The 72,089-nt window shown below is 40.2% G+C and overlaps 3 protein-coding genes, 1 non-coding gene and 4 pseudogenes across 4 annotated transcripts; 1 reads left to right on the top strand and 7 right to left on the bottom strand.

The window, feature by feature from the left end:
• Nucleotides 1-510, top strand: part of LOC129558212 (olfactory receptor 7G2-like) — a 1,197-nt pseudogene extending 687 nt beyond the window's left edge.
• A 7,368-nt stretch (nt 511-7,878) lies between these two features.
• On the bottom strand, nt 7,879-8,917 carry LOC129558583 (olfactory receptor 7E24-like; annotated as a pseudogene).
• Nucleotides 8,918-19,111: 10,194 nt separating this feature from the next.
• Nucleotides 19,112-20,257, bottom strand: LOC129558421 (olfactory receptor 7E178-like). The gene has a single exon (XM_055429572.2). It carries the CDS (start codon nt 20,255-20,257, stop codon nt 19,112-19,114), a length of 1,146 nt encoding a protein of 381 aa, XP_055285547.2.
• A 6,210-nt stretch (nt 20,258-26,467) lies between these two features.
• LOC129558213 (olfactory receptor 7E178-like) lies at nt 26,468-27,419 on the bottom strand (annotated as a pseudogene).
• A 472-nt stretch (nt 27,420-27,891) lies between these two features.
• Nucleotides 27,892-27,998, bottom strand: LOC129559707 (U6 spliceosomal RNA). Its single transcript, XR_008686637.1, has one exon. It is a non-coding gene; the product is annotated as a U6 spliceosomal RNA (small nuclear RNA).
• A 9,722-nt stretch (nt 27,999-37,720) lies between these two features.
• Nucleotides 37,721-38,680, bottom strand: LOC129558471 (olfactory receptor 7E178-like). Its single transcript, XM_055429634.2, has one exon. The coding sequence runs from the start codon at nt 38,648-38,650 to the stop codon at nt 37,721-37,723; it is 930 nt and encodes a 309-aa protein (XP_055285609.2). The 5' UTR covers nt 38,651-38,680.
• Nucleotides 38,681-57,385: 18,705 nt separating this feature from the next.
• LOC129558532 (olfactory receptor 7E24-like) lies at nt 57,386-58,351 on the bottom strand. Its single transcript, XM_055429739.2, has one exon. It carries the CDS (start codon nt 58,313-58,315, stop codon nt 57,386-57,388), a length of 930 nt encoding a protein of 309 aa, XP_055285714.2. The 5' UTR covers nt 58,316-58,351.
• An 8,112-nt stretch (nt 58,352-66,463) lies between these two features.
• On the bottom strand, nt 66,464-67,655 carry LOC129558828 (olfactory receptor 7E178-like; annotated as a pseudogene).
• Nucleotides 67,656-72,089: the final 4,434 nt, after the last annotated feature.

Genomic DNA, 72,089 nt, shown 5'->3' with positions numbered 1-72,089 from the left:
TGATTCTATTCTTTCTGTTCCTTAGCATTATGAATGCCCTGCTCCACAGTCCAATGGCACTGAGGCTGTCCTTCAGCAGAGACCTGGAAATTCCTCACTCATTCTGTGAGTTTCTTCAGGTCATCAAGCTGGCCTGTTCTGATACCCTCATCAACAACATCCTAATTTTTTCATAGGTAGGTTATTTGGGAGTGTTTCTGTCTCTGGGACCATTTTCTCATATACTCAAATTGTCTCCTCTGTTTTGAGAATGTCATCAATGAGTAGAAAGTATAAAGCTTTTTCCACCTGTGGGTCTCATCTGTTGGTTGTTTCCTTGTTCTACTGGACAGCTCATGGGGTTTACATTAGTTCTGCAGTTACTGGCTTGTCCAGAAAAATTGCAGTAGCCTCACTGAGGTACATTGTGGTTCTTAGGTGGTGAGCCCATTTATTTATAGCCCAAAAAACAGGGACAAGAAGGAATCTTTGAGGAAACTCATTGGTATGTTGCCTTTTTTTGTTCTGTGATTACATTGTCTTTGGGTGGGGGGCTTAGTTTTCTTGAGTCAAAATGATAGGCTCCCTAGATGAACCAGAATACTTGATTCTTCCATTGTACAATTCCTCTAAAATGACTAGATAAAGTCATGTTTAAACTATTGCAACTTGGACTCAGAACCCAACTTTGTTTTTAGTCTAACTCTGGGATGTTTGTCACAACATTTCAATTCTCCATACTCTATTTCTTTGCTCATGTTCTATAGAAGCAGTATGAACCAGGAGTTCTAGTTTGAGTGATTTTTGTTTGTGATGACTCTCAGAAAAGGAAAGTTGTAGGAGGTGGATGAGGTGGGGGTGGGGTGGGATAGGGGAGGAATGAAGGAAGCTGTGGTCCTGTATTGAGACTAGCTTCTGTCTGATTCCACAGAAAGGGCCATGACAATCATATCTCAGAATTATCCCTCCCATGAGGCAAGGGAAATGAGCTCACACCACATATCAATAATTAGTAAGATCAGTCACTGGTGAATAACATCCTTCTGAGGCACCATTAGCATTCACTATAATCAGTTTCAATATCTATAAAATTGTCATCATCCTTGGTGGTTGAGGTGATTGTGAGATATTTGAAATTTATCAGTGAGGAGACTTTAGCTCTAATAAGAAAAAGGAAATTTTTGTCTAATATGATTAAACAATAAGGAAAAGTATCTTTTATGACAAAGACTTCAGAGATCATCAGGAACAGGATATAGGTACTCATTCACTCCTGCATGAGGTGCCCTTATCCTCAGATTTGTTCTCCTCAAAGATGGTGACAGCAAATGAAAATGTCAGACTTGGACATGAAGCCCAAAGATAGAAAACTGACTTTCCTTCTCTGAGCCAGTTTTTTTTTTTTTTTAATTTGAGGCTAATTACTTTACATTATTGTATTGGCTTTGCCATACATTGACATGAATCTGCCCTGGGTGTACATGTATTCCCCATCTTGAACCCCCCCTCCCACCTCCCTCTCCATCCCATCCCTCTGGTTCATCCCAGTGCACCAGCCCCAAGCATCCTGTATCATGCATCAAACCTGGACTGGCGATTTGTTTCACATATGATAATATACATGTTTCAATGCCATTCTCCCAAATCATCCCACCCTCGCCCTCTCCCACAGAGTCCAAAAGACTGTTCTATACATCTGTGTCTCCTTTGCTGTCTCTTATACAGGGTTATCATTGCCATCTTTCTAAATTCCATATATATGCGTTAGTATACTGTATTGGTGTTTTTCTTTCTGGCTTACTTCACTCTGTATAATAGGCTCCAGTTTCATCCACCTCATTAGAACTGATTCAAATGTATTCTTTTCAATGCTTGGGTAATATTCCATTATGTATATGTACCACAGCTTTCCTATCCATTCATCTGCAGATGGACATCTAGGTTGCTTCCATGTCCTCGCTATTGTAAACAGTGCTGCAATGAACATTGGAGTACATGTGTTTCTTTCAATTCTGGTTTCCTCAGTGTGTACGCCCAGGAGTGCGACTGCTGGGTCATATAGCAGTTCTAGTTCCAGTTTTTTAAGGAATCTCCACACTGTTCCCCATAGTGGCTGTACTAATTTGCATTCCCACCAACAGTGTAAGAGGGTTCCCTTTCCTCCACACCCTCGCCAGCATTTATTGCTTACAGACTTTTGGATAGCAGCCATTCTGGCTGGCGTGAAATGGTACCTCATTGTGGTTTTGATTTGCATTTTTCTGATTATGAGTGATGTTGAGCATCTTTTCATGTGTTTGCTGGTCATCTGTATGTCTTCTTTGGAGAAATGTCTGTTTAGTTCTTTGGCCCATTTTATGATTGGGTCGTTTATTTTTCTGGAATTGAGCCAGTTTTTAATAGACCTTTTTGTGGAGTTTGCCAGAACATCTCTGTAGTGAGTTTGAATCAGTTCAGTTCAGTTCAGTTCAGTCGCTCAGTCATGTCCGACTCTCCGCGACCCCATGAATCACAGCACACCAGGCCTCCCTGTCCATCACCAACTCCCAGAGTACACTCAAACTCATGTCCACAGAGTCAGTGATGCCATCCAGCCATCTCATTCTCTGTTGTCCCCTTCTCCTCCCGCCCCCAACCTTTCCCAGCATCAGAGTCTTTTCCAGTGAGTCAACTCGTCGCATGAGGTGGCCAAAGTATTGCAGTTTCAGCTTTAGCATCAGTCCTTCCAATGAACACCCAGGATTGATCTCCTTTCGAATGGACTGGTTGGATCTCCTTGCAGTATAAGGGACTCTCAAGAGTCTTCTCCAACACCACAGTTCAAAAGCATTGATTCTTCAGCGATCAGCTTTCTTCACAGTCCAACTCTCACATCCATACATGACCATGGGAAAAACCATAGTAGCTCTCAAAACAATATGTTCACTTCCTGTTCTTCCTATCTTGTGGATGTTACTTTATATGACAACAGGGTGAATGTTACTTATTTGAAAAAAGAGGCTTTTCAGTGAAAGAGTTTATCCAAGATTATCTGGATAGCCTTTAAATGTAGTCACAGGTACCCTTTTTAGAGAGACAGAAGTAGAAAAGACATAGGAAAAAAGGAAGGGGGAAATAGCTCCAATTGAGATAGAAATTGGACTGATGTGCCAGCATTAGATTGCTTGTATTTGACCCATTTTGCTGAACAAAATTTTCATTTTCACTGGACTCTAATACATGTTGTTACCAGCCCTAGGTATACTGCTTTGTTGTTTAGTCACTAGGTTGTGTCTGACTCCTTGGCAACCTCATGGACTATAGCCCACCAGGCTCCTCTATCCATGGGATTTCCCAGGCAAGAAGACTGGAGTGGGTTGATATTTCCTTCTCCAGAGGATCTTCTCAACCCAGGTATTGAACCTGTATCTCTTACATTGATAGGCAGATTCTTTACCATTGAACTACCAGGGACTTTATCAAATAAATTTGCTTCTTTTTGAGCTTGTTGGGAGGCCTTTTTATCAATTAATCAGACTTAACTTGTGGATGAATTAATCTTGATTTAGTTATATTTGATAAAAATGAAGGTAATTTTAGAGCAGCAGAGATGTTTCAATGGATATCAAACTCTAATTCTGTTTATTGAAGTCAGTAGTCACTAAGACTCATTTCTCAGATAATTCCTTCCTGTTATGTTACATCGTGCAAAACTTAAGTGAATTATTAAAAAAAATACTCTAAGTTTATTTCTGAAGCTTAACCCAATAATGTATCCTTGGGTGAAGATCAGATGTCCCCTGGTCTACAACCAGGAGATTAACACCCAGGCTATGGTCATTTAAATTTAAAGACTCCCTTAGGCCGGGGACAATTAAACCATGCTGGGGATAACCAGTCTCATAACAGTAGGAAATTGGGCTAGATGCCTTATGGGCAGTGCCAATACATAGTTTCCCTTAAAGATAAGGATCGGTACAGAACAGGTAAATTCAGATGACCTCGAATATACTGGGCTGCTTCTAAAGAAAATTCTTACTTATGACCTCATTAATATTGCTAGACATCTTATTTTTATATTGCCCATTTTTACAAAATTGTTTCCTTCATTACCAAATGTGTGACTGAGCCTCTGATAAAATGATGATATACAGCTTCACATGAGATAGATTATTGTCATAGTGTAATTCTAGATATGGGAAGAAATAACAAGAGGGAATATTTTCCTAGACCAAAAGAGACTAGGAAGAAGGTGGTTCAGAGACTTCCAGCTACTGTTAATAAGGCCTAGTCCAGTAATAGCACAATGAGTGGCCTATCAGAGAAATCTCTGCCAGACCTGAGAATGAACATTCCTAGAGTTGTGGGATAAAATAGTCATGAAATGCCCCCCAAACCATGGTTGAATTCATTACCCTGAAGGGGCCCTGATAACTGAAAACTGGGCACTTCCCATCTGCCTCTCTAAGGATTAGGTCAATGGCCACTACAGCCACCGACTTTAAATGCATTTTGAAATGAGTTCAAGGTGGGGAGCTGGAATGAGGTGCTCTATATTCTGGAGGCCTTCAGATAGTTGCTTTCAGGAAAGATTTTGTGAGCTCAAATTCTTGTATCTTCTCATAATGAAAAAAGTACTAAAGTCATTAGTGGTAACATCTGTTTTGGCCATTAAGGAGAGAAATGCAATTGAAAGTCAAAATGGAATATCTGTGGTTCAGACATCCAAGGTAATAGTACTAGGTGACATTATGAACATGATTTCTGGAAAGTCCTTGTATAGCTAAGAGCTTCAGTTTTCTGAGCTGTGGCAGACTTGGGATGTCACCAGCCATTCTCAAAACAATGTCTGCTGGCAGCTAATAGCTGCAACCTTATGGGTTCAAGGTATCCTCTTGCAACTAAAATTTTTTAGAAAATGAAATTGCTTAGATCAAATATTAGTAGAAAAAGGAGACATGTAATGGCTAATAGCTTCTGATATGTGTATGTTAATACCACATTGGAAGTTAAAACCTCCTTAGATAAAAGTAAACAACTGGCTACCTGGCTGCAATTCTCCCCAAGTTGTGAGTTCCATACTGGGTTTTAGGTTTATTCTTATGAATTCCTTAGCAAATGAACTTTATTTTGTCTCTTAAAATTCCAGTTGTCACTCATCCAACTACTTCTAACTGAATATCTTACACCAAAATAGTGAACCAAGGAAGTGAGATTGAGATCATACAAGACTTAGATCCAGGATTTGGAACTCAGAAATATTTCCAATTCAGTGTATATTCTCCAAATTGAGGGAGAACTATAACCCATCTTACCCACTCTTGACTGGGAAATCCCATGGACAGAGGAGATTGCCAGGCTGCAGTTCATGGGATCACAAAGAGTCAGACACGACTTAGCAAGTAAACAACAACAATAACTGCTCCATTTTAGGAGGAAGTGACCAGAACCATTGTGGCACAGTTCCCTGAATTGAAACTGAAGAGGACTCTGTGGGACTCCAGAGTACAAATCCTTTCTGCCTCCCCTGTTTCTTATTTGTAGGCTCATTCAGCCTCCTTGACTTTCCCTGAGTTTCAAAGGGCAGGTTCAGACAGTTGCTAATCAAGAAAGGGAGGGGATGCAGAAACAGGGGAAAGTAAAGTGTAAGTCACTCAGTCATGTCCAACTCATTGCAACCCCTTGGACTGTAATCCTCCAGGCTCCTCTGTCTTGGAATTCCTGCCTTGGAATTCTCCAGGCAGGAATACTGGAGTGGGTAGCCATTCCCTTCTCCAGGGGATCATCCCGACCCAGGGATCAAAACCAGGTCTTCTGCATTACAGGCAGATTCTTTACTGTCTGGGCCACAAGGAAAGCCAACAGAAACAGGGTAGGGGCAGTCAAATGGTGGTACAGCCTTGGGGCAGTGTGCTGGTTCCTCCTCAAGGAGTATATATAACAATATCTTTGAGTTCTGAAGAACTGTATCCCTCATCCAGGAGGAGGATGGTAACTTCAGACTGAGTGCAAGATTCCTGGAGCACTGCCCTGTTACCTCAACACCAAATGATCAGAAGAAAGTCATACACTCTGTAGCCCTCACTCCCAATTTTGCCTTCCTTTTTTGGACACAGTGATTACATCCTGTTAGGCCTCTTGTTTGGCCCCTGTCTGTTACAAGTGCTTATATCTCTGACAGTTTCAGGCTAAATTTTTGTTACTACAAGGGTGGATGTCAGTTTCATATATAAGATACCTCGATTTAGAACAGGTGGAGAGAGACTTCTACTCTACTAGGCAGGGCAATGTTCATTCTCAACAGAAAGTAGTTACAGAAGAAAGATCTCTGCCCCAGTTCTCAAGAAGTTATCTTCAGTATGAAGTCCCAGCAGGGGAGGGGGTTGGGGGGCAGAGTTTTAGGGGAACCACTGACTGAAACCACCAACTCTGGCCAAGCATGAGAGTAACCACTTGTATGGGTTATCTTTCAACAGGAGTTCCTGGTAAGGGATGCAGAACTAAAAAGTTATGACCAACTGAAAGAATATGGGAAAGGTCAAAAGTAGGTAGGGATGCAGTCTACACATCCTACTGACCTCCTGGGATCCTTCTTTCTGGAATCCATCTTGGTTGAGTAATGTGTGCCACCAGGAAAGACCCTGAGTCAGAATGATTGGCCAGAGACAACCCAGAAACTAACCCCATCACCATAAAACCTGAAACTGTGAACCATGTGGCAGAGTAGTTCTGAATTCCCTTACCCTGCTTCGTTCTGCCCAAGCATCCTTTTCCAATAAAACCTCTTGCTTTGTCAGCATGTGTCTCCTTGGACAATGCATTTACAAGTGTTAGACAAGAGCCCTCTCTAAGACTCTCTCTCTCCTCTTTTTGTTTTGCAGCCATAAACCACTATTCATCTCCAGCACTATTCCATCTTCCCCAACTGAAATTTGTCTCCACTAAACCCTAATTCCACATTCTTCCTCCCAAAGATTCTGGCAACAACCATTTTAATCTCTATCTACATGGGTTTGACTACTTTTGGTACCTTTTATAAATGGAACCATTCTGTTTTTCTCCATTATGTCTGACTATGTAATATGATCAGGAAGAAGTTAGATGGAATGGCAAGGAGAATTATTAGAAAAATTGAGAATTGACATTGTTCTGGAAGGTAGTCTCCCATCATTCTTGGGAAATCATACATTCTATTTCCCAAAAGTACTAGTTGAAAACTCAGTGTTACTAGTGTCCAAATTCAGTCCCAAAATATTCTGGTTAAACAGGAAATTAGTCAACCTATTTGCTCAAAAATCTGAACAACATCATTAAGAAAAAAAATATACTTAAGGTAGGGTTTAAATCCACCTAACAAATGGTTGTGGAGAAGGAAATGGCAACCCACTCCAGTGTTTTTGCCTGGAGAATCCCAGGGACGGGGGAGCCTGGTGGGCTGCTGTCTATGGGGTCGCACAGAGTCGGACATGACTGAAGCAACTTAACAGCAGGAGCAGCAGCAACAAATGGCTGGGGGGCAAATAATATGAAACCTATAGAAACAAAAAATAACAAAAAAGAAAACTATGATTATTTTGTAATCGTAGAAACAATACTGCTCATGACCAAGGGTCAGACATAATACATAAGAAAATTTAGAAGGGCATACTGACGTGCTATGCAAAATCCTGAATGGACCATGACTCACATAGAATGTCCAAATGATGTCACAACTCCATTACTATTCCAGGTAACTACTATTCTAAGTATTTCTACTATTTCCAGCTATTCTAAGAGGAAAATTTTTGTAGACTGAAAGATGAAAGCCAGATAGATATATATACACTATGGAACTGCAGATTCAAATCATGTTGCATATACATGATTTTACTGCCTTTTCCAGTCTTATGAATCCAAAACAATATGGCACAGGTGTTGAGATTAGATTATTCTACAGAATATCCTCCACAGGGCATTCCTGATGTCCTTATTCCTTAGACTGTAGATGAAGGGGTTCAGCGTAGGGGTGACTACAGTGTACATCACTGAAGCCACTGCACTCTTCCTGGGGGAAGATAAGACAGTTGAACTAACGTACATCCCAGGCCTGTTCCAAAAAATAAACAAACAACTGACAGGTGAGAGCCACAGATGGAGAAGGCTTTGTACTTCCCATCTGATGAGGAGACTCTTAGAATGGAGGATATATTTCGAGCATAAGAGTAGAGGATTCCTAAGAGTGGAACTCCACCAAAGATGAAATATATTAATAGGTTACTGATGGAGGTGTCAGAACAGGCAAGGTTGACAAGTTGAGGAGGATCACAAAATAAATGAAGGATTTTTGCATTTGCACAGAAGCTAAGCTGTAACATCATCAAGTAGTGCAGCAGAGAGGTAAAAAAGCTGATGAAAAATGATGCCAGGATCAGCATGCCACAGGTACAGGGATTCATGATGGCCAGGTAGTGTAGAGGATTACAAATGGCCACCAACCAATCATAGGCCATCACTGTCAGAAGGAGACTTCCCAAAAATGCAAGAAGAGAAAAAAAGGTTAGTTGAGTCAGACACCCTCTATAGGTGATGGATTTGCTGTGTGTCTGGAGGTTCACTAGCATCTTGGGGATGGTGGTGGTGCTGATACTGATGTCAGCCAAGGACAAACTGGAAAGGAGGAAATACATTGGGATGTGGAAGTGGGGATCAGAGCTGATGACCAGGATGATGAGCAGGTTCCCAAACAAGGTCACCAGGTACAAGGACAGGAAGAGCTCAAAAAGAAGGCGCTGCAGGCTTGGATCATCTGAGAGGCCCAGGAGGAGGAATTCTGAGACACCTGTTAGATTCTGTGATTCCATGTAGATGGAACACCTTTTGAAAAAGAAGAGAATGTTGAATACAGGAAATAAATATACAGGAACCTGGATAAATGTCCATTCTTTGGATTAAAACAATTCACATGTAATGTATTCAGGCTTGAGTATCAAACACTGGAGTACATTCAGCAGTATTTATTAATTAAGAGCTCTTCTTTATTGATGCCAAGAATATTCACTGGTCTATATACCCATTTTAGAGTCATGGGGCCAAAGAATATGAGTGAAGTAAGGAGATTGTGAAATAACAAGTCCATGCACACAGCAAATTATGTGCCCCCTACTTTTGAAGGGAAAATATAGAATAAAACGTATACTCCTTCCTTAAAAATATCATTCTAATTAAAATACATTACACTGGAAATGGTTGATGACATCACCAAATTATGGACATGGGTTTGGGTGGACTCCGGAAAGTGATGACCAAACTAGACAGCACATTAAAAAGCTGAGACATTGCTTTGCCAGCAAAAATCCGTCTAGTCAGGGCTATGGATTTTCCATATGTCATGTATGGATGTGAGAGTTGGACTATAAAGAAAGCTGAGCACCAAAGAATTGATGCTTTTGAATTGTGGTGTTGGTGAAGACTTTTGAGAGTCCCTTGGACTGCAAGGAGATCCAACCAGTCAATCCTAAAGGGAATCAGTCCTGAATACTCATTTGAAGGACTGATGCTAAAGCTGAAACTCCAATACTTTGGCTACCTGATGTGAAGAACTGACTCATTGGAAAAGACCTTGATGCTGAGAAAGATTGAAGGCTGGAGGAAAAGGGGATGACAGAGGATGAGATGATTGAATGGCATCACTGACTGGATGGACATGAGTTTGAATAAGCTCCTGGAGTTGGTGATGGACAGGGAAGCCTGGCAGGCTGCAGTCCATGGGGTCGCAGAGAGTTGGACACAACTGAGCAACTAAACTGAACTGAACTGACAGTGGAATATTACTGAGCCATAAAAATAACAAAATAGTATCATTTGCAGCAAGTACCTAGAGATTGTCATGCTGAGTGAAGTAAGTCAGACAGAGAAAGATAAATATCATAAGATATTTGTGGAATCTTAAAAAAAGTGTACAAATGTATTGATTTACAAAACAGCAATAAAGTTACAGATGTAGAAAACAGACTCATGGTTACTAGGGGGATGGGTAGGATAAATTGGAAGGTTGGGATTGACAGGTACACACTCTTAAATATAAAATAGATAACTAATAAGGACCTACTGTACAGTACAGGGAACTCTACTCCATACTCGTAATGGCCTATATGGGAAAAATAATCTTAAAAAGAGTAAAAGTATAGATATGTATAAAAGACTCACTTTGCTGTATACCTGAAACTAACACAACACTGTGAATCAACTATATCCTAATAAAAAATTTTAAAGTACACTTATAAAGCATTCAAATGTATTTTATCCTATTCAAATATAGTACAAAAATTCCCATAATTTATAGGGTAATCCTAAATACTTGAAACCATAATCACTGGACTATAAATTAAGCTCAAGTATTCATAGCCAGAAACCATTTTTATATGCCAATTATCTTTTAGAATATTTCTTCTTCATTTGGGTTTTAAAAAGTATTTATTATTTATTTGTCTGTGCTAGGTCTTAATTGTAGAACATGGTATCTTTGTTGTAGCACATGGGATCTAGTTCCCTGAACCCGGTCCCCCTGCATTGGGAGCATGGAGTCAGCCCCTGGACCATGAGGGAAGTCCCTCTATTTAGTTTTGACATCTGTCTTCCTAGGAGTAAAATGCTCATTCCAATGTGCAGAGTGTCTGGTCAATGTCTCTTAACTTACACATTCAAAACAAATATTTAGCCTTGGTGGGCTTCACATTTTGATAATAACTAATTGTTAGAAGTGCAAAATCATGTGGCATAGCTGATCTTGAAGATAACATTAATATATGTACACCAGTGATTCAGCAATAATTAATAAACACTGTGTACCTTTTTTTTTTTTTTTTGAGTTTTTTTTTCTATCAGTGTTACACACTCTTGGAGAAAGATCTGAGGCTGGTTTGCTTTTTCTCGTTTTTGTTTGCAGTGGCTAGGTAACACTTCTTAAATAAGTCTCTAATCCTAAACAAATGTGAAGAGTTGATTTCTCATCAAATCTAACTCTCATATGAACAATCAAGAAATTCCAGGCCAAAGCCAGGTCTCAAACTCTAAGCTGATCTTCTTATGCCGGCTTAAAAGCCTTTTCAAGTCATTCTTTCTTATCAAGTAATTGTGTTTTTCCTACATTAAACTCCCTGAAGGCAATGCAGGTCTTCATTTCTCCTGTCAGGTCAAAACAAGATGTAATATGGGAAAAATCAAAAGGGAAGAAAACCAAAGACTAATATCACAAACACTGGGGTAGTTTACTCATCTATAAAATGGGTATATTAGTTTCACAGACCCAACCAGGTTACTGTAAAGTAGTAAGTTAAAATAAAGTACTTCAACAGTGACTGGAGCCTATTATACAGAGTGAAGTAAGCCAGAAAGAAAAACACCAACACAGTATACTAATGCACATATATGGAATTTAGAAAGATGGTAACTATAACCCTGTATGCGAGACAACAAAAGAGACACAGATATATAGAACAGTCTTTTGGATTCTGTGTGAAAGGGCAAGGGTGGGATGATTTGGGAGAATCACATTGAAACATGTATATTCTCATATGTGAAATAAATCGCCAGTCCAGGTTCGATGCATGATACAGGATGCTCGGGGCTGGTGCACTGGGATGACCCAGAGGGGTGGTATAGGGAGGGTGGTAGGAGCGGGTTTCAAGATGGGGAACACAGGTACACCCGGGACAAATTCATGTCAATGTATGGCAAAACCAATACAATATTGTAAAGTAAAATAAATAAATAAATAAAACTACATTTTTATTAAAAAAAAAAAAACTTTTTATTTTGCATTGGTGTATTATGGCAGAAAGTGAAGAGGAACTAAAAAGCCTCTTGATGAAAGTGAAAGAGGAGAGTGAAAATGTTGGCTTGAAGCTCAACATTCAGAAAATGAAGATCATGGCATCTGGTCCCATCACTTCATGGGAAATAGATGGGGAAACAGTGGAAACAGTGTCAGACTTTATATTTTGGGCTCCAAAATCACTGCGGATGCTGATTGCAGCCATGAAATTAAAAGACGCTTACTCCCTGGAAGGAAAGTTGTGACCAACCTAGACAGCATATTAAAAAGCAGAGACATTACTTTGCCAACCAAGGTCCGTCTAGTCAAGGCTATGGTTTTTCCCATGGTCATGTATGGATGTGAGAGTTGGACTGTGAAGAAAGCTGATCGCCGAAGAATCGATGCTTTTGAACTGTGGTGTTGGAGAAGACTCTTGAGAGTCCCTTGGACTGCAAGGAGATCCAACCAGTCCATTCTAAAGGAGATCAATCCTGGATGTTGGAAGGACTGATGCTAAAGCTGAAACTGCAATACTTTGGCCACCTCATGCGACGAGTTGACTCACTGGAAAAGACTCTGATGCTGGGAGGGATTGGGGGTGGGAGGAGAAGGGGATGACAGAGAATGAAATGGCTGGATGGCATCACCGACTCGATGGACATGAGTTTGAGTGAACTCCAGGAGTTGGTGATGGACAGGGAGGTCTGGCGTGCTGTGATTCATGGGGTCGCAAAGAGTCAGACATGACTGAGTGATTGAACTGAACTGAACTGATTTCCTCATCAGGTAGAAAAAATGACCAAGTAAGATAGAACCAGTGTGGAAGGAAAGTGGAAATTTAAATGAGTTATACGATCCCCACCACTAACAACAACGTTTACTTCATAGGCCTCTGAGCCGAACTATTCAATTTGGTTCCCTCCCACTGGCTATCCCAACTATCCCACTACTCTGATGATATGTAAACAAGTCTCCCCAATTCCTCCTGCGTTCAGCATCTCCCACTGCACTTGGCACTCACTGGGCTGTGCCATGTCTCTGCTGGACCAGGAATGTCCCTCCCATACCTGGTGTTACTTGAGGACAAAGGCTTTGTCCTCAGGACTTCCAGTAAGACAGACTCATGTATGTGCCTTCTGGTACATGAGTAGCATGAAACACACATGTTAGCATGAGACATACAGATATAGAACCCATTGGCTTGAGCTGGCTATATAAAGGACTGGGAAGCACAAGCTGATTATTCATAGTGAAACAGCCTTGAGACCTCCATGCACATAGCAGATAATTAGCCAACGTGGTCCATGGTCTCTCCATCTCTGAGGATTTGCTAATTTCATGGTGGAGGAAAAGAAGAAAAGTGAATATGTTAGGAAGGATATAAACCTGTCCTCTTCTCAGGAGGGGGCTGATCTCTATGCCTCACCTCTGATTTCCAAGTTCTTTACCTCATAAAGTTCAAACACATTTTTTAAATTAGAGAAAACAATATATGATCTTATGTCTGCAAATCTGTTGAATCAGTCATATAAGTTAGAAAGATTTAGGTCTTCCATACCAAGATTCTGATTGTATTTCTAATTTCTCAGTTTAGATTTATATCTCTGAGAACTTTCTACTTTTTTATCTATAGTCCTTGTTTGGGGTTTAGGATTTTCTGCCTAAGATTTGTTTTTTGCTATTTTGAATGACAACCCCAATTCTAGTTCTAATTTTATTGGAATATTAAGTTTTAAGTAATTTAACATTCTAGCTCAATTTTTTCTCTTCAGGTGAGGTATGTTCTATGTGTACCTCCCTTTAGCTGGTTCTAATCTGTATCTTTTTGCTATAATAAAACTATTATAATGAGTAGAGTGCTTTTCTGAGATCGGAATAATTCTAGTGCATGACAGAACTTGAGGGGGTCCTCTCAGTTTGAATCATGTTTGAGAATTATTGAATGTGAGGAAGTTACCAAATTTGTAGCAAATTGGCCTATAACAAGGGTGGTCCTGGAGATGCTTGAACTTGTGCTGGTGTCTGAAAGAGGGCAGTCTTGTGAGTGTTCCCTTAGCCTCTGCTGATTCACAAACTCTTTGTAGTTAGGAAGGGAGTAGAAAACATCAAGCCAAGTTGAAGCCCATCAAAGGTCTCTGAAAACCACAAGTAAGCTCTGGAGCTACAGAGATCCTTAGAGTTGGCTGGAGTTGGGGCAAAGGAGCCAAATGCTTACACCCCCACATCATAGAGTCATCAAAAGTGGACTGCTTGGAGGCTCCTCTAGCTGAGACAGATCCCTCTAGGAGTTGATTGCTGACAGCTGAGTAACATCCAGCATTGAAGCACTATATCTCTCATTCCTGCAGGAGATTTTTTTATTGTGGTAAAACAGCTGTCAACTTAAAAAATATTCATAGCTAAGAAAACATAGACAGAATAGTCTATGACATAAGTCACAGCAAGATCCTCTCTGACCCATCTCTAAAGTAATGGAAATAAAACCAAAAAGAAACAAATGGGGCCTAATTAAACTTAAAATCTTTTGCAAAGTAAAGGAAACTATAAACAAGGTCAAAAGACAACCCTCAGAATGGGAGAAAATTATAGCAAATGAAACAACCTACAAAGGATTAATTTCCAAAATACACAAGCAGTTCATGTAATCAATATCAGAAAAACAAACAACCCAGTCAAAAAGTGAGCAAATCATCTAAACACATTTCTCCAAAGAAGACATACAGATGGCTAATAAACACATGAAAAGATGCTCAACATCACTCATTATTAGATAAATGCAAATAAAACTACAGTGAGATATAACTTTTGATATCAACTTGAGTCAATTGCCAATGAGGTGGATAAACCTAGAGTCTAATATACAGATGAAGTAAATCAGAAACAAATGTCATATCTTAATGCATATTTATGGAATCTGGAGAGATGGTGATTACGAACCTATTCGCAGAGCAGCAATAGAAATGCAGACATAGAGAACAGACTTGTGGACAAGGCAGGAGAAGGAGAAGGTGGGACAAATGGAGATAGTATCAAGGAAACATATGCACTATCATATATAAGATAGAGAGCCAGTGGGAATTTTCTGTATGATTCAGGGAGCTCAGATAACCTAGAGGGGTGGGATGGGGTGGGAGGTGGGAGGGAGGTTCAAGAGGGAGGGGACATATGTTTACATATGTGTACCTATTGCTGATTCACTTCCCTGGTGGCTCAGATGGTAAAGCGTCTGCCTACAATGTGGGAGACCCAGGTTCAATCCCTAGGTCAGGAAGATCTCCTGGAGAAAGAAATAGTAACCCACTCCAGTACCCTTGCCTGGAAAATCCGATGGACAGAGAAGCCTGGTAGGCTACAATCCATGGGGTCACAAAGAGTTGGACATGACTGAGTGACTTCACTTTCTTTCACATTTCACCTATGGCTGATTCATGTTGATGTAGGGCAGAAAACTAAACAATATTGTTAAGCAATTATCCTTCAATAGAAATTAAATTTTAAAAATATATTCATAACCTAAGAGTTGAAAGTTATGCTTTATTCATCAGGAACTTTTAGGAATTAAGCAGGGAGACAACATCTCAAGTAATCCTGAAAGAAATGGTTTGAGGAGGCTGAGGGAGGAGCTGGATTATACAGAACTTTCTCTACAAAAAGGCAGGTAGTCTGAATCTTGAAAATATTTTTTTGTGAATTAAAGGAAACCAGATATCCCAAGTTAAGGAATTTAGTGCTTTTCTGTGTATGGGAAGATTCAAAGAGTCTGGGCTCATTACTGAAACTATTACTTTCATATGCATCTCAGCTATCTGAGGCCAGTATCCTGTGTTTTTCACATCCTGAGCTCCCTATGGGTCACCATAGGGAGTAGCTGCAGTCTGATGGCTGTTAGATCACAAGTATTCTTCTGCCTGAGTGTCCTTAGGGCTCACCATCTCACACTGGAGAACTAGAATCACTAGTGACTGTGACATCCTTGTTTTCTATGGCAGAAAATACTCCATATCTCACAACATAACATAAGACCTATCATCTAAAGTATTTTTAAATGTACAGTTCAGTTGCCTTAAGTACCTTCTCATTGTTTTCCAACCATCACCACCATTCACCTTCGGGACAATTTCATCTTCCCCAAGTGAAAATCTGTCCGCATTAAATACTAACTCCCCTTTCTTCCTCCCTAAACCTCTGGTAGCCACCATTCTACACTCTCTCGAGGGCAGTTTGACTACTTTAGGTCCTCATTTCAATGAAATCATTCAATTTTTACCCCTTTCCATCTGGCTATATAATATTATTGGGGAGAAGTTAAATGGAATGGGAAAGAGAATTATCAGAAATATTGGGAATTGACTTTTCTCTGGTAGGTACTCTCTTACCTACTCTTTGGGAAGCATACACCCAGTTTTCAAAGGAAAGTTCCAGTTGAAAACTCAGAGGATGCTTGGGGCTGGTGCATGGGGATGACCTGGAGGGAGGATATGGGGAAGAGGGAGGTGGGAGGGGGGTTCAAGAGGGGGAACACATGTACACCCGGGGCAGATTTGTGTCAATGTATGGCAAAACCAACCAATATATTAATGTAAAGTAATTTGCCTCCAATTAAAAAAAAAAAAAGGAGAGACGTTACTTTGCCAACAACAACAACAACAAAAATAGTTTCTCACTTCAATTTCGAAACACCCCGATTAAGATAGGAAATTCATCATCCTCAATTCAGTTCAGTCCAGTCACTCAGTCGTGTCCGACTCTTTGAGACCCCATGCGCTGCAGCACACCAGGGCTCCCTGTCCATCACCAACTCTCAGAGTTTACTCAAACTCTTGTCCATTGAGTCGGTGACTTTCTCAAAAATTAGACCAAGATCATTAGGAACAAAAAATATACTAAATGTCTTGTTCCTTGAGGTTGGGTTTAGATCCTCATATCAAAGTGTGGGCCAAAAGTCATCGAAAACAGTATCAGTTCAGTTCAGTTCATTTGCTCAGTCGTGTCTGACTCTTTGCGACCCCATGAATCACAGCACGCCAGACCTCCCTGTCCATCACCAACACCCGGAGTTCACTCAGACTCATGTCCATCAAGTCGGTGATGCCATCCAGCCATCTCATCTTCTGTCGTCCCCTTCTCCTCCTGCTCCCAATCCCTTCCAGTATCAGAGTCTTTTCCAGTGAGTCAACTCTTCAAATGAAGGGGTCAAAGTATTGGAGTTTCAGCTTTAGCATCAATCCTTCCAATGAACACCCAGGATTGATCTCCTTTAGAATGGACTGGTTGGATCTCCTTGCAGTATAAGGGACTCTCAAGAGTCTTCTCCAACACCACAGTTCAAAAGCATCAATTCTTCGGCGATCAGCTTTCTTCACAGTCCAACTCTCACATCCATAATTGACCACAGGAAAAACCATAGCCTTGACTAGATGGACCTTGGTTGGCAAAGTAATGTCTCTGCTTTTTAATATGCTGTCTAGGTTGGTCATAACTTTCCTTCCAAGGAGTAAGCATCTTTTAATTTCATGGCTGCAATCAGCATCTGCAGTGATTTTGGAGCCCCAAAAAATAAAGTCTGACACCGTTTCCACTGTTTCCCCATCTATTTCCCATGAAGTGATGGGACCAGATGCCATGATCTTCGTTTTCTGAATGTTGAGCTTCAAGCCAACTTTTTCACTCTCCTCTTTCACTTTCATCAAGAGGCTTTTTAGTTCCTCTTCACTTTCTGCCATAAGGGTGGTATCATCTGCATATCTGAGGTTATTGATATTTCTCCCGGCAATCTTGATTCCAGCTTGTGCTTCTTCCAGCCCAGCGTTCCTCATGATGTACTCTGAATAGAAGTTAAATAAGCAGGGTGACAATATACAACCTTGACGTACTCCTTTTCCTATTTGGAACCAGTCTGTTGTTCCATGTCCAGTTCTAACTGTTGCTTCTGACCTGCATATAGATTTCTCAAGAGGCAGGTCAGGTGCTCTGGTATTCCCGTCTCTTTCAGAATTTTCCAGTTTGTTGTGATCCACACAGTCAAAGGCTTTGGCATAGTCAATGAAACAGAAATAGATGTTTTTCTGGAACTCTCTTGCTTTCTCCATGATCCAGCGGATGTTGGCAATTTGATCTCTGGTGCCTCTGCCTTTTCTAAAACCAGCTTGAACATCTGGAAGTTCACGGTTCACATATTGCTGAAGCCTGGCTTGGAGAATTTTGAGCATGACTTTACTAGCGTGTGAGATGAGTGCGATTGTGCGGTAGTTTGAGCATTCTTTGGCATTGCCTTTCTTTGGGATTGGAATGAAGACTGACCTTTTCCAGTCCTGTGGCCACTGCTGAGTTTTCCAAATTTGCTGGCATATTGAGTGCAGCACTTTCACAGCATCATCTTTCAGGATTTGAAATAGCTCAATTGGAATTCCTTCACCTCCACTAGCTTTGTTCCTAGTGATGCTTTCTAAGGCCCACTTGACTTCACATTCCAAGATGTCTGGCTCTAGGTGAGTGATCACACCATCGTGATTGGCCCAGTGGTTAGGACTTAGCACTTGCACTACCGTGAAAACAGTATAGAAACAATAAATAACAAAAATGAGAGGGTTATGATTATTTTGCAATGATAGAAACAAGACTCCCCATAGCCAGGAGTCCTGGATCATGCATTAAAAAAGTGAGAATGGTATATTGATGTGTTGTGCAAAATCCAGTTGGGAATATGTTTTAAGTGGGGAAGTCTAAAATAATTTCCCCAACCATTAGAGTTATTCTAAGAGGAAAAACATAGGAAAGAAAAAAAATCTGACTACATGTTGGATCTGTTTCTTTTACTTTAACCTTTGCTTCCTATTGCTTTTGTTCATGAAAAGGATACTATCTATACATAATGGCCTGCCTCGGGAACCCTGATCCTCTGCCTGAATGTTAAACCAAAGTGCCTTTGTTCAGGGAAACACCCTGACCCTGTCCACCTGTGAATGGCTGCAAGGAAAATGGAATTAACACCTCCCTTCCCCTGAGGATGGTCATTTCAGGAGATTTTTTACTTTACTTCCTCACCTCCCTTTCCCTTTTCTATAAAAGAATCTGGCATCCAGGCCCTGATAAGATGGCTATTTTGAGACACTAGCCTCCTATCTTTTCCATCTGCCAGTTTTCTAAATAAATTATTATTTCTTGCCTCAACACCTTGTCTTCTGATTATTAGCTTGCAATGCAGTGAGCAAATCAAGTTGGGACTTGGTAACAAACAGAAAGCAGAGATGCATATACACTATGTGACTGGAGATTCAGAATTTCTTGTTACACATATTTGATTTTACCACCTTTTCCAATCTTATGAACCAAAAGAAAAGAATGGAACAGGTGTTAAGATTAGGCAATCCTATGGGCAATTCTCCAAAGGGCACTCTTGATGTCCTTGTTCCTTAGACTGTAGATGGTGGGGTTCAGCATAGGGGTGACCACAGTGTACATCACTGAGGCCACAGCGCCCTTCCTGGGGGAAGATGAAACAGCTGAACTGAGGTATACACCAAGACCTGTTCCATAAAACAAACAAACAACTGCCAGGTGAGAGCCACAGGTGGAGAAGGCTTTGTAATTCCCACATGATGATGAGACTCTGATAATGGAGGAAATAATTCGATAATAAGAGTAAAGAACTCCTAAGAGTGGAACTCCACCAAAAATGGTACCAATGAAAAGGATTAATATGTTATTGATGGAGGTGTCTGAACAGGCAAACTTGAGGAGTTGAGAAAGGTCACAAAAGAAATGAGGGATTTCCATATCTGCCCAGAAGGTAAGCTGTGACATCATCAAGTAGTGCAGTTGGGAGGTCAGAAAGCTGGTGAAAAATGATGCCAGGACCAACAAGCCACAGGTGCGGGGGTTCATAATGACCAGGTAGTGTAGAGGGTGACAGATGGCCACCAACCGGTCATAGGCCATCACTGTCAAAAGGAGACTTTCCAAACATGCAAAAAGAGAAAAGAAGGCCACCTGAGCTAGGCATCCTGCATAGGTGATGGATTTGCTGTTCCTCTGGAGGTTCACTAGCATCTTGGGGACAGTGGTGGTGCTGATACTGATGTCAGTCAATGACAGATTGGAGAGAAAGAAGTACATGGGGGTGTGGAGGTGGGAATCAGAGATAAAAGCCAGGATGATGAGCAGGTTCCCAAGCATGGTCAGCAGGTACATGGTCAGGAAGAGTCCAAAGAGGAGGGGCTGAAGTTCTGGATCATCTGAGAGTCCCAGCAGGAGGAAATCTGAGACACGTGTAAGATTCTGTGGTTCCATGTTGATGGGGCATCTTTTGAAAGAGAAGAGTGTTAAATAAGCAAAACAAATGTAGAGGCATCCAGATAAGTGTTCATACATTGGATTTAAGTAACACATAAATAAAGTCTTCATACTTGATTGTATACCACAGTATTTCTGCAATATTTCTAAGTTCTCAGTTGTGAGCATGCCTTTATTGATGATCAAAATAGTCACCTCTTTCTTTGCACCCATTTATGTGGTGACCCAAGGATGAAAGAGCAGACAAAATCAAGGAGAGTCTTGGAATGCAGAAACAGAAAAACCAGGCCCTTATCATCCTTCCCTCTCCCATGGTGTAACTATTAATGGAACAGTACAACCTGTCTCCTCTCCTACCCCATAGGGAGAAGGTACTTGCCCTACTCTTCCCTCTACCCAGTATACATGCCTCATACAATCAGCAAATGACCTGCAAGACCCCTATCCTACTCCTTGTACCCTGGCTATAAAAATGGACTAAGGACCCCTGTTCAACGTCTGCTCTCCCTTGAGCTGGCCTGCTGTTCTAACAGCGTCTCCCACTCTAATAAACTTTATTTCCCTCTCATTCTGTCTCATGTCTGGAAATTCTTTTCCAACCCACACCCGGACCATGACATTTTACACATGGGACTAAAGAATATTGGAGAAGGAAGGACATTTTGAGATCACAAATCCAGGAACACAATAAAATATCTGGGTTTTTTTTTTTGTTTGTTTGTTTTTGCTGTTAGTTGCTAGGTTAGTTAGTTGTTTTTGCTGTTAGTTCCTTCTTACATGTCTCCAAGCCTAAACATTTCTAAGGGGTTGATTTCTCATCAAATCCAGCCCTTTTATGAATATTTGAGAAATTTAAGACCAAAGCCAGGTCTCAAACACTAAGTCGGCCTTCTTATGACAGCTTAAAAAGTTTTTAAGTCCATATTTCCTTATAGAGACTTTGCATTTCTCCTAAGGTCAGTTCCCTGAATGCAGGCTGAGTTAGCAAGATAGAATACTGTCTAGAGGGGCTTCCCTGGTGACTCGGTGTAAACAATCCACTTTCAGTGCAGGAGATGGAGATTCAACCCTTGGATCAGAAAGATCCCCTGGAAACGGAAATGGCAACCCATTCCAATGTTCTTGCCTGGGAAATCCCATGGACAGAGGAGCCTGGCAGGCTATAGTCCATGTGGTTGCAAGATTCAGACACAACTTAGTAACTAAACCACCACCATCACCTATATTGTATAAGTACCCTATGAATGAATTTTCTCTACCTGCATTCAACTCTGACTTTACCCCTTTTCTACTCCACACAGGGCCTGATAAAAATTACATAAAAATATTGTGTTCCTATCCTCAACTGTAAGAGATGATAATGCATGTTCTGGGGGTGGTAATGCAGATTAAAAAAAAAAAAAACAAGCTTCAGAAAAATCTTAGCTCAGCTCCTGGCAAATGGAATCCCAGGTAAAAGTTTGTGATATTGTGCTTACTGTCATCATTTTCATCACCATCACCTTCATGATCATCTGGAGAACTTAGGGGGACAGTTTAGGGAGACCTATTTCCTGCTCTGCTGGAAAAGATGCCCAAGGAAGATAGAACCAGTGTGGGAGAAAAATAGAAATTTAAATAAGAGTTCTCAAATCTCTGCTTTGAACCTATGCACATTTGGTGCCCTTCCACTGGCTATCCCAACTGTCTCACTGCCTTGATGATGAGAAAACAAATCTCCCCCAATCCTTCCTGCATTCAGGGTCTCCTTTCTTATGAACAGTTGAGAAATTTCAGACCAAAGCCAGATCTCAAACCCTAAGTTGGCCTTCTTACAGCAGCCTGAGAGCTTTTCAAGTCACTATTTCCTTATACAGAGTCTGCATTTCTCCTAAACTCAGTTCCCTGAATGCAGGCTGGGCTAGCAGGAAAGGATATTGTTTAGGTGCATTATGAATGGAATATCACTGTCTACATTCAAATCTGACTTTACCCTCTATCTCCCCAGGGTTTATAAACATTACCTTAAAGTATTGTGTCCTTATCCAGAACTACAAAATGATAGTAATGGTATTGCTGTCTTTGGAGGTGATAGTAAAGCATATAAAAATAACAATTACATGAAAAACAGCTCAGCTCCTGGACTTGGAATCCTTAGGTAAAGTTTTGTGACACTGTGGTTACTGTCATCATTTTCATCATCATTACCTTCATGATATTTTGGAGCGCTTGCGGGACAATTTAGAGGGACCTCTTTCCTGCTCAGGTAGAAAAAAAATGCACACCCCCCCCCCCAAGACAGAACCAATGTTAGAGGAAAATAGAAATTTAAATAAGAGTTCTTGGATGCCCACCACTAACAACATAAACTTCATAGGCCTCTTAGCTGAATCTGTGTATTTTGGTGCCCTTCCACTGGCTATCCCAACTGTCCCACTGCCTTAATTGTGAGTAAACAAGGCTTCCCCATCCTTCCTGCATTCAGTGTGTGCCTTTGCATTTGATACTCACTGGGTTGGGCTTTGTCTCCGCTGAAGCGGGACTGAAGGATGCAGATTGCCTGCCCTTCTCATGCTGGCTGTTGGATGAAGGTTGAGGCTGTGTCCGCAGGACTCATAAGAAAACAGACTCAAGTATGGGCTTCCAGGTTCAGACAACAACTCTGGGAGATGAAAGACAAGGTATGACACCCAGTGGACTAGAGCTGACTAACTTAAGGGTGGGGAAGCATAGGCTAATTATTTACAATGATATAGCCTTGAGACCTCAATGCACCTGAAAGATAATTAGATGAATTTGTCCATGGTCTCTCAGTCTCTGAGGATTTGCTAATTTCATGGAGGAGGAAAAGAAGAAAAGTGATTGTATTAGGAAGGACCTAGACTTTTCCTCTTCTCAAGAGGAGGCTGACCTCTACTCCTCACCACTGAAGTCCAAGTTGTTTACATTATTGTAAACTTCAGGCACTTCTTTTACAAATATATATCTATTATTTTTATATTATTTTCCATTATAGATTATTATAGGTCTGTATATATAGAATATAGTTCCCTATGCTATTCAGTAAATTTTTGTTGTTTATTTTATATATAGCAGTGTATATATTGGAGAAGGCAATGGCAATCCACTCCGGTACTCTTGCCTAGAAAATCCCATGGATGGAGGAGCCTGGTAGGCTGCAGTCCGTGGGGTCACTAAGGGTCGGACATGACTGAGCGACTTCTCTTTCACTTTCACACATTGGAGAAGGAAATGGCAGCCCGTTCCGGTGTTCTTGCCTGGAGAATCCCAGGGACAGGGGAGCCTGGTGGGCTTACGTCTATGGGGTCACACAGAGTCGGACACGACTGAAGTGACTTAGCAGCAGCAGCAGTGTATATATGGAAGTTAATCTCAAACTTCCAATGTGTCCTTCCCTGTGCCTTCCCTTTTAGTAACCATCAGTTTGTTTTTTATATCTGTGACTCTATTTCTGGTTTTTTTTTAAGTTCATTTGTGTTATTCTTTTAGTTTCTGTATGTAAGTGATATCACATGATAATTGGTCTTTCTCTTTCTGACTTATTTCACTTATTATGCTCTCTAGGTCCATCCTTGTAGCTCTAAATGGCATTATTTCATTCTTTTTCATAGCTGAGGAGTATTCCATTTATACAACAACACATCTTCTTTTTTTTAATTAATTTATTTTTTATTGAAGGATAATTGCTTTACAGAATTTTGCTGTTTTCTGTCAAGCCTCAACATGAATTAGCCATGGGTATGCATATATCCCCTCCTTTTTGGAGCTCCCTCCCATCTCCCCTCCCATCCCACACCTCTAGGTTGATACAGAGCCCCTGTTTGAGTTTTCTGAGCCATTCAGCAAATTCCCCTTGACTATATATTTTGCATATGGTAATGTAAGTTTCCATGTTACTCTTTCCATACATCTCACCCTCTCCTCCCCTCTCCCCATCTCCATAAGTCTATTCTCTATATGTCTGTTTCTCCATTGTTGCCCTGTAAGAAAATTCTTCAGTACTATTTTTTTAGATTCTGTATATATGTTAGAATATGATATTTATCTTTCTCTTTCTGACTCACTTCACTCTGTATAATAGGTTCTAGGTTCATCCACCTCATTAGAATTGACTCAAATGCATCCCTTTTTATGGCTGAGTAATATTCCATTGTGTATATATACCACAACTTCTTTATCCATTCATCTGTCGATGGACATCTAGGGTGCTTCCAAGTTCTAACTATTGTAAATAGTGCTGCAGTTAACAATGGGATACATGTGTCTCTTTCAATTTTGGTTTCCTCAGGTTACAGGCCTAAGAGTGAGATTGCTGGATCATATGGTGGTTTTATTATTAGTTTTAGAAGGAATCCCCATACCATCTTCCATGGTGGCTGTATCAATTTACATTCCCACCAACAGTACAAGAGTATTTCCTTTTCACCGTAGCCTTTCCAGCATTTATTGTTTGTAGACTTTTTGATGTGGGCCATTCTGACCAGTGTGAGGTGATATCTCATTGTAATTTTGATTTGCATTTCTCTAATAATGAGCATTGTTGAGCATCTTTTCATGTGTTTGTTAGTCATCTGTATGTCTTCTTTAGAGAAATGCCTGTTTAGGTCTTTTCCCCACTTTTTGATTGGGTTGTTTGTTTTTCTGGTATTGAGTTGTACAAGCTGCTTGTATATTTTGGAAATTAATCTTCTGTTAGTTATTTTTCAAGAAAATTTCCCTGTAGAAGACCTGGCACATGAAGAATTTGCCCTGTTGTGGCTTATTCTGCAGATCCCACCATGCTGTTTCCAGTCATAGAGTCAGAAATACCTCTAGTTTCTCTTACATTCTTAGAGTCCTTCCATTGATGTTAGAACAAGCCAGAGCCATTCAGTGTCTGAGTTCAACAAACCTTTGATTTCTGCTCAATTAGAGAGGACACATCTCCCTCTCTAAATGTATATTTTAAAAATAACTTTTGTATTTGAATTCTGGATGTCATTAATGTGCTTTTGGCTTACATTCCATGGACAGAGGAGCCTGGTGGGCTACAGCGTACTACATGACTGAGTGACTAACACTTTCACACACACTTATGTGAGATGATGGTCCGTTGTAACCCGCTACCCCTTATGTTTCTGTCTTCCTGGCTCAGAGTCTATGTATGAGAAATTCAAGAGATTGGTTCCTCATTAACTTGCTAGTTGATAAGTAAAATGTATACTCAATTAGGTTGTACATGGAAGAAAAATGTTAATTATAGTTGTGCAAACACATCAGAGAAAAGTTAGGGGGATGACCAAATAACTGGTGTGTAGAGAATATTTAGGGGAAAAGAAGTGGGTATCAATAAATTTTATTAATAGAATGTTAGAGCAATGAGAATAATGTAAAAAGAAAGTGAAATCATTTCATAGTGGGAACCAGAGATTGGTTGCTAGAAAAACTACTGAAATGAGTTTGGAAGACTTGGCATTTGAAAACCAATGATGTGTTTTTCATAGATTTGTTTTGTGATTTTCTGAATCTCCCCTCCCTGCTATGATGTATATTCTTCAAGGAAACAGGTAGATCAACACTTTCTTGTATTGTCTTTTTAGACGTCCAATTGAGAAATGTCTATCCTCACTTTTTATCACTTTGTTATTTTTGTGAATCATATAAACACACTCTGTGTTTTGTGACAATCCTGTGCACACTAGTAGCTGGACAAAAACGGATCCTACTGAGTATACATACTAATAGAAATAAACCAAACATTACTTCTTTCAGGAGCTGTAAAGCACTCTATACAAGGTTCAGTGATCCAGGGAGAAAGGGAGTTAGTGGAAGCATGTAATTAAAAATGGGAAATTAGTCACCCTATTTGCTCAAAAACCTGGTCAAGATCATTAGGGGATAAAAGATATTAAACATCTTGGTCTTTCAGGTAAGATTTGGATTCTCATATCAAATAGTGGAAAAAATCATATGAAAATATAGAAACAGTAAATTTAAGAAAGAGAGAGCTATGATTATTTTGTAATGAGAGAAACAAGACGGTCCATGATCAAGGGTCCTGGATCATGTATAAGGAAAGACAGAATGATATACTGGTGTACTAGAAAAATCCTGATGGAAATATGACTTATGTGGAGAATTCAAAAAGAATCTCCCCAGTGATTAAAGCTATTCTAAGAGGATAACCTGCATAAACAGAAAACAGGAAGCCAGATAAGTATATATACACTATGTGTTTGCATATTCAGAACTTCTTGTTGCACATATTTGACTTTACTGCCTTTGTAAATCTTATTTGTGATTGTTCAGTCACTAAATTGTGTCTGATTCTTTATGAACCAGTGAACTGCAGCACGCCAGACTTCCCTGTCCTTCACTATCTCCTGGAGTTGGCTCAAACTCTTGTCTTATGAACCAAAAAACGAGATGGAACAGGATTTGAGATTAGGCTATTCTGTGGCTAATCCTCCACAGGGTACTCTTGATGTCCTTGTTCCTTAGACTGTAAGTGAAGGGGTTCCACATAGGGGTGACCACAGTGTACATCACTGAGGCCACCACACTCTTCTTAGGGGAAGATGAGAGAGCTGAACTTATATACACCCTAATGCCTGTTCCATAAAACAAGCAAATAACTGACAAGTGAAAACCACAGGTGGATAAGGCTTTACACCTCCCACCTAATGATGAGAGTCTGAGGATGGAGGAAATAATTCAAGAATTATGAGTAAAGGACCCCTGACAGTGGAACTCCACCAAAGATGATACCGATGAAATGGATTAATATGCTGCTGATGGAGGTGTCAGAAAAGGAAACGTTGAACAGTTGAGAAAATTCACAAAAATAATGAGGAAGTTCCACACCTGCACAGAAGATAAGCTGTGTCATCATCAAGTAGTGCAGCAGGGAGTTCAAAAAGCTAATGGAAAGTGATGCCAGGACCAACAAACCACAGAGGTGGGGGTTCATGATGACCAGATAGTACAGGGGGTGACAAATGGCCACCAACCAGTCATAGGCCATCACTGTCAGAAGTAGACTCTCCAAGCAGGCAAAAAGAGCAAAAAAGTTCACCTGAGCAATGCACCCTGCATAAGTGATGGACTTGCTATGTGTTTGGAAATTCACTAGCGTCTTGGGGATGGTGGTGGTGCTGATACTGATGTCAGCCAAGGACAGATTGGAGAGGAAGAAATACATAGTGCTGTGGAGGTGGGGGTCAGAGCTGATGGCCAGGGTGATGAGCAGGTTCCCAAGCAAAGTCACCAGGTACAGGGATAGGAAGAGCACAAAGAGAAGAGATTGTAGTTCTGGATCATCTGAGAAGCCCAGGAGGAGGAATTATGAGACACATGTATGATTCTGTGGTTCCATGTAGATGGGGCACCTTTTGAAAAAGAAGTGAATGTTGAATACACACAACAATTGTGCAGGTACGCACACAACAATTGTACAGATACTCAGATAAGTGTCCATACTTTGAGCAATTCATAAATAAAGTGTTCATGCTTGGGGACTATACCTCCCAGTTCCTTTCACAATTTTCTGAGTCTGAACACATCTTTATTGATTCCCAGCGCATTCACTTGTTTCTTCACACATCTGTTTTTTTTTTCCTTTTTTTTTCATTGGAGGCTAATTATTTTACAATATTATATTGGTTGGTTTTGCCATACATTGACATGAATCTGCCCCGGGTGTACATGAGTTCCCCTTCCTGAACCCCCTTTCCACCTCCCTCCTCCCCTTATCCTCCTTCTGGGTCATCCCCATGCACCAGCCCCAAGTATCCTGTATCATGCGTCGAACCTGGACTGATTATTTGTTTCACATATGATAATATACATGTTTCAATGCCATTCTCCCAAAAGATATGGAACGCTTCATGAATTTGCATGTCATCCTTGCGCAGGGGCCATGCTAATCTTCTCTGTATCATTCCAATTTTAGTATATGTTCTGCCGAAGTGAGCACCACGCATCTGTTTTTGAGGCATAGGTTCAAAGAATATGAGAGAAGTAAGGACATTTTGAGATCCCAAATCCATGAACACAGTAAAACATCTGTTCCCTACTTGTTAAGGAAAAATGTGGACTAAAAATTCCTCTTCTCTTTAAAAAAATATCAATCTCATTAAAGAACACAATGTGCTTAGTTGCTCAGTCATGTCCAACAGTTTATGACCCCATGGACTGTAACCCACTAGGCTCCTCTGTCCATGGGAGTCTCCAGGCCAGAATACTGGAGTGGATTTCTATGCCCTCCTACAGGGGATCTTCCCAACCCAGGAATCGAAGCCGGGTCTCTTGCATTGGAAGTAGATTCTTTACCAGCTGAGTTACCAGAGAAGCCCAAAGAAGGAGATAGATGGGCCACTGGACCAGGCAGCTAATGTTTGTCTAACAGAGCAAAACTGAAGTTTTTGTCTTTAGCCACACAAGAATGATGCCTGCTTCCCTTCCCCCACTGATACAGAGAGAATAACTAACAGGGGGTGTTCGTTGCAGCAAAAACGGAGATGAATGAACAATCTTTGGCACATACCAGCCAAACAGGCCTACAAGAGTTAAACAATCTTGGTTATTCTTTAGTTGTTACTCCTAACAAACACCTGTGGCTGGACAACACTTCACAAAGCTAATTACTCTCTGACTCCGTATAGATCTTACTCGGCACCTGGCAATCTGCTCCCCTACACTGTCTTGTAGTATCCTGCATTTCAGAAAGGAGATCATGGGCCAAGAACCTCAGGGGCACCAGACTTGGTTGCTGTGATGCCTGATGCCAGCTGTGTCCGTTTTGAAACTTTGCAAAAGAAAAAATCCAAGACCTTCAAGAGGGTATAAAACCTCTCCCTATTTCTGAGAAAGGGGTGGGGGCATAGTTCTCGAGGTGCTAGCCTGCTGTGCTTCCCTTTCACCTGGCAAAGAAAATAAAGAAACTCTCTTCTATTTCCTCCAGACTCTGTCTCTGTATTTATATTTGGCCTTGGCAGACAGGGAGCCAAGATTTTGGCATCATTAATACCACGATTATCCACTTCACATACTAAAATGAAAAAGTTTAACAATACTTGCTTTAGAACTTATATTTATTACTGATAAAAATAGAGTTTTTGGACTTCTCTGATGGTCCAGTGGTTAAGAATCCATACTTCCAATGTAGGTGGTGCAGGTTTGATTCCTGGTGGGGGAACTAAAATCATATATATATTTCAGCACATAAAATCATGCAACGTACTACCTGAGGGTTAAAATTCATTTATTTTTCAATTTCTTACTATGATACAGATAAAAGAATTCTAAAGCTGCCTTCCATCCTACACAAGAGAGTATTTCCAAAATATGTAAGCCTATGACTATTGCCTTGGTTCTAAAAATTGAAACGTGCAACTTTCCTATTAACTACCTAGACTTATTTTCCTGAACAAGATATCAGACAAAAGCAAGTACATGCTCCAATTGTCAAGGGATAAAATTAAAAAGATCCGTCTTCCGACTTGCATAAGGAATGATGTTTCCATAGCTCAGATTTACAGAATGGTCTGGAAAATAGTGGCTCAAACAGTAAAGAATCTGCCTGCAGTACAGGAGACCTGAGTTCAACCTCAGCATTCAGAAGATCCCCTGGAGAAGTGAGTAGCTACCCACTCCAGGATTCGTGCTTGGAGAACTCTGTGGACAGAGGAGGCTAGCAGCCTACAGTCTGTAGGGTAGCACACACAAGGATAAGACTGAACGATTTTCATGTCACTGGAAAAGGCATTTCTATTCATAGAAAACTCCATCATTCATAATATTCATGTAAAAAGCCCCTGCAAACCACTTGTTCCATTCTGCTAGTTACGGATAAACTCACCAGATCCCAGAAGGAGGAATCCATGGTTCTAATTGCATTTGCTCATCTGGGACTAAAGCAGGTTTCAAAAGAAAACAATTAATTCACTTTGGTGGGAGCCATGCGGTAGGAATCAGGAAGCCTTTGTGTGAGACCCGCATCTTTCACCCACTAAATGTGGAGTGTGTGTAAATCTCCCCGCCTCTCTGCGCTGGTATCCCTTACATTGAAGTCGGACCAATAATATTCATTTGTAGGACAGTGTGATGTTGAGGAAGGGGAAATTTCTCCATCTACCACTGCTGAGTGCTTGTGGCCAAACTAATAATAACATTGACACAAGTCAGATTAACAGGAGAAAAAGAATAACAAATTTGAATTCATGCACATGGAGGTCTCATTGAAATGGGGCCTAAGAAGTGTCTGAAGCAGGTAACATGTATCCATTTTCAGAGAAACAATAAATTGATGGGGAATTGACAGGACAAAGAAATTTAGGCTTTAGGTTCTTCATTAATGAAGAATCTTAACAGCTTGGACTTGGGGGTAGTATATTAAAGAAATAACAAGGTTTGCTTACATAACTTCTAGGCTCCAAATCCCCCATCTCTGATGATAAAGGGATCCTTCTATCTCCAGATACGGGAGAGCCCCTTTCATGTGCAAGATTTATTTACCAATTTCAGGGAAAGAGACAAGAATCAGAATCTCCTTCTTGCATCAGTTGCTTCTTGAATAACATCAATTATAACTAATCAATATGCCATTTTGGCATGTTTTGGGGCAGGCCAACCTGATCCCCAGTAGTGTCTCAGTTGGGTCTGACTCTGCAGTCCCAAGGACTATAGCTTGCCAGGCTTCTCTGTCCATGGGATTCTCCAGGCAAGAATACTGGAGTGGGTTGCCATGCTCTCCTCCAGGGGATCGTCCCGACCCAGGGATTGAACCCATGTCTCTTCCATCACCTGCACTGACAGGAGGATTGCACTAGTACCACCTGGGGAGCCCCTGTGTGTGCTAAGTTGCTTCTGTCGTGTCCAACTCTTTGTGACACTATGGACTGTAGTCCAACAGGCTCCTTTGTCCAGGTCAAATATTCAGTCACCATTTTTAAATCAGAATTTTTTAACTTTTTATTTTATACTGGAGTATCCCACCACTGCCACACCTTGTGGTTTGGGCTTCCCTGGTAGCTCAGCTGGTAAAGACTCCGCCTGCAATGCAGGAGACTTGGCTTCAATCCCTGGGTTGGGAAGATCCCCTGGAGAAGGGAAAGGTTACCCACTGCAGTATTCTGGCCTGGAGAATTCCATGGAGAAGTCCATGGGGTTGCAAAGAGTCAGACCCGACTGAGCGACTTTCATTTCATTTCTGTGAAGCCCCAGTGGCCTAATGGATAAGGCACTGGCATCCTAAACCAGGGATTGTAGGTGCGAGTCCCATCCAGGGTGGGGATGGATAAGTCACCGAAAGTTCTCCTTTGGGCTTTGCTTGTGGCTCAACTGGTAAAGAATCTGCCTGCAATGTGGGAGACCTGGGTTTGATCCTTGGATTGGGAAGATCCCCTGGAGAAGGGAAAGGTTACCCACTCCAGTATCCTGACCTGGAGAATTCCATGGACCGTATAGTCTATGGGGTCACAAAGAGTCGGACATGACTGAGCGACTCACTTTTTTAGAACTTCCCTGATGGCTCATATGGTAAAGTGTCTGTCTACAATGTGGAAGGCCCGGGTTCGATCCCTGTGTTGGGAAGATCCCCTGGAGAAGGAAATGGCAACCTGCTCCAGTACTATTGCCTGGAAAATCCCATGGATGGAGGAGCCTGGTAGGCTACAGTCCATGGGGTTGCAAAGAGTCGGACACGACTGAGCAACTTCACTTTCACATAGTTGATTAACAATATTGTGATAGTTTTAAGTGTACAGAATTTGATTTATTATTGAAGTAGTTAGCTGATGAAATACAATTCTAGCATCAGTTTAATGATTTTATATTCTATTATGGTGGTGGTTTAGTCACTAAGTCGTGTCCGACTCTTGCAACCCCATGGACTGTAGACTGTCAGGCTCCTCTGTTCATAAGATTCTCCAGGCAAGAATACTGGAGTGGGTTGCCATTTCATTCTCCAATATTTTATATATATGAAGTAAAATTAGAAGCCTACCACATCTCAGGGAATTCATTCAGAGAATAAGTGGAAATCCTAAAATATACCTCAGTCCACATAATAAAATTAACTTCCCTTTTTCTCTTTTTCTTTTTTTTTTCATTTTTATGATCCACTCTTTTTAAAAAATTACTGAATGTTGTGAAAGTGAAAAGTGAATGTGTCAGTTGCACAGGTGTGTCCAGCTCTTTGGGACCCCATGGACTGTAACTCATCAGGCTCCGCTGTCCATGGAATCCTCAAGGCAAGAATACTGGAGTGGGTAGCCATTTCCTTCTCCATGGAATCTTCCTGACCCAGGTCTCCCACATTGCAGATGGATTCTTTACCCTCTGAGCCACCAGGGAAGCCCAACTGAATGTTATAGATTCTATTAAATGTAAAAGGATAGCTCCTGTAGAAAGTGACAGAGTCATGCAAGTACCATTTTTTCTTTTGTCTAACCCTACACAACATCACTGGAATGAAGGAAACTCAGGCAGGAAAGTGCCCAGTGAGTGGAAGCCACATTGCCTACACATATTGTTTATGAGAAACAGAAAGAGTCTATTCAATATTTAGCAAAAAATTTTCTTGTTTCAATCTCTTCTGTGACAAGCAAGGAAAGGCTCTGGGGAATCAGAAATAAGTGAGTCTCAATTTTTTCCAGACATTCAGAATCCACTAGCATAAAGAACAAAAAGTAAAATGTTCTCTCAGGGTCTAGTGAAAACCAAACCTCAGATCACAGGATATTTTATTTGAGTGATTGGTACTTAACCTTGAGAATAACAATAATTACAACAATACTTAAAATTCAGTTGCTTTTACTATAATGCATCCATCACACATTTATTCACATGCTTAATACTCATTTTGTTTCATTCTTAATGCAGTTTTGTCAACTATGTATTAACTTAGATGGCAATGCAGGCTTAAAGATATTAGTAACTTGCCCAGTTCTTTGCCATTCAGATAATAAGTAGGGCAGATAAGAATCAAAATTAAATTGTGGGTCTCATGCACTGAACTTGTCCATTCTGTTTCCCTATATTTCAGAGGGAGTTTAAGCAGAGGTTCAGGAGTCTCTTCCAATTTTCCTAAGATATATTAAAACCTTTGAACTGTTTCTTATTTCCTGCCTAAGAATAGAACCCAACACTCTGACTTTACACTCCCTTAGTGATCAAGAAGGTGTAAATTACAAGAATAAAGGAGAAAGTTGACAGTGAAGTAAAATTCGAGACCAGGGGCAAGAGAAAGAACTGACTTGAATTGTCATAGGCAGAATCTTCCTAGGATCCCCACCTTCAACTCAGACTTCCTTCCTATAGCTAATGTAGCAGGTGTCACACATGCTCACCACTGTGTCTGCCATGAATCCCCAGAAAGAAAAGCACAGTGATCAAGGGATATCTGACTGGGATGAAAGGGAAGAGAGTTTCTTTTTTGTTTTTAATAATGGTTTGATGACATTTCTTTATTTTTTTTTCTTTACATTATTATATTTGTTTTGCCATACACTGACATGAATCTGCCCCAGGTGTACATGTGTTCCCCATCTTGAACCCCGCTCCCACCTCCGTCACCATCCCATCCCTATGGGTCATCCCAGTGCACCAGCCCCGAGCACCCTGTATCATGCATTGAACCTGGACTGGCAATTCATTTCATATATGATACTTTACATGTTTCAATGCCATTCTCCCACATAATCCCACCCTCGCCATCTCCCACAGAGTCCAAAAGACTGTTCTATATATCTGTGTCTCTTTTGCTGTCTTGTATACAGGGTTATCATTGTCATCCTTCTAAATTCCATATATATGCATTAGTATACTGTATTGGTATTTTCTTTCTGGCTTATTTCACTCAGTATAATAGGCTCCAGTTTCATCCACTTCATTAGAACTGATTCAAATGTATTCTTTTTAATTGCTGAGTAATACTCCATTGTGTATATGTACCACAGCTTTCTTATCCATTCGTCTGCTGATGGACATCTAGGTTGCTTCCATGTCCTGGCTATTATAAACAGTGCTGCCATGAACATTGGAGTACATGTGTGTCTCTTTTTTTAAAAAAAATATTTATTTTAATTGGACGCTAATTACTTGACATTATTGTATTGATTTTGCCATACATTAACATGAATCTGCCCTGGGTGTACATGTGTTCCCTATCTTGAACCCCCCTCCCACCTCCCTCCCCATCCCATCCCTCTGGTTCATCCCAGTACACCAGCCCCGAGCATTCTTTATCATGCATTGAACCTGGACTGGCTATTCGTTTAGATTCTCTTTGTTTATGTGGCATCAGTTACAATGTTTTCTCTCTTATATTTTAGTTTTATTAAAATGAGCCTTTTCAGGTGATATAATTATGGCTGATTTGCATTGTTTTATGGCAGAAATCAGTACAACATTGTAAAGCAATTTTCCTCCAATTAAAAAATAAAACCCTTGGACAAAATTCAACATCCATTTATGATAAAAACCCTCCAGAAAGCAGGAATAGAAGGATCCTACCTCAACATAATAAAAGCTATATATGACAAACCATCAAAAACATTATCCTCAGTGGTAAAAACTTGAAAGCATTTCCCTTAAAGTCAGGAACAAGAAAAGGGTGCCCACTCTCACCACTACTGTTCAACATAGTTTTGGAAGTTTTGGCCACAGCAATCAGAGCAGAAAAAGAAATAAAAGGAATCCAGATTGGAAAAGAAGAAGTAAAACTCTCACTGTTTGCAGCTGACATGATCCGCTACATAGAAAACCCTAAAGACTCCACCAGAAAATTACTAGAGCTAATCAATGAATATAGTAAAGTTGAAGGATATAAAATTAACAAACAGAAATCCCTTGCATTCCTATACACTAACAATGAGAAAACAGAAAGAGAAATTAAGGAAACAATCCCATTCACCATTGCAATGGAAAGAATAAAATACTTAGGAATATATCTACCTAAAGAAACAAAAGACCTATATATAGAAAATTATAAAACACTGGTGAAAGAAATCAAAAAGGACACTAATAGATGGAGAAATATACTGTGTTCATGGATTGGAAGAATCAATATAGTGAAAATGAGTATATTACCCAAAGCAATCTATAGATTCAATGCAATTCCTATCAAGTTTCCAACGGTATTTTTCAGAGGACTAGAACAAATAATTTCATAGTTTGTATGCAAATACAAGAAAACCTCGAATAGCCAAAGTAATCTTGAGAAAGAAGAATGGAACTGGAGGAATCGACATGCCTGACTTCAGGATGTACTACAAAGCCACAGTCTTCAAGACAGTATGGTACTGGCACAAAGACATAAATATAGATCAATGAAACAAAATAGAAAGCCCAGAGATAAATCCATGCACCTATGGACACCTTATCTTTGACAAAGGAGGCTAGAATATTCAGTGGTGAAAAGACAATCTCTCTAACAAGTGGTTCTGGGAAAACTGGTCAACCACTTTTAAAAGAATGAAACTAGAACACTTTCTAACACCATACACAAAAATAAACTCAAAATGGATTAAAGATCTAAACATAAGACCAGAAACTATAAAACTCCTAGAGAAGAACATAGCAAAACACTCTCCAACATAAATCACAGCAGGATCCTCTATGACTCACCTCCCAGAATATTGGAAATAAAAGCAAAAATAAACAAATGGGACCTAATTAAAATTAAAAGCTTCTGCACAACAAAGGAAACTATAAGCAAGGTGAAAAGACAACCTTCAGGATGGGAGAAAATAATAGCAAATGAAGCAACTGACAAAAAATGTATCTGAAAAATATACAAGCAACTCCTGCAGTTCAATTCCAGAAAATTAAAAGACCCAATCAAAAAGTGGGCCAAAGAACTAAACAGGCGTTTCTCCAAAGAAGATATACAGATGACTAACAAACACATGAAAAGATGCTCAACATCCCTCATAATCAGAGAAATGCAAATCAAAACCACAATGAGGTACCATTTCACGCCAGCCAGAATGGCTGCTATCCAAAAGTCTACAAGCAATAAATGCTGGAGAGGGTGTGGAGAAAAGGGAACCCTCTTACACTGTTGGTGGGAATGCAAACTAGTACAACCACTATGGAGAACAGTGTGGAGATTCCTTTAAAAACTGGAAATAGAACTGCCATATGACACAGCAATCCCACTGCTGGGCATACACACTGAGGAAACCAGAATCGAAAGAGATACGTGTACCCCAGTGTTCATCGCAGTACTGTTTATAATAGCCAGGACATGGAAGCAACCTAGATGTCCATCAGCAGACAAATTGATAAGAAAGCTGTGGTACATATACACAATAGAATATTACTCAGTCATTAAAAAGAATACATCTGAATCAGTTCTAATGAAGTGGATGAAACTGGAGCCTATTATACAGAATGAAGTGGATGAAACTGGAGCCTATTATACAGAGTGAAGTAAGCCAGAAAGAAAAACACCAGTACAATATACTAATGCACATATATGGAATTTAGAAAGAAGGTAACGATAACCCTGTATACGAGACAGCACAAGAGACACAGATGTATAGAACAGTCTTTTGGACTCTGTGGGAAAGGGCGAGGGCGGGATGATATGGGAGAATGGCATTGAAACATGTAAAGTATCATATGTGAAACGAATCGCCAGTCCAGGTTTGATGCATGATACAGGGTGCTCGGGGTTGGTACACTGGGATGACCCATAGGGATGGGATGAGGACAGAGGTGGAAGGTGGGTTCAAGATGGGGAACACATGTACACTCATGGCGGATTCAAGTCAATGTATGGCAAGACCAATACAATATTATAAAGTAAAATAAATTAGTAAATTTTTAAAAAAAGAAAATAAATGCACACACACATACACATCTGCAAACAATTTTAAAGGCTTATAGACCTCTGGAATTCCATCTATAGACTCTTTAATTACAACACTCATTCATTACTCTTTCATCTGTGTCCTAACCATCTTAAAATCCCTCCACAGTGATAGAAACTCATTGCAACGTCTTGCTAATTTTGATGTGTGAAAAAAACGTAAAATTCATTGTGTGTAATGTCTTGGAGAAAGGCAATGTGCAATTGTAGGAAGAAAGTGTCTTGGGGTGAGAAGACCTGAGCTTTCATCCTAATTCTGTCCCTAAATAAATGAGCTGGGAAGTTACTTAATGTTTGTCTCCAAATCTTCAACAATAAATATACACATGTATGTGTGTTTGCTCATGGAAAAAAAAAAAGAATACTTATTTTGCCCCATTCTTTCATTAGATAATAGTGAATTAGATGAAAAAAAAAATTATAAGGTGGGGAACACACGTACACCCGGGGCAGATTCATGTCAATGTATGGCAAAACCAATACAATAATGTAAAGTAAAAAATAAAATAAAGAAATAAATGTTTAAAAATAATATTAATAATAAAAATGCAAAAATAAATAAGTAAATGCATGAGGATAAACTGGGGAAAAATTGAGTCTTTACTCTTTGTTTCTTAGTTATCATAGCTCAAGTTTTGGGAATTTTGTTTATATTTCCAAAATATCAGCTGCCCTTTCCAATTCTGTGACCAGAAGGATCGTTGTTGCTCAGTTGTTCAGTCATGTCCGACTTTTTGCACCCCAGGTACTATAGTACACCAGGCTTCCCTGTCATTCACCATCTCCCAGAGTTTGCCAGAATGATAGCACAGGTATTGAGATTAGACTATTCTGCTGATAATTCTCAACAGGACACTCTTAATGTCCTTGTTCCTCAGACTGTAGATGAAGGGGTTCAGCATAGGGGTGACCACAGTGTACATCACTGAGACCACTTCATCCTTCCTTGGGGAAGAAGAGACAGCTGAACTGAGATACACTCCAAGGCCTGTTCCATAAAACAAACAACCAACCAACAGGTGAGAACCACAGGTGGAGAAGGCTTTGTACCTCCCATTGGATGATGAGACTCTCAGAATGGAGGAAATAATTCTATAGTAAGAGAAAACAATTCCTGATATAGGGAGAAAACCAGAGATGGTCCCAACAAAAAATATGACAATGTTATTGGCTGAGGTATCAGAACAGGCAAGGTCACGAAGCTTAGGAACATCGCAAAAGAAATGAGGGATTTCTGCATCTCTGCAGAAAGTAAGTTGCGACACCATCAAGCAATGAATCTGGGAGTCCAAAAGACTGATAAAAAATGACACAAGAACCAACAAGCCACAGATACGGGGCTTCATGATGACTGAATAGTGTAGCGGGTGACAAATGGCCACAAACCGATCATAGGCCATCACAGCCAGGAGTAGACTGTCCAAACAGCCAAAAAGAAAAAAAAAGGATATCTGAATTAAGCAGCCTGCATAGGTGATAGATTTGCTGTGTGCCTGGATATTCACCAGCATCTTGGGGACTGTAGTGGTACTGAAACCAATGTCAGCCAAGGACAGATTGGAGATGAAGAAGTACATGGGGGTGTGGAGGAGGGGGTCAGAGCTGACAGCCAGAATAATGAGAAGGTTCCCCAGCACGGTGACCAGGTACATGAACAAGAAGAGCCCATATATGAACGGTTGCAGGTTCAGATCATCTGAGAGGCCCAGGAGGAGAAATTCTGAGAAACTTGTTAAATTCTGGAGATCCATGTAGCTGGACTACCTTTTGGGGAAAAAAAATAGTGTTGGGATAAATAAATCTAGTACCCAGACAGTGAAGTGTCCATAGAATTAAAAATAAACTATTCACACTTGAGAAATACAAACTGAGCAATATTTCTCAGAGGTGGTAAATTCATTATAACTAGAACTCCTTCTACATTGATGTCTGGATCATTTACCTGTTTCTATATACCTCCACTTTATAGAGACTGAGCCAAAGTCTGTAAGATCAACAAGGAAATTCTGAGACAGCAAATTCAAAAACACAGTAAAATATCAGCCCCCCACTGTTAAGGAGAACATATAGAATACTAAATATCTTTCTCCTTTGAGAAGAAAAATACTCATTCTATGGTGGTATGCTGGTGTTTAGTGGCTAAGTCATGTAAAAGATGCAACTCTTTGAAACCCCATGGAAAGTAGCCCACCAGGCTCCTCTGTCCATGGGATTTTTCAAGCAAGAATACTGGAATGGGTTTTGATTTTCCTCCTCCAGGAGTTTTTCTCGGCCCTGGGATAGAATTCACATCTCCTGCATCTCCTGCATTGCTGGAGGATTATTTACCCACTGAGCCATCAGGCAAGCCAAGTTAGATTCTAAATGAAGTCAAATGTTCAAACCAAATAGAATTTTATACACTGATAATTTCATGGGGTTTCATAATTCTTTGGTTTTACAATATATATCTTTCATGGAGATACATGAACATTCAAATGTGTGGGTGTTCTGGTAAAAGTTTTTTGAAATAAAACTCAGCTACACAAGAGGTTAGCCTTGGTAGACTTCACTTTTTCATACATATGTTTTTGTTGAGTGCAACAAATAATACTGATTCAGTAAACAATATAACCTATGCTTAAACACATACTTCTTTTAAATGAACACACTACACCTCATTTTCATCTTTTGCAGAGTTACTTTCTATCAATGCCATACGATTTCAGGACACATCTGAGACTGATTTCATATTTTACATTTTTTAATTAAGAGTGAATTGCTAAAACTCATTAAATACATCGCTAATCCTAAACATTTGTAAGGGTTATTTTCTCACCTAATCCAACCTTCTTTGTATATATATTCCTCAGATTTCCTGGGAGATTGGTTCAAGGAACCCCTGTGAATGTAATTACCTTATACAAAGTAATGTGGTACAATCTGCCTTTTTGTAAATGCAGTTCCACATGGAATTCCATCAGTAGTTGGTTGAATCCACTGACGCAGAACTATGGATATGAGGGTCAGGGAGCACTGTAGCTGAGAAATTCAGGACCCAGGTCTGAAATTTCTTTTTCTTTTTCTAGCCACACAGAGTGGCATGCAGGATCTTAGTAGTACCCCAATCAGGGATTGAACCCACACCTGTTGCAGTGGAAACCCAGAGTCTTAACCACTGAACCACCAGGGAAGTCCCCAGGTCTGAAATCTTAAACTGGCTTCTCATTCCTGTTTAAGAGTTTTTCAAGTCAATCTTTTCTCACAGAGGAAAGATTGCATTTCTTCTAAATTCAGTTAACTGAAGGCAAACAGATATGTATTCACTCTGATAGATAAAAACATGATTTAATTTGGGGAAAATACAACAGAGAGAAGAACAGAGAACAATATTACAAATAACTGGATAGCTCACTCATTTCCAAAATGAATATATTAATTGACCCTACTGAAGGGTAGGCAGAATATGTTGCTCCAAAATATTTCAATTTTGCATAGAGATTATTTTGAGCTGAAGGCAATTTGGAACAGATATTTCAATTTTTTATTTTAAAATGCTAAATAGATGTAAAAAATTTTTAAAGTAAAAGGGAAAAATAAAGTCTTAGTGTGGCCAGCTGGCTAAAATTGATGAATTATTATAATGATTTTAAAATTGTGCTTTGATGAAATTGTGCTCATAGGGTGTGGAGAAGAGGGAACCCTTATAAACCTTTGGTCCCTGGAGGAGGAAATGGCAACCCATTCCAGTATTCTTGCCTGGAAAATCTCATGGACAGAGGAGTCCACAGGGTCACAAAGAGTAGGCCATCACTGAGCAACCGAGCATGCATGTACACCTTTGGTGGTAATGTAAATTGATGCAGCCACTATGGAAAACAGTATGGGGTTTCCTCAAAACACTAAAAATAGAACTTTCATATGATCCAGCAATTTCTTTAAAGAAAAATGAAAACAATAATTTGACCAGTTATATGCACCCCAATAGTTGTAGAAGCATTACTTATAACAGCCAAGATATAAAAGCAATCTGTCCATCAACAGATAAATGGATAAAGAAAATGTGTTACATATAAACAATGAAATACTACACAACAATTAAGAAAATGAAATTTTGCCACATATGATAACATAAATTAACCTGGAAGGTATTATGCTCAGTGAAATAAGTCAGACAGAGAAAGACAAATACTATATTTTTACACTTATACATGCAATCTAAAAAATTAAGCCAACACATAAACAGAAACAGACTCACAGATACAGAGAACAAACTAGTGGTTACTAAAAGGGGAAGGGTGGAAAGAGGAGCAAAATAGATAAAGAAGATTCAGTTCAGTTCAGTTCAGTTCAGTTCAGTCGCTCAGTCGTGTCCGACTCTCCGCGACCCCATGAATCACAGCACGCCAGGCCTCCCTGTCCATCACCAACTCCCGGAGTACACTCAAACTCATGTCCACAGAGTCGGTGATGCCATCCAGCCATCTCATTCTCCGTCGTCCCCTTCTCCTCCCGCCCCCAACCTTTCCCAGCATCAGAGTCTTTTCCAGTGAGTCAACTGGCATAAAATAAGTCAATTGCAAGAATTTAACAAGTAACATGGGGTAATATTGACAATATATTCCAAATTTTATGGTAAATGTGTATGGAGTATAATCTCTAAAAATATTGTAGTACACCAGAAACTAATATATTAATATAAGTTAACTATATTTCAATAAAAATGTTCCAAAATACCCTGGCATGTTATCAGATTCTAATCATATTTACTCTTTATAAACTGATTCCTGTTGTTTTGTACATTTTGTTGATAATTAATGTTTCCAATTTTACTCTCACCCTCCTGACTTCATGTCACTAAAGACTAAAGCCTTAGTGCCCAAGTTCTTGTTAAAACTGTCTAAAAAAGACCCTACCGCTAAAATCAGATACTTACGTGTTCTGCTCCAAAAAAGAAATCATAATTGTGTTGTCATCATTCAGTTCAGTTCAGTTCAGTCGCTCAGTCATGTCCGACTCTCCGCGACCCCATGTATTACAGCACGCCAGGCCTCCCTGTCCATCACCAACTCCCGGAGTACACTCAAACTCATGTCCACAGAGTCGGTGATGCAATCCAGCCATCTCATTCTCTGTCGTCCCCTTCTCCTCCCGCCCCCAACCTTTCCCAGCATCAGAGTCTTTTCCAGTGAGTCAACTCGTCGCATGAGATGGCCAAAGTATTGCAGTTTCAGCTTTAGCATCAGTCCTTCCGATGAACACCCAGGATTGATCTCCTTTAGAATGGACTGGTTGGATCTCCTTGCAGTATAAGGAACTCTCAAAAGTCTTCTCCAACACCACAGTTCAAAAGCATCATTAGAGACACTCAAAATACAGGATGCTTGGGGCTGGTGTACTGGGATGAACCAGAGGGATGGGATGGGGAGGGAGGTGGGAGGAGGGTTCAAGATGGGGAACACATGTACACCTGGGGCAGATTCATGTCAATGTATGGCAAAAACAATACAATAATGTAAAGTAATTAGCCTCCAATTAAAATAAATAAATTTAAAAAATAATAATAATAAGGGAACAAAACAAACAAAAATAAAAACCAAAAAAATTATCCAAATGCCACTGTCTGTCCTCTTTCCACCATTCAAAGATATTTCAAACCCAACAATCCAAAATTCTTGATTGATTGCCTTCTGGATTAAAAATAAATACATTTCCAGTTTGTTCTCATCATTCACCTTTATTTTTCTTTTATTGCCATAAATATGTCCCCCTGTTAAATGCCTGATTTTTGTTGTTGTTATTATTTAGTCACTAAGTCGTGCCCTACTCTTTATGACCCCATGGACTGTATCTCGCCAGGCTCCTCTGTTCACGGGGTTTCCCAGGCAGTAATACTGAAGTGGATTATCATGTCCTTCCCCAGGGTATCTGCCCAAACCAGGGATCGAACCAGCATCTCCTGCATTGCAGGTGGATTTTTACCACTGAACCACCTGGGAAGCCTGGTGGTTTATTATTATTATTATTATTTTATGATTATTATTCTGATTATTCACACTGTATAAAGGCCTAACTTAGGTAGATGCTCTATTCACCTACACCACCTACAATGAGACACAGCTTTTTAACTGGACTGACTGATTCCCAAGACTAAGAGACTAAGTTCCAAGACTGAGAGACTAAGTCAATAAGATACGGGACAATGTATTGAGATTTGTTCTTTTCTGAACGTTCCAACATATGTTTATGAACGGGGGACGACAGAGAATGAGATGGCTGGATTGCATCCCCGACTCTGTGGACATGAGTTTGAGTGTACTCCGGGAGTTGGTGATGGACAGGGAGGCCTGCCGTGCTGTGATTCATGGGGTAGCAAAGAGTAAGACACGACTGAGCGACTGAACTGAACGGATACAGATCTCTCACCTCATAACTTCTTCTGAGACTCTCTCTTCAGGTATCATTTAAATTTTATCTTTATATCTATAACTATCTATCTATATTTCTTAAAGTGTCTAAAGAAATGAAGGGTATCAGAAACTATCCCAAAATGCTACTTTATCATAAGGATCCTTTTGAGCTGCTGCTGCTAAGTCGCGTCAGTCGTGTCCGACTCTGTGCGACCCCATAGATGGCAGCCCAACAGGCTCCTCTGTCCCTGGGATTCTCCATGCAAGAATACTGGAGTGGGTTGCCATTTCCTTCTCCAATGCATGAAAGTGAAAAGTGAAAGTGAAGTCGTCAGTCGTGTCCGACTCTTAGCGACCCCATGGACTGCAGCCCACCAGGCTCCTCCATCCATGGGATTCTCCAGGCAAGAGTACTGGAGTGGGTTGCCATTGCCTTGTCCGATTTTGAGCTGAGGGTGCTTTAAAAGAAGTGGATAGAAAAAAACTCTGCTCTCCTCCTATTTTCCTCAAAGCAGGGCATCAATATGTAAAAGTGGCTCCTCTCTCATCTCTAAAAGGTCAGGAGAATTCTTAATTACCTGAGGCACTTCTGGGCTTCCCTGGTGGCTCTGCTGGGAAAGAATCTGCATGGAATGCGGAGACCTGGGTTTGATTCCTGGGTTGGAAAGATCCCCTGGAGAAAGGAAAGGCTACCCACTCCAGTATTCTGGCCTGGAGAATTCTATGGACTGTATAGTTCATGGGGTCACAAAGTCGGACATGACTGAGTGATTTTCACTTACTTATTTGAAACACTTCTAGACCCTTTTCAGCTTAAAGATGACACCAGGGGAATCTACATAGCACAGCTTGCTAACACTAGTTCTTATTCACCATTAGTCACCCAAATATTTGTCTTCTATATAGAAAAATGAGAAATAATTAAATGTGTATCTTACATCAAGGTACAGATTGAAAATACCTCTTAAGTCTGTCTAACTTGGTCTTTCCATTTTAGATGCATGTGAAAATTCCCATCTTACCCCAGGAATGATATTTCCATAGCTCAAATTTGCAAAACAATCTGGAAAATGCATTATTATTCACAGAAAACTCTATAGTTCACAACATTCATTCACTAAAGTCCCATGTAAACCACTTGGCCCAGTTCCCTAATTCATGAATGAAGTAAAAGTCCAAGAGAAAGAAACAATGGTTCTACCTTCATTTGCTCATCTGGGACTAAAGCAGGTTTGAAAAGAGAACAGTAGTTCTATTGTAATGTTGGGGAAAGATCCATGGGATGGAAGTCAGGAGACCTATGTCTGAATCTCACATCTTTCACCAACTAAATACAAAGTGTGTATAAATTTCTCAACCTTTCTTTGCTGGTATCACTTACCTAGAAATGGGAAGAATCTCTAGGACCTCTGTTCCACCTAACAGAGGTTTGCACTTCATAAATATTCAGTTATGGTTTTTAAATCAGAATTATAATTGGAACAGTGAGTTTTATCAGTGAAATACAATCCCAAGAAAGGCTAAAGGTCCTTTGATTCTATACTATGGCAAAGAGATAGAACCCCATGATGTCCAAGGGAATTCATTCATAGAATGAGTGGAGGGAGGGAGGTTCATGAGGGAGGGGACATATGTATACCTATGGCTGATTCACGTTGATGTATGGTAGAAACCAACTCAATATTGTAAAGTAATTATCCTTCTATTAAAAATAAATATTTTTTCTTTTTGTTTATTTTATTTTTTTGTTTATTTATTTTAATTGGAGGCTAATTACTTTACAATATTGTAGTGGGTTTTGCCATACATTGACATGAATCAGCCATGGGGGTACATGTGTCCCCATCCTGAACCCCCATCCCACCTCCCTCCCCATCCCATCCCTCAGGGTCATCCCAGTGCACCGGCCCTGAGTGTCCTGTCTCATGCACAGAACCTGGACTGGTGATCTAGATCTATTTCATATATGGTAACACACTTGTTTGTTTCAATGCTATTCTCTCAAATCATACCACCCTAACCTTCTCCCACAGAGTCCAAAAGTCTGTTCTTTATATCTGTGTCTCTTTTGCTGTCTTGCATATAGGGTCATTGTTACCATCTTTCTAAATTCCATATATATGTGTTAATATACTGTATTGGTATTTTTCTTTCTGACTTACTTCACTCTGTATAATAGGGAATTTTTAAAAAAATTACGAGTGAAAAACCTAAAGTGCCTCAGTCCTTGCAAAAAAACTTCTCTTTTTTTTAATCCTTTACTGAAAATCTCCACAATTTTTAATACTAAAGTGTTGTAGATTCTATTAGATCAAAAGTTATGTGTCCCTTGGGCTCAAACACTGTTTTTATCTTTTATCTAGTCCTACAGAACCTCACTGAAAGAAATGAAATCACAGCCAGGAAAGCACCCAGTATTTGTAAGCCATATAGGTTATGCACTGTTTCTATGAATCAAGGAAGAGTCTAATCAATATTTAACAGAGATTGCTGATATTCTTGTAGCCCACCCTGTGCCTTGAAAAGTATGGCTTTCAGGAATCAGAACTGAATGAGACCCCCTTCCTCCAAGCACTCAGAATCTACTTGCATAGGGACAAAAAAAAGTTAACTCAAGATCTAGAGATAAACCTAACTTACAGATCACAAGATAATTCAGTTGTCTCTGGTGCTTAGCCTCATTTTATTTTTATAAAATGCCCAAAATGTAATCTGCCTTTACTATATGCAACCATCACAACTTATTCAGTACACATTATGTAGTTAGTTGTATCAATAAATATCAACAAAGTTAACACTGAGGCTTCCTGTATTGAGTGCTTAGTCCCTTCACTCATGTCTGACTCTTTGCAACCCCATGAACTGTAGCCTGCCAGGCTCCTCTATCCATGGGATTTTCCAGACAAGAATACTGGAGTGGGTTGCCATGCCCTCTTCCAGAGGAGTTTCCTGACTCAGGGATCGAACTTGTGTCTGCTGCATTACAGGCAGGCTCTTTACCACTAGCGTGGTACTTTACCACTAGCAAAGTACTTTCGCCAAGATAATACATAGAACAGAGAATATTAAAAATTAAATTGTGGGTTTCTAAGGACCATGCTCTGAAAATGTTTAGCAATGTTTAGCAATGAGGGTTTAAGCAGATGTCCAGAAGTCTATTTCAAACTTCACAAGGTATGACTTTTACCTGTTTCCTAACAGAAGCAGAAGATATTAAGAAGAGGTGGCAGGAATACACAGAAGAACTGTACAAAAAAGATCTTCACAACGAAGATAGTCACGATAACGTGATCACTGACCTAGAGCCAGACATCTTGGAATGTGAAGTCAAGTGGGCCTTAGAAAGCATCACTACTAACAAAGCTAGTGGAGGTGATGGAATTCCAGTTGAGCTATTTCAAGTCTTGAAAGATGATGCTGTGAAAGTGCTGCACTCAATATGCCAGCAGATTTGGAAAACTCAGCGCTGGCCACAGGACTGGAAGAGGTCAGTCTTCATTCCAATCCCAAAGAAAGGCAATGCCAAAGAATGCTCAAACTACCACACAATTGCACTCATCTCACACGCTAGTAAGGTCATGTTCAAAATTCTCCAAGCCAGGCTTCAGCAGTATGTAAACCGTGAACTCCCAGATGTTCAAGCAGGTTTTAGAAAAGGCAGAGGCACCAGAGATCAAATTGCCAACATCCGCTGGATCACGGAGAAAGCAAGAGAGTTCCAGAAAAACATCTATTTCTGCTTCATTGACTATGCCAAAGCCTTTGACTGTGTGGATCACAATAAACTGTGGAACATTCTGAAAGAGATGGGAATCCCAGACCACCTGACCTGCCTCTTGAGAAACCTGTATGCAGGTCAGGAAGCAACAGTTAGAACTGGACATGGAACAACAGACTGGTTCCAAATAGGAAAAGGTGTACGTCAAGGTTGTATATTGTCACCTTGCTTATTTAACTTATATGCAGAGTACATCATGAGGAACGCTGGGCTGGAAGAAGCACAAACTGGAATCAAGATTGCTGGGAGAAATATCAATAACCTCAGATATGCAGATGACACTACCCTTATGGCAGAAAGTGAAGAGGAACTCAAAAGCCTCTTGATGAAAGTGAAAGAGGAGAGTGAAAAGGTTGGCTTGAAGCTCAGCATTCAGAAAACAAAGATCATGGCATCTGGTCCCATCACTTCATGGGAAATAGATGGAAAAACAGTGGAAACAGTGTCAGACTTTATATTTTTGGGCTCCAAAATCACTGCAGATGCTGATTGCAGCCATGAAATTAAAAGACGCTTGCTCCTTGGAAGGAAAGTTATGACCAACCTTGATAGTATATTAAAAAGCAGAGACATTACTTTGCCAACCAAGGTCTGTCTAGTCAAGGCAATGGTTTTTCCCGTGGTCATGTATGGATGTTAGAGTTGGACTGTGAAGAAAGCTGATCGCTGAAGAATCGATGCTTTTGAACTGTGGTGTTGGAGAAGACTCTTGAGAGTCCCTTATACTGCAAGGAGATCCAACCAGTCTATTCTAAAGGAGACCAATCCTGGATGTTCATTGGAGGGACTGATGCTACAGCTGAAACTGCAATACTTTGGCCACCTCATGCGACGAGTTGACTCACTGGAAAAGACTCTGATGCTGGGAAAGGTTGGGGGCGGGAGGAGAAGGGGACGACGGAGAATGAGATGGCTGGATGGCATCACCGACTCTGTGGATGTGGGTTTGAGTGTACTCCGGGAGTTGGTGATGGACAGGGAGGCCTGGCGTGCTGTAATTCATGGGGTCGCGGAGAGTCGGACACGACTGAGCGACTGAACTGAACTGAACTGACTAAGAATAGAAGCAAAAAAGCACTCTAACTTTATGTCTCCCTTAGATTGAGAAGTGATACATACAAGAATGATGGGGGAAGTGGAACAATGGAAGCAAAATCAAAGAGCAGAGACAAGAAAGAGACATGCCCTGAATTATCAAGACGACACTGTCCATGATTTCTGCTTTTGCTATCAGCCATAGTTACTATAGCTAATACAAGCCATCTACTCTCCACTGTGTGCTATCAGAAATGCATATAGAAGAGCACAGGCATCTTCTATATGAGTGAGGGTCTCCACCTGGAATGACAGGAAGAAACATTCTGGGATGGGTAGGCAAGAGAGAATACTATCCAGGTGCCCTATGAATGGATCTCATTGGAGGCTTAATGCCCAGTTGTGTCTGGCTCTTGGCGACCCCATGAACTGCAGCCCACCAGGCTCCCCTGTCCATGGGATTTTACTATCTGCATTCAAGCCTGACTTCACCTTCATTCTACCCCAGGATATGACAAAAATTTCATTAAACTTATGGTTACTGGAAGGTAAACAGGTAGTGATAAATTGAAAGATTGGGGTTAACATATACACAGTACTATATATAAGATAAGTAACTAATAAGGATGCATTGCAGGAGACCTAAATTCAATCCCTGGATTGGGAAGATCCCCTGGAGAAGGGAAAGGCTACCCACTCCAGTATTCTGGCTTGGAGAATTCCATGGACTGTATAGTCACAAGAAGCAGACACGACTGAGCAATATATATCTGATTTTTCACTTTGCTGTACACCTGAAACTAACATAACATTGTAAATCAACTATTCTCCAATAATCTTAGCTTGGAATCCTGAGTCAAAGATTTGTAAAATTTTGGTATTATCATCATTTTCATCATTATCATCATCATCTCCTTCCTGATCCTAAAGCACTAGGGGGACATTTATAGGGACTCATTATTAATGCTATCATGGGCTTCCTTGGATGCTCAGATGGTAAAGAATCTGTGGGAGACCTGGGTATGGAAGATCCCTTGGAGAATAGAATGGCAACCTGCTCCAGTACTCTTGCCTGGAGAATCCCATGGACAGAGGAGCCTGGGGGACTACACTCCAAAGGGTCAGAGTTGGACACAACTGAGTGGCTAGGACTTTCATTTCACCTTTCACCACTGCTATCATAGGGAAGATATCTATGATGGTAGATTCAGTGTTCTGCAAAAAACGGAAATTTGAATGACAGTTTTTGGACACCCATCAGAATCAAGAACATAAACTACATAGGGTTCTGAGCTGAAACTTTGCATATTAGTGTCCTACTATTTTTAGTAGCTCTGCTAAAAAGCAGAGACATTACTTTGCCAAGAAAGGCCTGTCTAATCAAAGCTATGGTTTTTCCAGTAGTCACGTATGGATGTGAGAGTTGGACTATAAAGAAAGCTGAGTGCTGAAGAATTGATGATTTTGAACTGTGGTGTTGGAGAAGACTCTTGAGAGACCCTTGGATTGCAAGGAGATCCAACCAGTCCATCCTAAGGAAAATCAGTACTGAATATTCATTGGAAGGACTGATGCTGAAGCTGAAACTCCAATACTTTGGTCACCTGATGCGAAGAACTGACTCATTTGAAAAGACCCTGATGCTGGGAAAGATTGAAGGCGGGAGGGGAAGGGGATGAGATGGTTGGATGGCATCACTGACTCGATGGACATGAGTTTGAGTAAGCTCTGGGATTTGGTGATGGACAGGGAAGCCTGGTGTGCTATAGTCCATAGGGTCACAAAGAATCAGACACGACTGAGCAACTGAACTGAACTGCCCTACTATCCCTTTGTCCCAACTCTCCTGTGTGTCTAATGATAAAAAACCAGTACCCTTGACAGATCCCCCTCCATTCACCATCTCCATTGTACTCACTGGGCTGGTCTGTTTCTCTGCTGGAGTATGACTAAGGAATGAGAATCTGATGTTCCTGTCCTTCCCAGCAAGTGATGAAGGTTTAGGCTCTCTCCTTAGGACTGGCGGGAAGACTGAATTAGTCATGACCTTCTGATGCAGTCATGGATTCTGGGAAGAGAAGACAGAAATGTGAAACCTGTTTGACTTGGATTCTTATCTGAAGGGCTGGAGGGACAGGCTGATTATTTACTCTTGCGTGGCCTTGAGAGTTCAATGCACAGAGCTCATCATTAGCCAAATGGGTCTGTGTTATCCCAGTCTCTGAGGACTTGCTATTACTAATGGAAGCGGAAAAGTGAAAAGTAAATGTGTTTAGAAGAGTCTGGGTCCTTCCTCTTTTCAGCAGGAAGCATACATGTACTCCTCACTTCCAACTTTCAAGCTGTAGGGATTTTATTTTGCTATTGTTTTAGTTACTATGTTGTATTCAATTCTTTGTGACCCTATGGATGGTAGCCTGCTAGGCTTCTCTGTCCATGGGATTTCCCAGGCATGAATATTGGAGTGGGTTGCCATTTCCTTCTCCAGGGGATCTTCTCGACCCAGAGATTAAACCCACATCTCCTGCACTGGCAGGCTGATTCTTTATCACTGAGCCACCAGGGAAGGGATCTTATGAATACAGATAATTTTTTTCAGACTTTTTTTTTTCCAATTTAAGCAAACAATATATGACTTCAGATCAGTTCAGTTCAGTTGTTCAGTCATGTCCTACTCTTTGTGACCCAACTCCTGAAGCCTGCTCAAACTCATGTCCATTGAGTTGGTGATGCCATCCAACCATCTCATCCTTTGTCATCCCCTTCTCCTCCTGCCTTCAATCTTTCCCAGCATCAGGGTCTTTTCAAATGGGTCAGCTCTTTGAATCAGATGGCCAAAATATTGGAGTCTCCGCTTCAGCATCAGTCCTTCAACATTCAGGACTGATTTTCTTTAAGATGGACTGGTTGGATCTCCTTGCAGTCCAAGGGACTCTCAAGAGTCTTCTCCAACACCACAGTTCAAAATCATCAATTCTTCAGCACTCAGCTTTCTTTATAGTCCAACTCTCACATCCATACATGACCACTGGAAAAACCATAGCTTTGACTAGACGGGCCTTTGTTGGCAAACTAACTTCTCTGCTTTTTAATACACTGTCCTGGTTGGTCACAACTTTTCTTCCAAGGAGCAAGCGTCTTTTAATTTCATGGCTGCAATCATCATCTGCAGTGATTTTGGTGCCCCCCCCCAAAAAAAAATTTGTTACTGTTTCCATTGTTTCCCCATCTTTTTGCCATGAAGTGATGAGACTGGATGCTATGATCTTAGTTTTTTGAATGTTGAGTTTTAAGCCAACTTTTTCACTCTCCTCTTTCACTTTCATCAAGAGGCTTTTTAGTTCTTCTTCACTTTCTGCCATAAGGGTGGTGTCATCTGCATGTCTAAGGCTATTGATATTTCTCCCAGCAATCTTGATTCCAGTTTGTGCTTCATCCAGCCTGGCATTTCTCATGATGTACTCTGCATATAAGTTAAATAAGCAGGGTGACAATATACAACCTTGACGTACTCCTTTCCCAATTTGGAACCAGTCTGTTGTTCCATGTCCAGTTCTAACTGTTGCTTCTTGACCTGCATACAGATTTCTCAGGAGGCAGGTCAGGTGGTCTGGTATTCCCATCTCTTGAAGAGTTTTCCACATTTGTGTGATATATGACTTACATATCTGACAATTCTCTGAATTAATTATGCTGTGTAGGAAAGATTATGTCTTCCACACCAAGAATCTTATACAATTTCTGCTTTCTCAGTTAAGATGTATGCCTCCAAGGAGAACTACTTATTTTTGTTTTTTTATTCCTGCTTTGGGATTTTGAATTTTATGTTTGGAGATGTACTTTTTTTGCTGTTTGTTTTGAATGGCAGTCAAATGTTTAATTTTTCTGTAAAAGTCATATTTTGTTTTTGTTGTTCAGTCTCTAACTCATGTCTGACTCTATGCAACCCCATGGACTGCAGCACATCAGGCTTCCCTGTCCTTCACTATCTCCAGCAGTTTGCTCAAATTCAAGTCCGTTGAATCGGTGATGCTATCTAACCATCTCATCCTCTGCTGCCCTCTTCTCCTTTGCCTTCAATATTTCCCACTATTGGAGTCTTTTCCAATGATGTTGGTACATTAAATAACTATTTTGACATACTTATTAAATTGACTATTCACTTAAATACTACAGTAGTCTTCACAGATGTCTGCATTCTGGTTATAGAACTGCAGTCATCTTAAGGCTTGACTGAAGAGATCTAAGTTCACTTGAGTAGCAAGGATTAAGTTCCCCACGGACAGTTAACCACAGGCATCATCTCTGGGCTTCTCCATTGGGCAGCTGACAAAATGGCAGCTGTCTTCCATCAGAGTGAGTTAGTAAGTAGAAGCCTGGTAGGTTTAAAACTTGAGGCGCTTTACACATCAATGAAACTGCACTCCTTTTCAGATGAAACTCAAACCCAGGGAAAACTCAGATTGGGACTTGCACTCATGGGATGGAAATTGAACCCACCCACACCTCAGGTTGGGACTGAACCCTTGATCCCTGACTTAGGAGGGGACTCAAACCACTGTCTTTTACTTAAAACCACTCACCTGTTATCAGGACTGAAGTTTAGGTTCTTTTGTCTCTTCTCAGAATGTTTGAGGCAATGATACAGGCAAAGAATGAGTTTATCATTATAGAATGCTTGTGAGAGCTGGTAGTTGACAGGCAAAGGAGCATAGCCCTGAGAACAAAGAGTGCTACATTTTTATAATCAAAGAAAATGTGGGGAGGGGAGAAGACCTCCTTCTTTCTCATTTTTAGGTAGCCATTAAGAATTGCATCATTAGTTCCTCCTTTGTCCCTAAGTGGTCTAACCAAGACTGTCATGAAAGTGTTAGATGCTCAGTCCTGTCCTACTCTTTATGATCCCATGGACCGTAACCTGCCAGGTTCCTCTGGCCATGGGATTCTCCAGGCAAGAATACTGGAGTGGGTTGCCATTTCCTTCTCCAGGGAATCTTCCCAACTGAGGGATCAAACCCAGGTCTTCTACATTGCAGGCAGATTCTGAGCCACCAGGGAAGCAAGTACTATTTAAATCATATGTATATTAGCAAAAAGAGGGCAATATATACTGCTACTGCTGCTGCTAAGTCGCTTCAGTCGTGTCTGACTCTGTGTGACCCCATAGACGGCAGCCCACCAGGCTTCCCAGTCCCTGGGATTTTCCAGGCAAGAGTACTGGAGTTGGGTGCCATTGCCTTTTCCAGACAATATATAATAGAATGTGGTAATTCATCTCAGGTTTCTGTATAATCCCCCCTTTCACTTAGTTTTGTTGTAGCTATGCATTCTGGGAAACAAATTCACTCAGAGGGACAATGAATATAGTAGAGTGCAGTTTATTACACTAGAAGGCCCAAGGAAGAGTCTCCTCTAAGCCAAGGACCCTGACCAGTTTTTGTGAAAACCTTATACACCCTAAGTATACATGCCCAAACCCACTTCCCCAAATTCCCTGAAACTAGTCTGAACAAAGGAAAAGAAAGATACAGTCAAAGTCAACCCCTGATTCATCTTTCTTAAGCCTAGGTAGTTAACAGTAGACAATTATCAATAGGCCTTAGTCATACCCCAACAAGCATAACAGAAGGTATGATTGTATTCAGTTACAGAGAAAGTTAGGGTATTCTTTTAGCTGATGAAGAGTCTAGGCATGAGCCCTGGGGCTCTTCCTTCTGGGGGCCTGGTTTTCCAGTTGGTATGTCGTTTCCATAGATACTGGGCATATAGCTCAAAGTCCACAGTCCAGCCCAAGATGGAGTCCTGCTTTTAAGATGGAGCCTATTCTGTCTGTTTCCTCCTTCAGTTTCTTTCCTCTTTCACCTATATTCCTGTCTTGGCTACATGCAGAAATGCTACTCTTCAAGGACCATTAACTTCCTGACTTCATGTAACAAGATTGACACTCTGCACCTATTATCTTGTGTTTTAACTATCAGAGTTTGTGGCTTGAGTGTACCTGGTGCACAAATGCACCTGGTCTTCCTTCAAGGGAGTGTAGACTGTTATTAGGTTACTGGATTCTTTTCTTGAGTAGTTATTAGCTTACAACATTCTCCCAACTCCCTTAAAATTCCTTTTCTGTCTTAATTCCTAGTGGGATTTCTAAACTAATTATCCTACTCTATCCTTCTCATTAATGTTGGAATTATATCCCAATATTTTTCAATATTTTATTCATTGGAGGCAGGTCACAAGGTACAACCGGACAAATTGCTGAAGTTCTCATTTGCAAAAATTAAAAAAAAAGATCTCTCAGAACCCTCTTTGAGTATCAAAGTTCACTGTCAGTGAAGTTGGTAGGTGATTTAGATTAGTGGTAAAAAGCAGAGTAAGTCAAACCAGTTAATGGACAGCTCTTCAAAAAGCCCAGATTGCTAGCTCAGAAACTGTGTAGCAGCTTTAAAGGAATGATTGATATGTACATGGTATTTTGGGTATGTATAAGAATGGAGCCCAATGAAGACTGATCATGACTGAAGAGCAGGAAGTATGGATATAAAGTGAAATCCTAATGAAGTTTATTTTCCCTCATTGCTGAAAACATGATACTTTGTTATCCTTGCATAATATGACCAACCTAGATAGCATAATAAAAAGCAGAGGTATTACTTTGCCAACAAATGTCTAGTCAAGGCTATGGTTTTTCCAGTGGTCATGTATGGATGTGAGAGTTGGACTGTGAAGAAGGCTGATTGCCAATGAATTGATGCTTTTGAACTGTGGTGTTGGAGAAGACTCTTGAGAGTCCCTGGGACTGCAAGGAGATCCAACCAGTTCATTCTAAGGGTGTTCATTGGAAGGACTGATGCTAAAGCTGAAACTCCAATACGTTGGCCACCTCATGCGAAGAGAGAGGGGACGACAGAGAATGAGATGGCTGGATGGCATCACCGACTCGATAGACATGAGTTTGAATGAACTCTGGGAGTTGGTGATAGACAGGGAGGCCTGGTGTGCTGTGATTCATGGGGTCGCAAAGAGTCAGACACGACTGAACAAATGAACTGAACTGAACTGAATAAATTAAAATAAGCATTAATCAGTCCAATACGTAAGGGTATTTTGATGCAATGCTATTTTAAAACCCAAAGAAAATAAATGGAAAGTAAAATATCATTATTACATAACTAATGCATGTCATACTAAATATGATGGCTGCTATATGGGAATTTCTGGTTCAATAAAACCTTTCCAGATTTAATTATAATTTGAGCTGTTAAAATGCTTTTATTTTCTTTTTTCAAGGAATAGAAAACCTAGTTTCATGTGACCTATCTTCTGATATCAAGTAGATGATTTATAAGATAGTCATCTGCACTTTTACTCTATGTTATTATTTTTTAGGTATGTTAGAGAAGGATAATACATATATACCTATCCATATTATTACATATATGACTATATATTCATATATATTTAGAAAAATGCACATATTTGTATCTATCCATCTATATACCCCACATGTGCTTGTACGTTTCTTCTAGAAATGTAAACCATTAATAAATGTATTACCTTTAAAAATAAAGATAAATTAAAGTTGAATTTATTTATAATGACTTGGATGACTTAAGGATCCACAGATACATTTAGAGTCACACAGAAACTGGAAATATGATGCCATCACATTAAACTCAGTTGTACACACTAGATCAAGGTATACCATCAAAATCACCTTTTTCCCCCTGAGCACACTTTGCAATCTTCTAATTGCAGAACTTCACAACATACCTTAATTCTCCATGTTATGATTTGGCATTCAGAGTTAAATTTTTTTAAAAAGAGAGAAAACATGCTAATTATTTTGACGAAGATAATTTAATGAAAGTGATTATTAAAAGATTAAAGACATAAAATAAAAAATATGGTAACATAAAGACACATCTCCTCATATCACAAGAGAAAAAAATTCTAACTATGTGTGGGGATGGATAATAACTAGATTCAATGTTGTGATCATTCACAATATACAGAAATATTTAATCATTATGTTATATAGTTGAAACTAATATGTTATATGTCAATTATATCTCAATAATTAAGATTGTTAAACTTTTAGTTATTGTTAAAAGGGAATGGCAACTTCCAAGCTTCTTACAGTCTGGACTCAACAGTCTGCTAATGTTTCAATGTCCTTTTACTCCAGTAAAATATTAGTGTACATGACTGGATATCATCTTCATCAGGGTTCTTCAGAAACCTATTTCCAGTAGCAAGAATGGAATATATTGTTTCCTGTATCAGATTCTAATTAGTCTTATAAAACAGCAGTTCCCTTTTCATTGTTCCTTGAAATATTTATACAATATTGGATTGATCTGTACTTACAGTGACTGCTGGAATTTTTAATAAAGACTTATTTTTTCTAGTATGGGAATTTTAAGTCATTGTAAGAGGTCTTTAAATACAAAAGGAATATAGGTTTAGTTTATGTAATATTGTGTAATATAGGCTTCCCCACTGGCTCAGTGGTAAAGAATCTGTCTGCCAACTCAGAAGACACAGACAGATTCAATCCCTGGGTCAGGAAAATCCCATGGACAGAGGAACCTGGCTGGTTACAGTCCATGAGGTTGCAAAGAGTTGACTTAGTGACTAAGCAACAACCTGCCTGCCAGGTTCTTCCATCCATGGGAATTTTCCAGGCAAGAATATTGGAGTGGGGTTGCCATTTTCTTCTCTAGATCATTAAAGGGTAAATTTTCATAGATGTTTTTGTCCTAAAGGATAGGATTTAGATTCTCTGAACAAGTAGGAAAAATTATTGCAAAGTATAAAATCTTTGAATGACAAGAAAGAACTATAATTATTTTACATCAATAGAAATGAGACAGTTTATGACCAAGATCTGGGTAATTGGATAAGGAAAGTGAGAGGGTACAGTGATATTTTTTTACTTTCAATTTACTTGTTTATTTTAACTGGAGGCTAATTATTTTACAGTATTGTGGTGGTTTTTGCCATACATCGATATGAATCACCCATGGGTGTTTCACGGTGGGACCCAGAGACTGATATTTTGTACATAATTCTGAAGTGACTATGATTTAAGTGGTAAATCCAAAATAACCTCCCAATTTTGTTAAAGTTATGCTAAAAAGAACGACTGTATAAACAAATGGCAAAGAGCCATATGGGTACCTATACTCCATGCTACTGCAGATTCAGAATTTCTTGTTGTGCATATTGAATTTGGCTGCATTTTCTGGTCCTATGAACTGAAAAGGGTAAGATATATACTGAGATTAGGCTATTCTGCTGATAATCTTCCACAAGGCCCTCTTGATGTCCTTGTTCCTCAGGCTGTAGATGAAGGGGTTAAACATGGGGGTGACTATGGTGTACATCACTGAGGCTACTGCATCCTTCCCGGGAGATTGTGAGATGGCTGAGCTGAGGTATGCACCAAGGGCTGTTCCATAAAATAAGCAAACAACTGCTAGGTGAGAGCCACAGGTAGAAAAGATTTTGTACTTTCCATCTGCTGATGGGACTCTCAGAATGGTGGAAACAATTCGAGTATAAGAGTAAAGGATCCCTGAGGCAGGAATACCACCAAAAATGGCACAAGTAAAATAGATTATTATCTTATTGGTGGAAGTGTCAGAACAGGCAAGATGGAGAAGTTGAGGAACATCACAAAAGAAATTAGGGATTTCCACACTTGTGCAGAAGGTGAGTTGCAACACCATCAAGGAGTGAATCTGGGAGTCCAAAAAGCTGCTGAAAAATGACAGCAGAACCAACAAGCCACAGAGGCAGGGTTTCATGATGACTGGGTAGTGTAGGGGGTGACAGATGGCCACCAATCGGTCATAGGCCATCACAGTCAGGAGTAGATTGTCCAAACACCCCAAAAAGAAAAAGAAGGACACCTGAGTTAGACAGTTTGCATAGGTGATGGACTTGCTGTGTGCCTGGATATTTACCAGCATCTTGGGGACTGGAGTGGTGATGAAACCAATGTCAGCCAAGGACAGGTTGGAGAGGAAGAGGTACATGGGGGTGTGGAGGTGGGAGTCAGAGATGACAGCCAGGATGATGAGCAGGTTCCCAAACATGGCCACCAGGTACATGGACAGGAAGAGCCCAAAGAGAAGGGGCTGCAGGTCTGGATCATCCGAGAGTCCAATGAGGAGGAATTCTGAGACCTGTGTAAAATTCTGTGCTTCCATGTAGATGCAGCACCTGTCGAAAAAGAAGAGAGAGTTGGAATAAACAAAACAGGACACCAGATAAATGTATATTTTTTGATTCAAGCAATTTACAAGTAAAATAATCAAACTTGAAGTACATTCAGTATGCCCCAGTATGTTCAGCAATATTTCTATCTGAGCTCTTCTTAAAACTGTTTCCTTATTGATGTCTGTGCTATTCACCTGTTCTATACACAGTCACTTTAGAGATATTAGGCTAAGGAATGTTAGATAAGCAAGGATTTTTGAGTTAACAATTCCATGAACACAGTAAAATATTAGTTCCCCATTTTTAAAAGATGGAATAATAAATATCCTCTTTAGGTTAAAAGGTTAATTAAATATCCTCTAATTAATGGACTGCAATACTTTGGCCACCTCATGCGACGAGTTGACTCACTGGAAAAGACTCTGATGCTGGGAGGGACTGGGGGTGGGAGGAGACGGGGACGACAGAGAATGAGATGGCTGGATGGCATCACCGACTCGATGGACATGAGTTTGGGTGAACTCCGGGAGTTGGTGATGGACAGGGAGGTCTGGCGTGCTGTGATTCATGGGGTCACAAAGAGTCAGACACAACTGAGTGACTGAACTGAACTGAACTGATGAAGCACTTAAACGTCCTTTATCTTATCCAAGTTCTCTTGATTTGGAATATAACCCTCAGAGACCTAAAACCACATTAAGGATCCTAAGTTAAAATCAAATGGTTATGCAAAACTATTATTCGAAATGTTACATACACCTCTGTGTTCATAGCAGCACCATTCACAATAGACAAGACATGGAAACAACCTAAATGTCCACAAACAGTTGAATTGATAAATATGTTTTATATGTATATATATACATATAATGACACTTTCAACAATATGAATAGACCAGAGATAATCATACTAAGTGAAATAAGTGAGAAAGAGAAAGACATTACCATATGATATCACTTATATGTGGACTCTAAAATACAATACAAATGAACATACTTATGAAACAGACTCATAGACAGAGAGAATAGATTTGTGGTCGCCAAGAGGGTGGAGGAGGGAAGGATGGGGTATTTGGGATTAACAAATGCAAACTATATAAAATATGTGCATGAAAAATTATTGATTTGTAAAAAACTTTTTTTTCCACTTTTACTTCAATTAATGCCATTTGTTTTCACAATAGATAAATCAAGTGAAATCAACTATATTCTCTTACTGTCAAGGTTTAGAATCAGAAAGGTCTTCTAAAATCTGCCTAAAACAACAGGTGTTGTTTCATTATAGATCCATGTGAAAATTCCCATCTTATAAAGGGAATAATGGGGCTTTGCTGGTGGCTCAGACTGTAAAGAATTTGTTTGCATGTGGGAGATACACGTTCAATCCCTGGTTGGGGAAGATACCCTGAAGCGAGGAATGGTTACGCCAGTATTCTTGTCTGGAGAATTCCAAGGAAAAAGGAGCCAGGTGGGTTATAGTCGATGGGGCCACAAAGAGTCGGAAGCTACTGAGCGACAACACTTTCACTTTTCATAGGGAATAATAATTCTACATCTCAGATATACAAAATGGGTTATAAAATCCATTACCATTCACACAAAACTATATGAATAACAATATGCATGTACTAAAGTTCCCTATAAACACTTGACCCATATCCCTAATTCACAGATAAACTCACCAGATACTGAGAGAAGGAATTCATGGTTCTGTCTCCATTTGCACATTTGGGATTACAGCAGGTTTGAAAAGAACGTAATCATGCTGCTCTAATGGTGGGGAAAGATCTCTGGGATGGAAGTCAGGAGACCTGGGATGGAAGTCACAAATTTTAGCTATTAAACATGGAGTTTGTGTAATCCTCTCAACCTCTCTGTACCTAGAAATGGGAAGACTAACACCTATCTCTGGGACTCGTGTGGTACCTAACAGAGGCTTACATTTCCTAAATAGTCATGGTTTTCATAAAAAAATTTGAGTTATTATTGGAATAGTGGGTTTACTGATGAAATACTTTCCCCAAAATGTTTAATGGCCTTTTGAAAATTAATGGTCTTTTATTCTATTGTATGGTAGAGAGATAGAAGCCCATCATGTCTCACAAAATTAATTCACAGAAATCTTAAAATTAGTCTTAGTTCACACAGTAAAACTCTCTCTCTTTCTCTCAAGAAAATACCCATATTTTTAATAATTGAATATTTTGGGCTTCCCTGGTGGCTCAGATGGTAAAGAATCTGCCTGTGATGTGGGAAACCTGGCTTCGATCACTGGGTTGGGAAGATTCCCTGGAGAAGGAAATGGCAACCTCCTCCAGTATTCTTGCCTGGAGAATCCCATAGACAGAGAAGCCTGGTGAGCTAGAATATTGTAGGTTCTATTGAATAGAAAGCAATCACTCATCACTCCCTTAGAAAATCTGTGACATAGATTTACTCAAGCACTGTTTTATCTTCTGTCCAGTGCTGAGCACATCTCTGGAAAGAAGAAAGCAACCAGTGTGTGGAACCCATATTGCCTGAGCTCTGTTTCCAAGAACCAAGAAGAGTCTATTCAGTATTTAACAAAAATTGTTTTCCTTGCAGCTTACTCTGTACCAAGCAAGGTTTAGGTTCTGGGGAATCAGAAATTAATATGAGTGGCCAAAAAGCACATGCTGCTGCTGCTGCTAAGTCGCTTCAGTAGTGTCCGACTCTGTGCAACCCCATAGATGGCATCCCACCAGACTCCCTCGTCCCTGGGATTCTCCAGGCAAGAATACTGGAGAGGGTTGCCATTTCCTCCTCCAATGCATGAAAGTGAAAAGTGAAAGTGAAGTACTTTAGTCGTGTCCTACTCATAGCGACCCCATGGACTGCAGCCTACCAGGCTCCTCTGTCCATGGGATTTTCCAGGCAAGAGTACTGGAGTGGGTTGCCATTGCCTTCTCCTTAACATACATTGCTGCTGCTGCTGCTGCTGCTGCTGCTGCTAAGTTAACATACATTAGGTACAGGCAAATACTATTTGATTCCACTAATAATGTGAGGTACAAAGAATTGTCCTACTTGTCTTGATGATAAAGAATGCAATGCTCCTCCAGCCTTTCCTCCGCCCAGTTTCTCCCTAGGCACTTACTCCACTGCTCTGCAACTTTGGTGGGTCATGACCAAGGATTGGTAATGCAACAACCCTTCTTCCAGCCTCATAAGTGATGAAAACTCAGGCTCTGTCCTCAGGACTAGCAGAAAGACAGTCTCAGGCATGAACTCTCTGATGCAGGCAAGGGATGACTCTGGGAGGAGAAGACACAAGTATGAAACCCACTGGACTGGAACCTGAAACTGAAAGGTGGGAAGGTGATTATTTACCATTGTGTGACTTTGGGAGCTCAATGCACAGAGCTCATAATTAGCCAAGCGGGTCTAGGTTCTCCTAATCTCTGAGGACTTCCTAATATTAATTAAGGAGAAAAATGAATGCCCATGAAAGAGTCTGAACACTTCTTTGTCTCAGGAGAAAGCTCACCTGAGCATCTTATTTCTAATTTCCAAGTTATAGCGATCTTATAAAAGTTATAAATATCGCTCTCAATAAAAAATGAAAAATGTGTGACTTAAATCTGCACATCCATTGAACTAATAATGAAATCTAGGGAGAATTAGTTCTTTTATACTCAGAATCTCATATATATTTCTACTTTTTTTTCAGTTAAGACTTATGTCTCCAGGAAGAGCTTCCTATTCTGTTTTTAATAATCCTGGTTGGCAGTGTGAATTTTGGCACTGGAAATGGATTTTGACATTGGCGATAGACATTTTTTGCTATTTTGAATGACAACCCAGGTTCTCAGTTTTCTGTTGAATTGTTGTATGCTGGTACATTAGACAGCTCTCAATTTTGACATACTTATCAGGAAGTGGACAGTTTGCTTAAATACTTAGGGGGCCCTCACATGGGGTTTCCCTGGCAGCTCAGATAGTAAAGAATCCACCTGCAATGCAGGAGACATGGGTTCGATCCCTGGTGATGGTAATTTTGGAGCATCGTTATATCCTGAAATTCAAAGACTTAATAATAGTTGAGCTCATTAGAATTCAAACTTTTTTTTATCTTTATTGATTCCTTTTCTTTTTTACTTTACAATATTGTATTGATTTTTCCATACATTGACATGAATCTGCCCCGGGTGTACATGTGTTCCCCATCTTGAACCCCCTCCCACCTCCCTCCCCATACCATCCCTCTGGTTCATCCCAGAGCACCAGTCCCAAGTTTCATGTGGTCATAATTCAGGTAACTTTTAATTTTGAAATTACCTAACCTTATTAGCATTTTATATGCTTTTTTTTTCAGAGAGTGTGTATAGAGAGTTAGTTCATAATGTACTTGTTTATATATTTTTTATTAGAGCCATATGTTGAATGTGACATTTAAATTTGTTGAAGAGAAAAAAAAAGTTTTTTATCTTTGCCAAGAGAAGCCACAGCCATTTTAGGAACAATTCAACAAATATCTCTAGAGGCTTCTGATTCCTGCTCAACTAGAAAGGGCTCATTTTTCTCCAAATATATTCTCGTTAGAATCTTTATATTTGAACTTCTGAAGTCTTTTTTTATGTGATTTTTGCATCTACCAAGTCCCAAATCCTAGTCTAGCCCTCTCTTTCTCCCTCTTTCACCTGTGGCAACCATTCTCTATGAATTCTATGGTTCTCTATGAATCTGTTTCATTTTGATAGATAGGTTCACTTGTGCCATATTTTGGATTCGACACATAAGTGATATATGACATTTCTCTTTCTGACTTACTTCACTTAGTATGATAGTCTCTAGTTGTATCCATGTTGCTGCAAGTGGCAAACAGAAAAGAATATTTTAAAAAATAGTGAAGAACAGGAAAACTTGGTGTGCTGCAGTCCATAGGGTCACAAAGATTTGGACATGACTGAGCAACTGAACAACAGTAAAAATAAAAGAATGTATATATGTGTATAACTGATTCACTTTGCTATAGCAGAGATTAACAAAACATTGTAAATCAACTCTACTTCAATAAAAAATGTGATTCTGGATCATTAAGTGAGTATATGGATATCATAGTCTGTGGCAACCTCTATGTCTTATCTTTGTCATCCATCTGGCTCAGATTTCTCTATATGAGGAATTCAGAAATTGGTTTCTCACTAACTGATATGAAGAAAACTTGAATATTACCAATATACTTGGATATTAGAGAAAGTATGCTAATAATGTGTGTGCATAAATGGCAGAATATAATTTTAATAAGCCCAAGTGAACAGGAGGATAGAGGGTATGAGTGTTGTGACATTTTAGGAGCTTGAGAAGGAGGAAAAAAATCTTATATTAAACTGAAGTCATTTCTTAGTAGGAATAGTAAATCAGATACTAGATTCATTATTAGTGAAGTTGGTAGGTGATTTAGCTTCCTGGTAAAAGGCAGAGTAAATTACTGAACAGCTTTTCAGAAAGCCGAGATTGCTACCTCAGAAACCATATAAAGGATTTCCCAGGTGATCCAGTGGTTAAAAATCCACCAGCCAATGCCAGGGACATGGGTTCAACCCCTGGTCTCAGAAGATTCCACATGCCACTGGACAGCTAAACCAATGGGCCACAGCTACTGAGCCTGTGCTCTAGAGTCCATGAGCCTCAACTACTGAAGCAAACACGTATAGAACCCGTGCTCTGCAACAAGAGAAACCACTTGATGTGAAGTCCAAATACCACATCAAAGAGTAGTTCCCACTTGCCTAAAGTAGAGGAAGCTTGTGTGCAGCAACAAGGACCCAGCACAGCCAAAAATATATAAATAAACTATGTGAAACATCTCTAAAGGAAAGATTGATGTAGTCATGGGTACCTGGGTATCTAGCTGAAGACAGACGAGGCCAAGACAGTTTGATCCTGACAGAAGAGAAGGGAGCATTGCTACAAAGTGAATTTTAATGAAGTGGTTACTAGTGAAAGGAAAGATCCCCCTTCGCTAGGGACATGGTTCTTTGCTATCCTCGAGTAATAACAATTAAGATAAAAGTATTCATAATAACTTGGATGACAGTGATCTGCAGACACAATTAGAACCAGTAATTGGAAATATCATACTGCTACTTTAAACCTTAACAGTGTGCCCTTGACCAAGACGTATCATTATAACATCTTTTTTATCCTAAGTTCACTTTGCAATTTTTAAATTGCATTTTGCAATGTATTGTGATTTATTAATCAGGATTCAAATAAGAAAAGGGAAATTACACTAGTTATTTTAATTGACAATAATTTAATACAGGTAATTGATTAAATGATTATAGAGAAATGACAGGCAAAAATATGTATGTGTATATATATACAGTAACACAGAGCCCTAGCTGCAGGAAATAGTGACAATGTCATGGTGATAAGGGATATAAGGGAAAGACTGGATGTTAGGGCAAGATGACTTTTATTGACTATAAACTAAAAGAACCTAAAGAGAAAACATGAAAATTCAGAGCAGGCAGTTTAAAGATTTCCAGCTTCCATCACACCATCACAACGTAAAGTATAAAAGGATAAGTTTGGAGCACAAAAACAATGTCTAAATAACCAGCAAATATGACCAGCTTCAGAATGTGGAGAGAGAAGACATGTGAAATAATGTTGCCAGGAATATTGAAACAAATCACACCGATGTTGCTAAGGCAAACTCTTTTCTATCTTCTCCTTTATTATCTTGTCACTTTAGGATCTTCAGGGTCTGACCATGAACAGTAAGGGACCCAAGACACATAACTTATTTTTGAATGAAAGGTCTGACAAAATTTAATAATTCTCAAACCTTGGCTTCACGCTAGACCCACCTGTTGCTGTTGTTTAGTTGCTAAGTCACCTCTGAATCTTTTGTGATCCTATGGACTGTAGCCCTCCAGGCTCCTCTGTCCATATGATTTCCCAGGCAAGAATACTGGAGTGGGTTGCCATTTCCTCTTCCAGGGGATCTTCCTGACCCAAGGATTGAAACTGTGTCTCCTGCAAGTCTCCTGCATTGCAAGTGGATTCTTTACCACTGAGCCACCAAGCTCCACCTGGGATGCTATTAAAACTGTTCATACTTTTTTAATTCTCCAGTCCAGTTAAAACTCAATCTATGATCATGATGATATGGATCGGGGTTCTTGGCCTTCCCAGACAATGGCTAATGGCTAGAGGCCAAGCAAGAAACTCAAGCAAGGCTTTATTTAGGCCCTAACTGTGGCAGGAAGCAGACTGGACAAACAATACATTCCCTTGCTTGCTCCCTGGGGTGGGGGTGGGGGTGGGGTGCGAGCTTGTTTCTTATATGCAGTGAAGGTAGGGATGTGTCCAGGGGTTGAGCCAGAGGAGTGGCTTATGTGGTTTGCCCACATCTCTCATGGTGTAGTGTGCAGGGGACATGAGCATTACCCTGCTTTTGCTCCCAACCCCCTATTATTGCTCCTGACTCTTCAGAGGTGGCTGCTGGGTTTTTAGGCCCTTTTGCATTATGTTCATAATTTGCCCCAACTGTGCGTGCATGCAGTCATATTTTAGTCTCTGGTGTTTCTTTGTATTTTGTTGCTTGAGGAGACATTTGTCCAGGTGCAAGCACTGCAGCAAAGGGTCCCAGGTCCCAGCCTGTCTCAGTGGAACTCAGGCAGGAGGATTTCTAAAGTTCATCAGGTGCTTCCTCTATGAAGTCAACATTAAAGACAAGTGACATTCACTCTCCCATATACCTGAATCAATAAATTTGATAGAAACCAAAATTTCATAGAAAACCAACATGGACTGTGAAAATGGCTACAAATTATATTGATATATAAATTAGTAAAGAGCTGTGAATTTCTACAGGGTGCCTAGGCCATGGGTGACAAATACAGAAAGTCCCACAGGTGGAATAGGATTCAATCATACAATGATTTTGACTTACATAAGATCCAGAATACTCTCTTAATCCCATCAAACATATGATGAAATAAACAATGTTCAGACATAATAAATATGATAAGTAAACAAAAAACTTGAACTATGAAATTTATGTGATCAAAAAGGCATGTTTGCCAACTCCAGATGTTTAGTCTGAGATCAATTCTAATCCATAGACCAAATAAAAATGAAGAAAGAAATTCTAAGTATTGAGATTAGCCTGCCTTGATGAGGAACTTCCATAAGGACCTCTTGATGTCCTTGTTCCTTAGACTGTAGATGAAGGGGTTCAGTGTGGGGGTGACTACTGTGTACCCCACTGAGGCCACTGCATCCTTTCTTGGGAGACTGTGAGATGGTTGAACTGAGGTGTGTCCCAATGCCTGTTCCATAAAATAAGCAAATAACACACAAATGAGAACCACAGGTGGAGAAGTCTTTGTTCTTCCCACTTGTTGATGGGACTCTCAGAATGGAGGAATAATTCATGTATTAGAGAAGAGGGCAAGGGCGGGATGATATGGGAGAATGGCATTGAAACATGTAAATTATCATATGTGAAATGAATTGCCAGTCCAGGTTCAATGCATAATACGGGTTGTTCGGGGCTGGTGCACTGGGATGACCCAGAGGGGTGGGAAGGGGAAGGAGGTGGGAAGGGGGTTCAGGATGGGGAACACACGTACACCCATGGCAGATTCAAGTCAATGTATGGCAAAACCAATACAATACTGTAAAGTAAAATAAATAAATAATTTTTTTTAAAAAAGAGAAAAAGATCCCTGAAACTGGAGTACCACCAAAGATGGCACCAATAAAATACATTATTATTTTATCAATGGAGGTATCATCATAGGCAAGCTTGAAGAGTTGAGGAGAGTCACAGAAAAAATGAGGAATTTCCACTTTTGAGCAAAATGTAAGTTGAGACATCATCAAGTAATGAATCTGGGAGTCCCAAAGGCTGATTATAAAAGACACCAGAACCAGGAGGCTACAGAGGTATGAATTCATGATGACCAGGTAGTGCAAGGGATAACAAATACCTACAAACCAGTCATAGACCATCACAGTCAAAAGGACCCTGTCCATATACCCAAAAAGATTAAAAGCAGACAACTGAATCAGACAGCCCACCTAGGAGATGACTCTGTTATGAATGTCCAAAATCATCTTTGGGATAGTGTTAGAAGTAAAGCCAATGTCAGCCATGGACAGGTTAGACAGGAAGAAGTATGTGGGGATGTAGAAGTGAGAACCAGAGATGACAGCCAAGACAATGAGCAGGTTCCCAAGCACAGTGACCAGATACATGGACAGAAACAGCCCAAAGAGAAGGGGCTGCAGGTTTCAGTCATCTGAGAGACCCAGGAGGAGGAATTCCAAGACACCTGTCAAATTCTGTGGTTCCACAGAGCAGAGACACTTCCTGGAAAATAAATTAGAGTTGATACAAAGGAAACAATATACACATGCCCATCAGTGTGTCTATATTCTGGGGTCAAGCAATTCATAAACAATGCATTCACTTGAGGAACATATCTCTTTAGCAATATTTCTTTGTAATAACAAACACATCCTTCTTAGAACCCCTTTTTTCATTGACCTTTTCTCCATTCATCTATTACAACATACATCTCATTGGAAAGAAGGGTCTAAACAAGTTAGAGGAGCATGGATATTTAGAGATTAAAAAATTCCATAAACACACCAATATTAGTTCTGTGGGTTTCCTCCCCTGCGTCCGGCCTGGCTTCCTCTTTCTCTTCCCCTTTTCTCCTCTCCTGCCTTGTAGCGCTCCAAGGCAGGAGCCAGAGACTGAGGGGTGCCTCGGCCTCGGCAAGAAAGCCGCCCAAGATTAGCTCCTCCAGGAGACTGGGTCTGAAGGAGCAGGCCCCAAAGAGGAAGTGAGCGGGCCGCCTGCCCCACAGCCTCCCTCACCCGGAAAGAGAGACACTCAGACGCAGCGGGGGGTTCTGTCAAGGCAGTTCCCGTTTTATTGGTGTAAGCTTCTCATATATATATGCAAGCATGGGGTAAGCGCGGGACTTTTAAAAGAGGCTTTCCACTCACATCAAAGCATGTAAAGGGTGGGGGTGTTTAGGAGCCACTCAGAACCTTTTGGGGTTATCTGGGCCGCGCCCCCCTGACATCTGTCAGGCGCCATCTTGCTGTGAGCACATGTAAGGTGCCTTGGCCACGCCCCCCTGTCATCTGTCAGGCACCGTTAAGGCACCCTATAAGTTCCTATCCTTTCAAGGAAATCAAAGTAATAAGAGAACTTCCCTGGCGGTATGTGTGTGTGTGTTAAGTCGCTTCAATCGTGTTCAACTCTTTGTGACCCAACGGACTGTAGCTTGCAAGGTTCCTCTGTCCATGGGATTCTCCAGGCAAGAATACTCAAGTGTATTGCCATGCCCTCCTCCAGGGGAACTTCCTGACCCAGAAATCAAACCTGCCTGTGCCACTTGGGTAGCCAACCCCCCGCCCCAGTGGTATAGTGGATAAGAATCTGCCTTCCAGTGCAGGAGACACAGGTTCAATCCTTAATCTGGGAAGATCCCATATGTTGCGGAGCAACTAGCTCCATGCACCACAACTACTGAGACTACATGCTGCACCTCCTGAAGCCCCCGTGCACCCTAGAGCCTGTATTCCACAATAAGAGAAGACACTGCAATGAGAACCCTGTGCACCTCAATTAGAGAGTAGCCCCTGCTTTCTGAAACTAGAGAAAACCCACATGCTGCAACCAAGACCCAAGGCAACAAAAATATGTATATATGTGTGTTTGTGAGTGTGTATATATATATATATATACACATAGGAGTGTGTGTATATATATGTGTGTGTGTGTGAGTGTATGTATATATGTGAGTGTGTGTGTGTGTGTGTGTATATATATATATATGTGAAATGGCAACCAACTCCAGTACTCTTGCCTGGAAAATTCCATGGATGGAGGAGCCTTGTAGACTACAGTCCATGGGATCACAAAGAGTCAGACACGACTGAGCGACTTCACTTCACTTTACTTCATATATATGTATATATATATACAAAATATCCTTTCCCTTAAAGAAAAAAGTTCCAATTAAAGGACACTAGAAAGCAGTCCTACATATTTTTTTGTCCAAATGCAGTGCAATTAATTCTCTTGATTTGGACCATTTATAAAACTCTAAGAGCTATGTAATAAAGCATGTAGCTCTGTCTTGTGTGTGTGTGTGATGTTTGGTTACTGATAGTTTTTAAGCCACACTTCTGTCTCTTCTCCTTCTGCTCAACCTCTGGGGAAGCTGATGAAAGTCCAGGTCCTCATTCCTTTGGCAACAGTAGAAGATTCAAACCAAGCCAGCCTGAACACTTATACTGGAACTCTCACTCTGAACCCACGCTCTAACCACATTTTTAAAATTAATTGTTATGACAGCATAATTGCTTTACAAAGTTGTGTTAGTTTCAGCTGTACAGTAAAGTGAATAAGTTTATAGAAATACATATGTCCCCTTTTTTGGATTTCCTTTCCATTTAGGTCACCACAGAGCACTGAGTCGAGTTCCCCGAGCTATACAGTATTGATATGTATAAAATAGATAACTAATGAAAATCCAACCACAATTTAAAAAAAAATTTAAACTCAAGCCACTTTGCTTGAACTCTCATGACATTTCAGATCAACTTAAAACCGCTACGCTCTCTCCATACAGAGAGAACTTCATATGAGGAGTAAAATTTTTTAAATTTATTTTTAATTGGAGGATAATTATTTTACAATGTTGTATTGGTTTCTGCCATACAACAACGTGAATCAGCCATAAGTATACATACACCCCCTCCCTTTTGAACACTACTCCCCCCTACAACCCACCACTCTAAGTTGTCATAGAGGACTTAGTTGAGCTCCATACGCCATGCAGCAAATTCCCACTGGCTATCTAGTCTACATGTGGTAATGTATATGTTTCAATGCTGCTTTCTCAATCCGTCCCACCCTCTCCTTCCCCTGCTGTGCTGTTCCCTATGTCTTCATCTCTATTCTTGCCCTGCAGATAAGCTGATCAGTGCCATCTTTCTAGATTCCAGATATACGCTTTAAGATACTGTATTTGTTTTTCTCTTTCTGACTCACTTCACTCTGTAAGTCTCTAGATTTATTCACCTCACTAGAACTGACTCAAATTTGTTCCTTCTTATGGCTGAATAGTATTTCATAGTATACATGTACAATAACTTCTTTATCTATTTATCTGTCGATGAACATCTAAGTTGCTTTCTTTTTTTTTCATTTTATTTTATTTTTGGAGGCTAATTACTTTACAATATTATATTGGTTAGTTTTGCCATACATTGACATGAATCTGCCCTGGGTGTACATGTGTTCCCCATCTTGAACCCCCCTCCCTCCTCCCTCCCCATCCCATCCCTCTGGTTCATCCCGGTGCACCAGCCCCGAGCATCCGGTATCATGCGTGGAGCCTGGACTGGTGATTCGTTTCACATATGATAATATACATATTTCAATGCCATTCTCCCAAATCATCCCACCCTCACCTTCTCCCACAGAGTCCCAAAGACTGTTCTAAACACCTGTGTCTCTTTTGCTGTCCCGTATGGCCACCTCATGCGATGAGTTGACTCACTGGAAAAGACTCTGATGCCGGGAAAGGTTGGGGGCGGGAGGAGAAGGGGACGACCAAGAATGAGATGGCTGAATGGCATCACCGACTCGATGGACATGAGTTTGAGTGAACTTTGGGAATTGGTGATGGACAGGGAGGCCTGGCCTGCTGTGATTCATGGGGTCGCAAAGAGTCGAACACGACTGAGCGACTGAACTGAACTGATACAGGGTTAAGGTTCAGTTCAGTTCAGTCGCTCAGTCGTGTCCGACTCTCCGCGACCCCATGAATCTTTCTAAATTCCATATATATGCGTTTGTATACTGTATTGGTATTTTTCTTTCTGGCTTACTTCACTCTGAATAATAGGCTCCATTTTCATCCACCTCATTAGAACTTAGATTCAAATTATTCTTTAGATTCATTAGATTCAAATGTATTCTTTTTAATGGCTAAATAATACTCCATTGTATATATGTACCAAAGCTTTATTATCCATTCGTCTGCAGATGGACATCTAGTTTGCTTCCATGTCCTAGCTATTATAAACAGTGCTGCAATGAACATTGGAGTACATGTGTTTCTTTCAATTCTGGTTTCCTCAGTGTGTATGCCCAGGAGTGCGATTGCTGGGTTGTATGGCAGTTTTATTTCCAGTTTTTTAAGGAATTCTCCATAGTGGCTGTACTAGTTTGCATTCCCACCAACAGTGTAAGAGGGTTCCCTTCTCTCCACACCCTCTCCAGCATTTATTGCATGTAGACTTTTGGATAGCAGCCATTCTGACTGGTGTGAAATGGTATCTCATTGTGCTTTTGATTTGCATTTCTCTGATTATGAGGGATGTTGAGCATTTTTTCATGTGTTTGTTAGCCATCTTTATGTCTTCTTTGGAGAAACGTCTGTTTAGTTCTTTGGCCCATATTTTAATTGTGTTATTTATTTTTCTGGAATTGAGCTGCAGGAGCTGCTTGTATATTTTGGAGATTAATTCTTTGTCAGTTGTTTCATTTGCTATTACTTTCTCCCATTCTGAAGGCTGTCTTTTCACCTTACTTATAGTTTCCTTTGCTGTGCAGAAGCTTTTGATTTTAATTAGGTCCCATTTGTTTATTTTTGCTTTTATTTCCAATATTCTGGGAGGTGGGATTGGAGGATCCTGCTGTGATTTATGTCGGAGAGTGTTTTGCCTATTATCTCCTCTAGGAGTTTTATAGTT

The sequence above is a fragment of the Moschus berezovskii genome, chromosome 8, assembly GCF_049115385.1.
Source record: "Moschus berezovskii isolate FMDL1 chromosome 8, NW_MosBer_1.0, whole genome shotgun sequence".
NCBI lineage: Eukaryota > Metazoa > Chordata > Mammalia > Artiodactyla > Moschidae > Moschus > Moschus berezovskii.
The sequence above is the reverse complement of the archived record's forward strand: the minus strand, read 5'-3'. Positions and strand labels throughout refer to the sequence as shown.

What these genes read in the sequence shown, in the direction of transcription:
- LOC129558421 (XM_055429572.2), bottom strand. Translation starts at nt 20,257, where the DNA reads ATGGGTGCAAAGAAAGAGGTGACTATTTTGATCATCAATAAAGGCATG.
- LOC129558532 (XM_055429739.2), bottom strand. Translation starts at nt 58,315, where the DNA reads ATGGAAGCACAGAATTTTACACAGGTCTCAGAATTCCTCCTCATTGGA.
- LOC129558471 (XM_055429634.2), bottom strand. Translation starts at nt 38,650, where the DNA reads ATGGATCTCCAGAATTTAACAAGTTTCTCAGAATTTCTCCTCCTGGGC.